This window comes from Pempheris klunzingeri, chromosome 18 (genome assembly GCF_042242105.1).
Source record: "Pempheris klunzingeri isolate RE-2024b chromosome 18, fPemKlu1.hap1, whole genome shotgun sequence".
NCBI lineage: Eukaryota > Metazoa > Chordata > Actinopteri > Acropomatiformes > Pempheridae > Pempheris > Pempheris klunzingeri.
Genome location: NC_092029.1, coordinates 5979373 through 6035714, shown reverse-complemented (window position 1 = coordinate 6035714; position 56342 = coordinate 5979373). Strand labels below are relative to the sequence as shown.

The following is a 56342-nucleotide window of genomic DNA, read 5'->3' as shown; positions in this document are numbered from 1 at the left end:
GTTTTTATATCGCCACTAAAATAATCATGCCAGGGATTTAAGTGAGACGTGCTGTATTAATAGGAAAGTGGTTTCTATACTAATGTGTAAAATGTTTAAAATACCACAATTTTATCCAAAAAATATATTTATCACATTACACATTATGTACAACAATATAGTGCATAGGCATAATTCATTTTTAGATTGCAGCATATAAGCATTTGTACACATGCACAGGGTTTATAGTGAGGTCAAAATACAAACTAGGAGATACATGTGTGACATAACACAATTCAATGTATATATTATCAGTGGATTTAAAAAAAAAAAAAGACACTCTTTGGTTCCTCTACGCTGTGTAAATATCTCACATTGAATTTCACTGGATTACTGTGACAAAACACAACAAAGGCCTTACTTAGGACGTGGTTTGTTTTGCAATGAATTAAGTAATCTTCAAGCAATTTTCACAATAACGTAGACAGGCTGTAGTGGTAATTAATTACTGATGTCTTAGTTTGCACAGAAAGAATGAGTAACAGTTCATAAGGTCAATAAGAGACTGGGAGCTTGTTTTTTGATGGCCAACTGCTGTAAAACACGTGTGTTAAATAAAGATATTAATAATATGAATAATACATTTTTATTATTATAGCATATTATTTCATTATAGGAAATAACTCCTTGGTATTGCAGGTTTTTTCCCACAACTTTGTAGTGACCCATAGAGGAAGTGTGCTGTCGTTTATTTCCTTGATAACCTTCCTTGATGATCTATCCTGCATAAATGCATCCTTGCCATTAATTTCCTGTAACTCACGAGGTTTCATTCATTAAGCTGCATTCCCCTTCTTCCCCAACCCTTCCCCCATTTTACTGCTTGGCAGTATTTGGAAGAGAAATGGACGACTTCCCCACCAAACGGCTCCCAGAGAGAGTGGGTGTGTTAGCCAGACATCTTGTTACACAATAACGGCAGAGTAATAATAAGCCAGGCCACCGAGGACACGCAGACTTAACATTAGCAAACGTTTTATTTAGTGAAACCGAGCTGAGACGGTTACATCGGCTGTAAATCCCTCACTAACACGGGAGCCATATTCTCCGTTACACCCGTAGCTACAAACACGGAAAAATACAACAGGATTTAGGTTGCATGAATCCGCAGCGAACTTTAAACCGTGTAGGTTTGAGCCTGTAGCTATTAGAAGGTGATAAATGGCATTTATCTACGAAGTTAAGGGCCTTTCTGCAGCAAAGTATCCTCTCCTATAGCAGGCTGCCATTTCTTCCTCCCCTCACGGTGGCGTGCGTGAAACACACCACTCGTATTCTTCCGCAAGAGGGCTTGCGCTTTTTTTCTTTTGAGGGGGAGGGGATTCAAACAAACATGGCTCCGCGGAAGAGAAACCGCCGCTAAAAATCACCCCGAGGTGGAGTCGCTTCGAGGGTGTCGTTGCGGGGGATTCTCGGCGGGGTTTTTTGGGGCGAAGTAACCACCACAGCGTGCACTAGCTGCGGCTCCGCGGAGGAATACCCCGACGCAGCCGGGACTCAGTGTGAGCGGAGCTGAATGGAGGCAGCCTCTTCCTGGTGGATAAACAGTGACAGCTACAGGGCAGCCACCTAGACCCACCACACAGGCTCTGGCGCTGCCCTGGCAAACAACACCAAAATGGCTTCAGACAGTACACACATCGCGCAGTTGACTTCTGGTGAGTAAAGGAGATCGGAAAATATGTCATGGTTGTTGTAATATCCCCCCAATTTCCTCGGTGCCCTCTTCTAACGCAGCTCCCGTCCTCTTCTCCCCCTCCAACCATACCAGAACTGTACTTCCTAATAGCCCGATTTCTAGAAGCTGGACCGTGTCAAAAAGCAGCCGAGGTTGGTGTTTTTGCCTTTTAGGATAATTTATAATATGTCCGAAATTGTCACGGGGTGTAATTTTGTATTTTTATGCTATTTTCAGACCCTGATAAGGGAGGTGGAGGAGAAGGAGGTAAGCAGTCAGCAATACGAGAGATGCTTCTCTCTGCACTGTACTTGGTGTTGTTGCTTTTACTCTGATTTATCATTTACTGTTTTAAAACATCACTCGATATCTTTATGAACTGGATGATCACAACCGACACTATTTTTCCATCTCAGCTGCTACCCAAAAGACTGGACTGGACAGGGCAGGAGCACCCCGGGACGTACGAAAATTTGGTAAGGGAGCCCTATAACTGAGGAAAAAGTTTTTAGAGAGCAAAATAAAAATTGAATTTCCCGCAATTTTTAAATCAGGTGGTAAAGAAAAAGCTGTGAAGGACTTTGCAGGGCGAGCTGGCTGGAAGTCGGGGCCGGTCTGGGGCACCGAGGGGTCGGGTCCGGGCGCCCTGTGCGCCGTGGTGTGCGAGTTTGGTGCCATGCATGTCCAAAAGGTTTTAATAGTTGTTGGAAAAATGTGTGTGAAATGTTGATACGTCATGAGTGTTGTGGTGTAGGAGCGCCAGGATCCGGAGGAGGGACTCCCTGCGCCACAAGCCAGAGAGAGATGGAGGCGCTCTTGTCCTGCAAGAACCACAGTGTGTGTGCACGGGTTGAAAACACGCAAGGGGGCAAGAGTTAGAAAACAGGACATTTTTTCGAGGAGAATATAAACAGTATATTCAGTAAAGCTGGAAGTTACAGCCCGAGCGTGAGGGGAGGCTGCAGCCTGCGCGCTTTGGAGTCTGTTTTTTTTTTTATTTTTTTTTTGGAGAGCTGCTCTTCTTGAGGGGGGGTGGTGGGGGGTAGAGACTGTGGTGCAAGCTCGGGTGGAAGAGAAGAGGGAGATGAGTTTGTGTGAAGATGCGAGGTAACGTTGAGCTGATATCTAATAATCGCGCTATTAATTGACGCGCTAATTGTCATGTAAACAAACGGGGGATCGCTCCAAAGCGCCGTTTACGCATGGGGGCGTGGGGAGAATTAATCATCGCTTGCACGTTTATGCCTTTGCCAGTGTGGTGAAAGTGTTCAGCCACACTTTTTTTTGTGCAATTTTATGAGTTATATTTGAAGGCTTATATAAAGATAATGACCTTTGGCCTATTTAATCCGCAAAAACCTACATTTTTGGGGGGATTTCCTCCCTCTCGTGCACACATGCAGACAGATGGACATCCAAGACGAGATCGCAAGAGGTGTAGATTCACCGCGATGTAAATTTATACGTTTAAGAAATTATTGACAGCGACTCCCCCCCCTCCTCCCCCCCACCGCCTGCGAGTGTGTTTTTTTTCTCTCTTCCTGCTTTGCTCATTCTGTCCCTCCTCCACCCGTTGCCTGCCGTTCAGCCTGCCTCCTCTCTATTGTGCATAATTTCCTCTTATTGAAAAAAAAAAAATACTGCAGAGGGTATTTTTATTATTTTTTTTTTAATTATTAGACCCAATGGAGACAGGCTGCTCGGAGGCTGGAGCTCCGGATCGAGGTTGGACATGTTTGTGAGCGGTGTGTGTGCAGGTTGATGTCTGGGGCTGCAACAGAAGGGGGTTGGGCAACAATGAGGAATCAACGCTCACTTCAGTGATATTGTAATAATTAACGATATTAATTGTGGCTAATTAATTAGCGTGGATTAATTAGATGTATAATAATTTCAATTTTGCATGTAAAAATGATCAGAAAAAACAACATGCTCAAAACCATTTAGCTATTTTTGGATGAAAATGGCAGAATATTTTCATTATAACCATATTTACCAATTACTAATTTTAATATCTATCTTTAAATGATGTATGGAATTCAACAATGGCTTTTACAACTACAACTATATATTCTAGAGAATAATATCCTGAATGAGAGAATTTTTGAACAGCATGCTGAAATAGAAGGAGCTAATTGTACAGAGGGTAACTTGCAGTCATGTGTGTACCACCATGTGCTTTCTGGTGGTGCTGCTGTGACTGGGGGAGTGTTGTCTATTAGCCTTCAGATGCAAGTAAAATGGAGCAAATTGTTATTACACATTAATCCGTTGGTGTGTGTGTGTGTGTGGCTGTGTGTGTGTGGCTCTGTGTGTGTGTGTACCTGAGAGCGGCTTGTGCACTGATATGTGCTTAGCAACACTGATCACGTTTCTGAACCAGCAAGGATGTTGAAAGCAATTAAGGGGTCATTAATTGTTGTGTGTGTGTGTGTGTGTGTGTGTGTGTGTGTGTGTGTGTGTGTGTGTGTGTGTGTGCGCCACAGAGACAGAATAAGTGTTACTGTCAGTGCTCAGATAAAGGTATGGACAAAGCGTGCGTGAGTGGATTCATTGTTTAATTTCAGGCTTATTTGACCCCCTTCACATATTTAAATCAGAGGCGTCTGACACAAAGCTGATTACAGCATGTCTGATTTAAATTAATACATTTAAAATGATCCTGCATCCAAAAATAAACTGCATATGTGCTCTTTATTCATCTCTCTCATCCTGTGGCGTGTGGCCGCTATTCCACTCATTCAGGTTTGTGTGTGTGTTTGTGTGTGTGTGTGTATTCAGAGGTAGGACATGTGTCTCCATGTGCCAGTGGAGTCAGAGACACACTGTGTTTATTACACTGTGGCTTTCATTCTGCTTCATGCTTATGTTGCATGCCACACCCCCTTCTCTGCTGTTACTACAGCGCATGTGAACTGTGTCTGTATCCCTTTGGAAGACAAACGTTGTAGCTGAATTTCAGCACTCGTGCTTATTTTGTGAAACATTTAATGATAATTAGCCATCTTGTCTGAGTGCTTGTCTTGTATTTCAAGTGATGATTTTTGCAGTTTGAGAGCTGAATGTCATTCAGTAAAAAGGGAGGTCATCGTTTCGTTTAGTTTTTCCTCATTAGAATTTCTCAGTTTCGTCCTGTTGAAACCTTCATAGAATAGCTATTATGTTTGTAAAAGGGCACCTTTATTTTTTGAAACTCTCAGCAAACCAACGGGCATTTGGGGTAGTGACCTTGTTTTTCAATTCTCCTAGTTCTGCTGAAAATATTTTGTGTGTGTGTGTTTGCTGAAGAGTTTGAAACCAAATAGTCTCGAGCCAAAGAAGGAACACATTTGTCTACAGGCAGTTGCTTGTATATACTTTAATTATTCTCTTTTATTTTGACAGAAAGGGGCAAACTGAAAATGTTTTCTTTATATTGTTAGTGTTTTTTGTTTGATAATGTGGTACCATGTTAATCTTCATAAGGAGATTTTCGTTTCCTGCCACTGTTGTTAGGGTCAATGCAGGCTGAGCAACAAAAAATGTGGAGCTAGAACAAGTCTGATGTCTTGACACATCAGCTTTTGGTGGTAAAGCTGGCTTCCTTTTTTAAAATACCACCCTGCCTCCCTCGCGCCGGTGTTTTGTCATTTACCAGTCTGAGTACAAGCTGAGCTAAGTGTGTGTGTTTGTGTTCAGGTGAAGCTATACCGGCACATCAGTGCAGACCACCTGCTGCAGGTCTGCTCCAGAGTTTGTCCGCTGCTGGAGAGGGAGGTCCCTGCCAGCGTGCCTGGTCTCACCAGCCTGCTGGGGGCCGGGAGGCAGAATCTCCTCCGCACCACCAAGAGTGAGTGGATGTATAGTATAAAGTTTATGTAGTGCATAGGATATGGTTGAGTCCGTGTAATGTACACATATGCAATTCTTTCACGTGCTTCGGAGTCACTATACAGCCTGTACAGTATGCGTGCATGTGTTTGTTTATGCATCTCTGCTGTGTTCATCTTTCTACAGGTTGCAAGCATGTTGTGTGGAAGGGCTCAGCGCTGGCTGCGCTACACTGTGGGCGACCACCAGAGCCGCCTATTATCTACGGGAGCCCACCTAATATTGGTAAAGAGAGGAGACACACTTGAATTTTACAACAAAAAAACAACATTCAACTGTTTGTGCCTTTGATATTCATTAGATGAGTCAGATTTTACATACTATATCATGTCTTTACTTGTCAAGGTCTTTACTGCCAGTGATTGTGGTGTTATTATTGATTTCCATCAGAATTACTGTGTCTTTGCACAGGAGGAACACAGTTGTGGCCTACTTTCATGTTCTTAAAAATCTCTAACTCAGTGAGCAGGTTTTCATTGATTTGCTGTTGGTGTCCAAACACATGATGTCCTCACCGGTGTGTGTATCTTCTCTGGCTACTTAGTCGAGACGAGCTTCGGCCGTCGACTGAACGGCTCCTACCGTCTCCGGCAGCTGGTGCCCACGGCTGTGTACCAGCACATGAAGATGCACAAGAGGATCCTGGGACACCTGTCGTCAGTGTACTGCGTCACCTTCGACAGGACAGGGCGACGCATCTTCACGGTAAGTGTGTGTGTACGTGTTTTCATCGCGTGTGTTGACCTCGGCTGGGTTTCGTGTCATCGCTTGTGATGCCCCTCTGTGCGCTGGTGTTGAAGGAGCCTGTTCAGAGTGATTTCAGTGACACTGTTGTGCATTAGCATTTCTCCTGGATTTGTTTAGAGTCACCTCTTGTATGCTGTGCATGTGTTTGATTGTTACGACCTGTCTTTTGCTTACCAAGATGGCCAAGTGTTTGTATTCCCTGCTGTATCAGTTCTGGTAGGAGGTAATTATTGTTTATCTTACTGTGCTGGGACACTTTTACTGAATGACTCACAGCTATAACTGAATGCAGCCTGCAGTGGAGCAAACTCACACATCTTTAAGATAATAATCATGTTTTAAAGATGGGACACAGGGAATTCTGATGGTATCTTAAAAAAGAGGAAATTAACCTTTGCCTCCTGGATGCCCCTAGAATACACGTGCTGTCTTAGCTTCCTTTTTCTTGTGGTTTGATCGGAGATACAGGAAGCGTAAAGTGTTAAATATTGAGCGAACAATGAGATAATGTTGATTTAATGTCGCTGTCTTTCTGTTTGGATCCTCGAGTCAAACACTGCCTGCTGCCATACACCATTTTCAGCTTTCACTTCTTAAATCTCTAAAAATGGCTGGCTGCTGAGAGGGAGGGGGGCTAGATTGACTCTCTCTGTCTCTCTTTTACTGTTATCTCTCTTTCCACCGTTCCCGCACTCCCTGCCGTTGCTCTCTCTCTCTCTCTCTCTCTTTCTTTCACTCCCCTCCTTCACTCATCCTGCGCTGCCCCTCCTTTGTTCCTCTTCTCTCCCTCCCTCTCTCCTCTTTTCTCCCCCCCTCTTCTTGCTATTTCTCATCATAACTGGAGAAAATGTTTCCTCTGAGGCGCTGGCTAAGTGCCAGAATTAAAATTCGTTCTTGGTCTCCCTCGCTCTCTCCTTCTCTCTTTTTTTCTCTCTGCTCGTTTGTCTCTCTCTCTCTCTCTCTCTTGCTGTCTCCTTTCATCACAAGATCATTTTTATTTATATATTTTCTTATTTTTGGATCTCTTTTTTACTCAGACCTTGCTGCAGTGGAAGGCAGATTGATTGATTGATTATAGATTATTTATTTAGGCTAAACATTCACAGTGATCACTTGTGATCAATGATCACTGCATGTATATTAGTTAAACAATTGATTGGCAAACAGCCATATTGATTTGCGCAATATAGCTTGAGAAATGGTTTCAAGCTCATTATCATGGCCACTGGGAAGGACAAATTAGACCAGCTGGTATGCTTTGTTTGTCCCTGTGATGGTCGCCAACATAACTTCACATCTATGGCAACAAGGAAAGTTTGTGTCAAGTCTCTGGCTTTTCAGAATCCTGCACGTTTCAGGCTTGGCTCTCATTCAGGCGTATCAATTTTTTGTCCACCTTGCAACAGCCGTAATTTGTCCTTGAGCTTGTTCAAAATTGCTATGGGGATGCTTGATGTATTTATCAGTCCACACAAAATAACAGCTCCAGTCAGACTCTGTTCTACTGGTTATGGAGTGAGTGATTATGATTTATTTAAAGGAAGGGGTTGGTGTGTTCATCTCACATTTCTTCTAAAATCTATGCTGATGCAGATAGTGTGGCCTGTATTATAAAATGCTTTGCAGATATAAAAGGATGGATGGTTCCACATGCTCAGTTACTAACTAACCGGAATTAAATCAGCCTGTCTGATATGCAAAATAAATAATCAGGTTAGGACAACTGTGCTTTCACATTTTGAAGATGTGCTTATATTTCTAACGTTGCCTTGTTTCTATCCATTTTCTGATGAGGCTCTGTGTATTTCTGCCTTTCTGCAAGACACTTTATTTCCAGCCTGTAATAAATCACACAAAGATATTCGCTTGTGTCACACTGTTTTTTTGCATCCTGACTCCCGTTACCTGTTGGTTTTAAAATTATGTTGAGATCGTAATCAAGGAGGAGATGGGTCTGGCACCATGTAGAATCACAAACCCTTTAACCCCTTACAAGCTGGATCACAGCCAGGAATTGTCAGTGAAGTCCCTCTTGGCTGTTTCCATGTCTTGATTAAGGGTCTAGATGCATTTTCAATCAAGACTCAAGACTATTTTAGAAGCTGCCTCTGGGTAACCGACTCTATGGATTACAGATTATTTATCATTATGACCATTTTTCAGGCCTTGCTTTTGTGTTCCTGTCTTTGCTGGCATTGCTTTTACTTAATTTAATACTTAATAATAGACATGCTTCTAAGAGGGCTTCCTCTCTGAAATTGCTTTTTTGCTTGAAACCCACAATAGCTTTTGCCAAATAAGACATTTTGTGGAAAATCTTAGTGAAGCCTCAGTTAATGCGCTGTAGTGCTCCTCTACTTTGAGATCACTCTATCTTCTTTGGTGCAGTTGTACTTTATTTCAGCTGGAGTCAGGAGTGCTCACAGAGCAGACCAGTGTGTGTCACAGCGGTATGACAAAAAAATCTCACTTCTGAATGTCAGTGTGAGTGAGTGTAGTGAGTGAGCGTGCTGTTTTGTCCTGTTCTCTATGACATTCAGTATGTTTATCTGCACAGTGTAACCCATACACTGTGAATGATCAAATGAGGGTTATAGTTTGAGGAAACATTTACATGGTTGCAGGAACATGATGTGAACATGATCACCAAAATGTACATAATTTGTTTAATAAGCAGGTTAATGAATAGATACAATGTAGCTTGGCCAATAGGCACAGGCAGTACAACATAACAGAACAAAAATGGTCAGTTATTAGTGTACTATTGTTTTTACATTTAGGAAGTTAAGGCATTTTGTATAATTTTCCACTACTGACAGCAGAGCTGCTCTTTGTGTATTGAAATGCAATGTTGCATCTGAACTTTGGGTCCTTACAGATATATGTACACTGTATACAGTATACACTCATAACACAGTAACAATGTGCCTGTTAATATGGCAATGTTTACTGTAATTTGACTTTAAATCGTTGAGGTCATCTTGTGCAGGTGCTTACATGGCAGCTGCAGTGTTTACGAATTGCCTTTACTAGTTCAGAAACAAATTAATAGTTTGCATGTACATACACTGACAGCACTTGTGCAGATGATGATCTAGTACCCTGAAATGTCACTTTTTGACACACCACAGATTAATCAACTGGTTTTTGCATCTGAAGAACCTCATCCCTCTTCTGTTTATATTCCAAGTTTGCCAGCCTGCTGCCAGGCTGCAGTGTGCCTGGAAACATTTTAAAAGTCTTTTTGAACTTGACATGTTTTATTTGTCTTACTAGAAGTGTGCCTTAGAGGCAAACACACCTCTTCTCAAACTATATAAAATACTAGTCTTCACTCACACCACATTGGGGGTGCTGTCATTCTCTTCCAGGGTTCAGATGACTGCCTTGTGAAGATCTGGGGAACAGATCATGGGCGTCTATTGGCGACGCTGCGTGGCCATGCAGCTGAGATTTCCGACATGGCCGTCAGCTACGAGAACACCATGATCGCTGCTGGGTCCTGTGACAAGACTATCAGAGTGTGGTGCTTACAGACCTGTGCCCCTCTGGCCGTTCTGGAGGGACATGCAGCCTCTATCACCTCACTGCAGGTATGGTGATACGCAAGAAGAGGATTTGAAAGCCACAAACAGTATTTTTAATTCTTGGCGCCTGGCTGCCTGTCTGTATGTAGAGTGTGTATCTCTGTATCTCCACTAGTTCATTGTAAAAACCTCATCCAAACTGGACAGTTTAAGTAGCTCTAGTTAGACAAGAGTTACAGCCAAGCTGAAGTGTTTGTTGGTATTTTGCGTGTTGATTATTTTATACTGCCAAATATGATGTGCTCTGTGTAACTGCATCCTTTGTAGAATGGAAAAGCCCCTAAAACAATATTTAGATCATGACAAACTCTAGAGCCATCCACTGTAGGTTTTACATGTTATGTAGATGACATTCAGAAGAAACCTCAAACAGCTGTGGAACAGACGGCATGGATAGCCAACATCCAATATGTAACAGTGCCAGTAATGGCTCCATGAGAATGCAGTCATTGCTTTTGCCAATATATGTTTTTGTTATCGTCAAAATTCCATAAAAATACCAAAACCATCAGCACGGTGGTTTCCACGTTCCCTGCCCTGTCTGTGGCATTCAGCCTCAAGCTGTTTGTTCCTATTGGAAACATGAATCTCAAGAAGTTATTTCCTGAAACAGTTGGGTATTACAGTTTTTAGCAAAAGTTAGTCAAACATGATTAATAGTGCATTTGTTGGGAACTGATTTCAGCCGCAAATTAATGCGTGCTAATAAGTATTTATGGTGTTGGGGTATTTATGAAGTTGGATTTACTCAAACTAAACTACAGTGTCCATGTTCATTGTAATGAAGATCAAATGTGTGGCTCATTCATGAGTTTTGAGTAGTTTTAGGATGACAGTGGAGGTAGAGGAATAAGCTTTATCAGGGTTTTGCTTCACAGGCAATACTTTTTGGTCAGATCAGATCATTGTTGGTTTTGGCATTTTCATGGCATTTGTTCACAATAAGAAGAATGTGGAACGGTTCCAGCCTTATGCTGTAACGTTTCAGGAATTATATTGAGAAGTTTGTGATACAGAGTGTTTGAGATGTTCTTGATTTTACCTGTTTAAAATGAGAAAAAAATAGCTTTTATTTTGTGGTTTTCTTTACTCATTTATCTGTGTTTGTGTGTATTTTAAGCTTGTATGCTAATCTCTCACCTTCACCTACATTGTTATGGATGCTTTTTAATCTTATGTGGGTTAATTGTCCTGGTAGCAATGTCTCTAGATGGCCCGCTATACCCAGCTGTAACCTCTAATTGGTTGTGTTTGCAGTTTTCTCCTCTCTGTTGTGGCTCCAAGCGCTACCTGTCCTCCACCGGCGCTGACGGCACCATCTGCTTCTGGCAGTGGGATGCACGCACGCTCAAGTTTGGGTGAGGAACATAGATGCAGTACACACAATCTGCACTCATCTGAGCAAGTGCCATTCAGAGCTTTTAACATATAGTTTAGTAAAATCATTGTTTATTGGGATTTTATTGTGCTGTGTCTTATCTCGAATTTCAAATCAGAGCTAAATTCAGTTAACATGCCCTTCTGTGAAAACTGTTATATTAAATTAAACTGGTAGTTCAGTGTGTTTCATTTTAGATTTTTATGTGTGTGTGTGTCCAGTCAGAGACCCAGTAAATTCACAGAGCGATCCAGACCTGGTGTCCAGATGATCTGTTCCTCCTTCAGCGCAGGTGAGCATAGCTCGCTTTTGATTTTCAGGCATGCTTCGAGAGGGGAATCAGCAACAGAGCGAAAAAAATATGTACAATTAGCGCAGATTAACTGAAGAGCTAATTGAGGAGATAGCACAGCAGTCAGCCACACTCAAGTGGGCCTGCAGCTTTTTGTTTTTTTGTTTCTGGAGGGCTTATTTGATGAGAATGGGGGGGATAGGCATCTACAAGCATTGCTCATGCTCTCTGTATGTGTCCAGGTGGTATGTTCCTGGCCACAGGAAGCACGGATCACATCATCAGGGTGTACTACTTTGGGTCAGGCCAACCAGAGAAGATCTCTGAACTTGAGTCCCACACAGTGAGTCAACATAGTTTGCTTTCTTTTTGAAAAAAACAAAAACTGTTCTTTAAAGTATTTGTGAAGTAAGATGTCTAAAATTGTACAAGTACATTGTTTTGACTTCTAAATCAACGAGCTTGATTTTAGACTTTCTTTATCTGTCTTGTCAGCTTGTCTCGTTTTTCTATTTTAAAACATTTGCATAGAAAAATTACAAATACTGCAGCAGGTCATTTCTGAAAACCACAATATACTTAGTGTGAAGGTTCATTCTCGACAGAAACAGAAGTTTGTTGGCAACAACAACAGAAAAACTTAACTGAAGGGTCCACTTACATGTATTTTTGTTACGCTTTCAACTGTCTCTCATGGACGTTTGCTCAGTTGTCTTGGAGTCTGTTGGTGTTGTCGTGAAAGGATTGGTCATCATTGTCCATGACAACTGAGCAATACAGTTGAAAGCTAGTAACCTGACCTAGAGTTAAGAGTTTTTTTTGTGAAAAAAAAAAAAATGGTAACACTCAATAAAATTGTCATGAATTTGAAGTCTAGCAGAGGAAATGCTGTCGCTCACTGTGCTCTCCTGTACTTTTCTCACCCAGGACAAAGTTGACAGCATCCAATTTTCACATTGCAGTGACAGGTAGGTTTGCACAGTTGGTGTGTGCGTGCGTGTGTGAGCTTCATTTTTGTGTGTACGCCGCGATTTGTTTTTATGGAGCCTCTGGGTGTTGTAATGTGACTTGATGGTGTCAGCAGAAACAGCTACTTTACTTGCTATCTGATACATACTCCAAAACACGTCCTCAGACACACACATAGACATACACACACTACTGCACATATCATACACCCTCTTAGTGTTAAATTTTGTGCGCCTGGGTGGAGGTTGCAGAAAAACAAGCTCAGCTGTAATTCCCCTTGGTTGCTGTAGCAGCAGTGAGGGAAGTAGACTGTCTCTGCTAAAAGGAGGGGAAGAAGAGGAGGAGGGGGGTACACACATCAGTGTATCCTGTGTGTAGAGATGAAAGCATTCTTTGTATTGCAGAAATCTGAAATAGAACCAAGTATTATATTTACAGTTTAGCTGCTGTGTGAATCTGTGTTCACAAATCTGTGTGCTGTGCTGTGTGTGTTGCAGGTTTGTAAGTGGCAGCAGGGACGGTACTGCACGGATCTGGCAGCTGCAGCCTCAGGGCTGGAGGAGCATTCTGCTGGACATGCAGACCAAATTACCCGGGTATGTGTGTGTGTACTGCTGTCAGTCTGGCTTTTCCACCAGCGCCGGTATGCTTAGAGCTCAGAGCCGTGGGTTGGGATGATCCTGTGGGTTTTAATGTCAGTCTAAATTTTACAAAAATCAATCATGTTGTGTACAAAAGTCCCAGACCTTTAGCGTGTGAAGATCCCTTGTTGAAATCTATGCACTGATTTGAAGTAAAAACATCCATTAGGGATAGCTAAAGGAGACTAAATGCTGTTTGTACCCGCAGAAAAAACGCTTTTATGACATTATTTACATCTGTATTTATTTATCTAGAATACAGCAACCTACTGCATGATCTACAGCACAGAAATAATTATAAGTAAAATGAAAAAAAAAACATCTTCACACCTGTGGCGTGAAGTGTTTGACTGTGATTGATTATCCGACTGCTTCCAGGCAGAATATAGATTTACTGCAGGCATCACAGACAGCGAGTGAATGGAGATGGCATTGACATACTATTCAAGTCTTTATTACCTGAATGAACACAACAAAAATGCGACAGCAGTGAGAATAAGTAGAATTCTATGGTAGCCTGGTTATCTAAAAGAATATATGTAATTGTAGTAAAAAAAGGAACAAAACACTGGAAATAAGTGAAGTGTTTGTGTTCCTAGGCTGAAAAAAGTGCAAAAGAACATAAAGTCTGAGTCAGAGAATTACAAAAGAAAGTGTTGAAATGTTTTGATGTGCTGTTTCTCACAGTTTACTCATGTAAACAGTAACAGCATATGTTGTGAATAATTATCTTAAACGGTAAAGGCATAAGGTCGAGCTGTCAGACTGGCTAGCTCCTCATTACTAAAAAAAAAAGGCAGAGGATAATAGATTCATTTTATTGCAGGAATGGCCAGGTGATACATTGTTAAATGCTTTGCTCTTTTATGTAATTTGAGTGTAGAAAGTGAACCAAACTGACCGTAATTGATCTAAAAATGACATCTGTGCACATGTAACATCTCTCCCTTCAGGAAGTACAACCCTCCTCCGCTGGAAGACAAGGTGACCAAGCTGAAGGTTACCATGGTTGCGTGGGATCGCCATGACAGCACCGTGATCACAGCGGCCAACAATCTGACGCTGAAGGTGTGGAACTCCATCACCGGCAACCTGGTCCACGTCCTGATGGTACGAACTGATTAAACACACTCACATGCAAACCGTGCTCACAAACACAGATACACAGTGTAAAAAGTGTTAGTGTGTGTTAATGGGCTAAAACCACAAGGTGATTTTTGTCTGTTTTTCTCCAGTTCTTGGAGTGTCCTAATCTAGATGTTCATGTTGTTTAACGACAGGGTCACGAGGATGAGGTCTTTGTTCTGGAGCCGCACCCCTTTGATCCAAGGATCCTTTTCTCAGCGGGGCATGATGGGAATTGCATTGTGTGGGATCTGGACAGAGGCGTCAAGATCCGCTCCTATTTCAACATGGTGAGAGTCTTTACCACCCTGCGTCTCTTTGTCTGTGTGCCTCTCACTCACTGTCCTCTCTTGGGCTGTGATTCTCGCTGAAGCTGAAGCTGAAGCTGAAGCTGACCAGATCCTCTCATGTGACACAGATGTTAAGTTTTCTTATGTGGGGAATCAGCAAAATGATACACAGATTAGCATTTTAAATTTGTTTCTTATTCCTTTAGTCTTTCTTGAACTTCTCTTCTGCTGCACATGCTTTCCATTTCCTTTCTCAGTGTCTCGCATTCTTTCTCTCTCTCTCACCCCCTCACCCTTCTCCCCCTCCCTCATTGCTTTCACTTTCCCTCTTTGCTTTGTTGCTTTTCTCACTTCCGTCCCGTCATTTAATGCACTATGTGTGCCTGCAGGCACGAGTCGACAGTAGAGACAAGTCAAGACAGCATGTGCATATGCCACTGTGCATATTCACCTAGTGTTTTCATCATTGTAGCCAGTGTTGTATTTCCTGCTTGTGTCTCTATGGTAACCAAGGACAGCATTAATCACAGTCTCAGAACAAGTGAGTCACTCAGTGAGCTGGTCAGTCGGCCAAATCTTGGTGTGGATCATAGACAGTGAATAGTGTTGTTAGATAACACAAACTGCGAGGCTGTGAAATAGCCAAAATTTCAGTTTGAAACTTGAAGTAAGGCTATTTTTGCTAAAAAGCGTCTCCTGTGGCCACCAGGTCAAGTGGAAAGGACTTAGTCAGTGAGTTACACAGCAGTATCCTCCTAAAGGTTGCTAACATTAGCACAGAAGAATTGCACTCTGTGCTTCAGATTTCTGTGGGTTAAGAGCTCTCCACACAAAGAAAGATAACTATAGCAATAACTATTGTTTTCAAATCGTTTTAATTCAAGAGGATGAGAGTTCACACTGCAACTTTCATAGCAACGACATTGCTGGGTTCACTTTCGCTTTCAGAGAGATTTGATGAACGATAGAAACGCTGACAATCCATCACATTCAGCATGCCAGGTGACATCGCAGAGAGACTCATCATCATCAAAAACCCACCAGTGTTTGATAAAATAAGCCTGTGTATATGCACATGAATGTGCCACGGCCAGGCGTCATGGAAACAGATGCTCCAGCCACGGTCCACAGTGTGACAGACCTGGAGATGGACCACAGACCACACTCATACACAATGAAAACACACACTCACACGTTTATTACATGATGTGGCTAAAAATATGTGAACAGCTGGACCTGGCAGCCACCTGCCATCCTTCCTTCTGTCTGTCCATCTGTCTGTCTTTGTCTCACTGTCTTCAACTTCCTGAGATTTTATTATTACTGACATGACTCATTTTTTATGTCAAAAGTTATTGTTACTTGCAGCTCTTTGTTTAGTTAAAGTACGTTTCTTTAGTTGAATAATCTTTATTGACGCTCTCATACTGCTGACATAGCTGGAGTGTGCAGCACATGCTTGGCGCCACTGTTTGCAGAGCGTTATCGTTCATCAGTGTGGATGCTCACATCGTTATACTCATCGTCATAGTTTTCTTTCTTGGTGTGGACGGCCTTTTAGGCTATGCGCTGTGTGACTTAAATGCGTTAGCAGTTGCAGCCTTTTTGACTGAATAAGGAACAAAGAGTCAAAAACAAAAAAGAAATCTGATTGATCTTGTGATTGAATGGAGTTATTGTGAGAGTAAAGGAATATCCACAGAAAGAACTAAAGGCAACAGTCAGATGATAGTCAGAACAGACAGGGTGTTGTCTCTTCAGTTTACTGTTGATCAGGTTTCAGCTTCTGCATGTGGTGCTGTGTTTATTTCACTGTTCTCGCTGTCTGTCACACTCGATATTTATTTCACCATTGCTGCTGGAGATGGAAATGTTGCTGGTCTCTGGTTTACCTGAAAAAATACAAGACAGTTTTCATAACATGGCTATTTGCTGAATTATAAAAGTGTTATTTTGATTTATTATTGAAGTAAAATCTCTGTTATATTAAGTACCAATCATGTGACTGTAGTGCATTTGATCTTACGTACCAGATATTTTGAGAGTCTATGCCATACAAGTGCTACAGCTGCCTGAAATTCCCCCTGGTAGTGTATTACTATGATTTACAGTGTACACCTACAGTATTTCTGTCTCTCTCTCCCTCTCTCTGTGCGTAGATCGAGGGCCAAGGACACGGGGCGTTGTTTGACTGTAAATGTAGCCCCGACGGGCAGCATTTTGCAGCCACTGACTCCCATGGACACCTGCTCATCTTTGGCTTTGGCTCCAGCAGCAAGTATGACAAGGTAAAGCAACAGGCCCACCTTTAATACCTACACACATACCTTTATGTGTTCATGCGAGTAAATGTACCTTGTTGTTTTTTAGATAGCGGACCAGATGTTCTTCCATACAGACTACCGGCCACTGATCCGGGACGCCAACAATTACGTGCTGGACGAGCAAACCCAGCAGGCGCCACACCTAATGCCCCCGCCCTTCCTGGTGGATGTGGACGGGAACCCCCACCACCCCAGATACCAGCGGCTGGTGCCCGGCAGAGAGGGCTGCAGGGATGAGCAGCTGATCCCACAGATGGGGGTCACTTCCTCAGGTACAGAGGCTGAAATCAAACCCCGCAGGAGTATCTCTTCTCTTTATAGTCTGAGGATATCAACTCAGCTGTAGTTCTACGCTGGTCGTTTGCTCGGTCACTTCAGGTCAAGATCTTTTCCAGGGGGTGATACTCTTCTGTCAGCTGATCAAAGACCCTTTTGTCAAGCTGATCACACTGTTCTCATTGCCTGACAAGAATGTCGTCTGACCTCAAATGTGCTTAATGGGAGGCTTCCTACGGAATCTGCACCCACATTGGCAATTAAGAGCAGAATTAATAAGGCAGTTTAAAATCTTGGCAGGGAGAGAAACAATGAGTAGTTAATGATATGCATCAGTAGTGCACAGTGCAGATAGGTGAAGGATGCATGAATAATTTCTTGATACAATATGACTCTACATGCTCTATGAGGTAAGTGTTAATCTCACCTGAAAGGCTTTAAAAAGCATGCTGAGGTGACTGTGTAGGGTTTGGGGAGAAACCCATCGCTGGTTGACGTTGAGGTGCAGAGTATAGGAACTCTTAGCTGACAGCCACTAAAAAAAAATTAGAAATTAATGTAATAAAGCACATCCATTTATTATAAGACTTTTTGTTTGCTTTTTTTCCTGCTTCACCATCGTTTTACCCTCTCTTTCTATTTCTCCTTCACTTTTTAATCTTTCTCTCTCACTCCTGTCCATGTCAGGCCTGAACCAAGTGGTGAGTGAGCAGGCGGTGGACGGTCCCAGTCCTCTGGATACTATGATTCAGAGGCTGCAGCAGGAACAGGACCAAAGACTGGGAACAAATGACGTCTTTGCAGCAAACACCAGGGCCACCAGAGGTAAGACTGCGTCCTGACAGGAAGGTCATACGATTGTAGTGTGGGCAGCTTTTCAATGTGGTTCACATGCTATGCCAGCTAGATTTTTGTTTTTGTTTGTACCTGCACAGGAGTAGGACATCAGGCCACTATTGATTCAAATGTTAATTAGGTGTTTTACTCAGTGGTGGAATGTAACTAAGTATAATTGCTTAAATACTGTACTGTAGATAAAAGAGGCCCTTTATACTTCTACTACACTGCATTCATTTGACACCTGATATTTGTGACATGATTTGTATATGATATGACGCAATGCTATACTATGAATATACCCAGTAGTACACAAAGTGTGTAAAATTGGCTCGACATTGACAAACTACAACATTAAAATGCTCTTTGTTTGTACATTTATTTGTTAGTGATTCTGCACAATGAGTTCTTGTATTTCTGTTAGTTTAAGTACATTTTGCTGATAATACCTTAGACTGTAGTATAGACTGTAGAGTTCTCCTTCTGCCACTGGTCTTTATTGAGCGAAAATACTTGACATTGTGGTTGTTGTATTTTGCAAGCTCCTCCGATCTTTGAAGCAGGTTAAAACGAGCTGAGAATTACAGACACAGTGGAACCTGCTTATAGTGATCAACTGCTTATATCGATCAAATAGCCTGGGGCAGAATCATACTCATACAAATCCTGCTTAAATGATTTTCTTATCGTAATCAAGTAGTCTGCTTACAGTATTAATCTTGGACCATTTTCATACTTGACAACATGGTATGAAAAACAAAAAAATCAAAACTAAAGAAAGGGGGGCAGCTCTGGGTAAATTCTCTCAATGCTACTTGGATCAGCCTGTAAACACACTCTGTGCTGTGGGCATGCCCAAAAAGTCTGCCACAGGAGCGCACAGCTGGCCCAATTAACCCTGCGCATGGGAAAGGCACCTATGGCTGAAACTGCCCTCCTCAAGTGGATTGTTAATGTCCAGTCATGTAACGAGTTATATAATAGAGAGGCTGTCTTTTTCATTACAGCACAATCATGCAATAAATATAAATAAGCCAATTACATGGTGATCTGCATGAGAAGACAAAGAAAAATAGTTTCAGTTTTACTGTTTTAATCCTGATGTGATGCATTTGTAGAAGTAGATGTGTGAAAAGTATACAACATTATACATTTGTAATGTTTTATCAGACACCCCGTACCTCAAAGAGTTGGGGAATACAAAGAAGTGATCCTCACATAACACATGAGTGTATCATCAGTGGGAGATTTGATTTTTGGTCATATTAAATGTTAAGTAATGAAAACATACAATAGATCAAAATCGACACTCGGATTTACAAATGAAGTATCATTAACCCAGTAATGGACTCTCTGCCCGTTCAACTCTAGTCTCTAGTCTTTCTCTGTTTCTCTTACATTTTTAGAGTTGAAACAAGTCAATCAGTGCAAAAATAATCAGACTATTTTGTTAAATGATCAATGTTTTAAGCCCTTCAGAATTACCAAATATCCACTGGTTTCAGCGTCTCTAATGTGAGGACATCTCTTTCCCTCAGGGTCGGTGGGTTCGCCCACAGAGGTGCACTCTCCGCCCAATGTGGGTCTGCGCCGCAGCGGGCAGATCGAGGGTGTTCGTCAGATGCACAGCAACGCCCCGCGCAGCCAGATGGCCACTGAGGGAGACCTGGTGGCCTGGAGCCGCAGGGTGCTGGTGCCTGAGCTGGAGGACGCCTCTGTCAGGTAAAACACACACACACACACACACACACACACACACACACACACACACACACACACACATACAACTGATTTTCCTTTGAGAAGCCCGATTTTGGAAGTGATGATGTTGAAGTATATCATGACTATATGTGTTTATTGTGTAGGAGACAGGTAAACTGGCGTGAGGCTAAAGGGGAGGAGGAGATCAATATTTATCAGTCAGAAAGGAGAAGACGTACTATTCACTCTCTCCCCAAGGAGAGCAGGGTAAGGGAATCAACACACACACACGCACACTATATATATATATACATACCTAATATATAAATATATATATATGTAAAATATGATTATTTTTCTCCCATAACCCTTTTATTCATGACTTAATGTCTCTTATACTCACTTTTCTTCTTCTTATTAGTAGTATAATTATTATTATTGCTGTTGTGCCATCAGTACTCATATGATCTGACATTTATTGTCCTTCATCGATGCTGTTGCAGGTTCACCCGACATCTGAGGGCGTAGTTGATGAGGCGAGGAGGAGCCAGGGTAACCACGGCTATCACACTCGTGCTGCGATGGAGGAGACGAGCCGCCAGAGTGCTGAGGCTGCAGATGAGGACGAGAGCACCTCAGAGGTGGACACAGTACTATTACTGCCTAGTTTTGAATTAAGGTTTATACGTAATGTGGGAGCTGCATAGTAACCCCTTCTTTAAACTCATCTAAAACACAGATGAGACTGTTTATGTTGTTTATGTATGTACGATTATGGACTACTAGAACTGTGCAATGTACATATAGAATATGATATAAATATAAAAATGCAATGTAAGTTTTGATAGTTGCTGCCTTTTCACTCTTTCTGTTGTGTCCATTAATGCTAACATAAAACGATGTATGTGTCCAGGCAGAGGTGGAGGTGCGCCAAATCAATGGACATTCCTCAGATGAGGAAAAGGAGGAGGAGGAAAAGGAGCCCTGGCCAGATGACCACAGCAGTTCAAGGTAAGATGCATCCCGTATGTGACGCACATTTATCATGGCAGCTATCTTGTACAGATACAAGCACACCCTGTATGCAAATCACAGCCAAAACACAAGCAGAAGCAGCTGTATAGTTAATGTAAACCTCTCTGTATTTGCAGCGACTACTCCAGCGATTATTCTGACTGGACAGCGGATGCAGGGATCAACCTTGAACCGCCAAAGAAGAGCGTGAAAGTGAAAAAGAAAAGCAGCGGCTCTGAGGAAGATGGAGAGAAGAAGAGGGATGGGAAGAAGGAAAGAAAGAAAGAGAAAGCAGACAAAGACGGCACATTACCAAAGAAGACGAAGCCAAAGGAGAAGAGGAAGGTTTGTCACTAGTAACAGCTTTTGACAAAATTGTGTTTTCCTACTTGTGGGCTCTGAAGGGACATTAGTTATTACCCATCAGACATTCAGATTAAACAGTAAATTTAAAAGGCAGTAAATTTAAAAGACACAAACATATTGTTCTCGCACTCAAGAAATGTCACTTTAAGTTTTTCATTCAACTGTTGCTTTTCCATAAATTCGAAACGATTTAAAGGTTCTTTTGCAATAATTTCTGCACATTTGATGTTAAAGTGGCAGTTTTTAGAAAACAGTAGGTGGGGATTATTAGAACTAACTACTATGTGCTTCATTGTGTGTCATTCAGAGAACAGAGTTTCAGGAACAAGGGCTAACTCTGGAGGAGTGGCTGCCCTCTGCCTGGATCACAGACACGGTGCCCCGGAGGTGTCCTTACATACCCCAAATGGGAGACGAGGTACATGCCTCCCGTTTCTGTTACAGTGTCCTCACCACATGTGCACCACATGTCTGCTCATACCAAAATACTGGCTCATGTTTTGCATAGCAGCAAGAGTCTGCACTAATAACTCAGCGGCCCCATGAGGCTGTAACGCCCTTACACACAAGAAAATAAGGGGCAAAGTTTTAGATTTTTAAGTAGAGTTACTTTCCAGATGAATGTACATAATATACCAGAAAACTACAAGATCCTAATGTTACTTTTTGAAATGATGTCTGTGTGTGCAGGTATACTACTTCAGACAGGGACATGAAGCCTATGTGGAAATGGCCAAACAAAAGAAGATTTACAGCATCAATCCTAAGAAGCAGCCGTGGCACAAGATGGAGCTGCGGGTAAGGAACAGTATGAGAAAGATGGATTTAAGAGTCTCTGAAGAGAGACAGTAATGCTCCTCAGATCCCAGGTATTTAGAGATTTATATTGTCTCTTCATTTGTTTGCACAAAACCACTGAGGAGAAGCCCCTGATAAAAATCACACAGAGGAGCTACATTCTTACAACTGAATTAATGAAAATTCGATCAGAACATAAAAAGTGAAGGTGAAAAGTTTCCTTAACTTCTCTGACAACATCCGATGCCACACTTTGTTTTGCAGTGTAACATCTTGACTAACATTTTGGCAGTGTAATATTTTCAGTGACATTTCTCTTTTAAGGATGCTGAGATTCCAGAGTAATGGCTAAAAGGCCAAATAGTAGAAGTAGAAAAATGACACTCAGTCGTCCTCTGAATACACAGCGATTCTGTGGAGTCACTACATAGTTACAAGCCACAATGATATAATCGTCGAGTTGTTTCATTGTTATCAACAATTCAGTACACAAACACACACACACACACACAGTATTAACTTGCAAAACCTATTGCCTGCATTTCTTCTTTATCACAGACATTTGTCTGGTTTCACTTTCAAGTTTACTTTAATTCCCTCTCTGTCCTAAAAATGCACCTCCACAAAAAGAAATGTGTCTTCAAAACCAAAGTGTGATCCCTGTGTACGAAACTGTCTCTGAAAGAATGACACAAAGACTCAAACACTTAAAAGTAACAGCTTGTGGGATTGCGCTTTTACTCCATATATTTCATTTCTTTTCCACGGATGGAGGCAGAAATTGCATTTTTTGTTCAGCTGGAGGTTCTTAATGTATTGCAGGCACAGTGTGCATCTCTCTGAACGTATTGCCCGTAGTGTGTGAAATGTAGGATTCTCTACTATATCTTTTTTTGTAATTTGAAAAACAGGCATGGCAATGCTGAAGCATTAATCTCTCCAGTTCCACTTTTTTCTCAGCTGTAAAATATTACACTGTAGCTTTGTTAGCAATCTCATAGCATGCATAACATGCTATAACAGCGTGCTATAACAATAAGAAATGAAGAGCAGTGCATTGAACTGTGTTTAACCTAAGAGCGCTCCAGGATGTCTGAATAACCTTTCCAGTGAAGAAATTAGTCGTATTAATTTTATTTGTTCTTTCGTTTGTGGTGTTCAGGAGCAGGAATTGATGAAGATAGTTGGCATCAAGTACGAGGTCGGCCTGCCCACACTGTGCTGTCTGAAGCTTGCCTTCCTGGACCCTGACACCGGCAAACTCACCGGAGGATCCTTCTCCATGAAGTAAGCATCCCACTCCATCTCCTGTTGTCTCATACTCAGTTATAATGCATTGCAGCACTCTGTATGTAGTACATCTGCTGCTTTATAATGTGCCACATCCTGTATTTAGTTGAAATTAAAATTTTTCACCCTCGTTTTCACTTTTTTTACCCCCAAGAATATGCAGATTTTCAGTGCCCACAGAGTGTGAAACTGTTCTCCAAAGTAATCGATGTGCCCATCTCTTTTGCTAAGTTTAAATGTGGCATTTATTCATTGTCATCTTGATACAAGACTAGACAGCACAAACATTTAATCCAGTAATCTTCACTGACATTATAAAGTAAAGGCTGATGTGGGAATTGTAAACTGCTAATAGGAGTTTTAAGTGTTTGATCTATTGTTGTAAATAAGGCTGTTTAAATCCTTTTTTGTTGCCGTCTTTGACCTCAAGTGTACATTTATGTCTTGTTGCAGATACCACGACATGCCTGATGTCATTGATTTCCTGGTTCTACGGCAGCAGTTTGACAATGCTAGAAAGAGGCAGTGGAGTATAGGTCAGCCAATATGGCCTTTTTATTGTCTGACTTGGCGAGAAACACACAGAACATCAAATATATGTCACATATATTCAAACTCAGTTGTTTTCTTGTAAAGATCTAAACTAACTGTGATGTGTGTGTAGGTGATAGGTTTCGGTCAGTGATTGACGACGCCTGGTGGTTTGGGACCATTGAGAGCCAGGAGCCCTACCAGACTCAATATCCTGACAGCCTGTTTCAGTGCTACAATGTCTGGTAAGATCACAGCTTGGATTCACTTTATTTACAACTGCACAGTCGAAATTACACTTTTGACCAAAGCTCTACAAAGTCTCTTTTTCACGTGACTGACTGCTGTATTTGCATTAGTAAGGAGATCTTTTGCATCAGACCAAGAGTTCCTAATTTCCCCCATTTGATGCAGAGGGGGCAGAAACGAAAACAGATGTGTCTATGAACCGGAAATGTCACTTAGACAGTTTTCAGATTTCAAGTTGATGATGACAAAGTGACACCTTACTTATTATTATTTTGCCATAAGTGCAGCACTGCAGGTTGATGCCAGAATTGTATTTCATCCCTTGAAACGGCACAACAGAATGTAACATGACAAAACTTTAAATATCATAACTACCAGACAGCCAGTAGAATATCATGGACAGTATATATGGAGCATTGTTGACAAGCACTTGTAATCTCATGGGCTGAAAAAGTTTTATGAACAATCTTGCAACACTCCTCCACGGAACTACCTTTGATTTAAGAGTTTTCACTTCCACTTGAGTTTAGTGATTTCCAAAATCAAAGTTGGCTACTGCAAAAGTGCAAATATGTTCGGTTTTCACTTTGTCTGCTGTGTAGTTGGCCTCTTGGTATTTTAGTGAGTCCTGGACTGAAAGAGTTTGAGATCTGACTTTCCACAGTGACATAATAAGAAAGAAAACAGTTTCATTAGAACGGTTTGCATGTAACAGGGATTTGTCTGCTTAGACAAATTCCAGACTAGCGCAGACAAATAGCTCCTTGTGATTATCCGGCACCTCCTCTCACAACACTCATTAACTGCACAAGCACCTCGTGGTTTGAATCACTCAGGAAAGTTGATGAAACAGTCCTTGATGACAGTTTGGATTCAATAATGACACTAACTATCACTGGCCCTTGTTTTGTGCTGCTGGACTTTCATCGTCAGTGACATTCCAATTTGAAACATTAATAAGCATATTGTCTGTCTGAATTATTTCTTTCTTGTCAGCACTGAGTGCTCGTGGTCATCTGTTATTTAAATAACCTTGTAAGAGAATGACACCCATTTTCGGCTGTGGGAGAGGAACGTCAGTGTTTGCTGTCTTGTGCAAAATGTAAAAGAAATCACAAACACAAAGACCACAATGTAATGATGTTAACGATTCATGTCAACTCTGTTTCTCATCCAGCTGGGATAATGGAGACACGGAAAAGATGAGTCCTTGGGATATGGAGCCCATTCCTGATGATGGTAAGTCTCTAATACACCCACACACAACAGTGCACACACACATTTAAACTCATTCTGTCTTTGCAAATTCAAGTGTAATTTCATAACAATTTCAGCATTTAACAATTTTTACAGTTTTTTCTGTGTCACCGTCCGTGTCTGGCTTTCTGCCCCGTGCAGCCACGTTCCCTGAAGAGTTGGGCATGAGCGTCCCGCTGTTAGAAGAAGAGCAGAAGGAGCTGCTGTACGTCCCACTGGACGGGGAATGGGGCTGCCGCACACGCGCCGAGGAGTGCGAACGCATCATCAAAGCCATCGACCAGCTCTGCACGCTCGGTATGACATCATCAAGCTTATTGTATCATGTAAGCGGGGCTGGGAAGTTTAGCCACGAGGGCACATTTCTCGTAAAGCATCAGCAGCATGACTCTACGCAACGTGAGTCAGAGCTCTGAGCTCATCAGCATGAGCCCAGCAGAGCCAACCATCATAAGTTTAAAGGAATAATCTGCTAACACTTTGAGCCACATATTGAGGCGCTTGCATGAATTCATGTTAAGTGATGTAATGTCATATTCGGCACAGACTTTTGTAGAGTATTGCTGCAATCCTCCCTGTTAAAGGCCGGCATGAGAGCTCCCTCTAGTGACAGTTTGGGGATTGAACACACATGAGCACCAACAGCCTGCACACTTAATCCTTCCAGATCTCTCCCTGTTACTCCTACGCTTCACACTGAAGTTAGCTTACAGGACAGGATTTATATTGACTCTTTTAGGTGGGTCTAAATTTAGTGAGAATGGTCAGAATAAGTTTGAAAAACTTAAATAATCTCAAATACTCTCACCTTCCTTCCCTTACCTGCAACTGACGGCACTTGATTATGTAAATGCTTTTGTCGATTAAACATACACCGTCACATGATCCTGCCATTTTGTTGTTGGGCTATTTAATAAATGACAGCTTCCCTTCTCGTCTCTTTTTATAGTATTACTAAAGGATTGTCTGTTAAAGTGGATATGTTCCAATAATAATTCTCTCTTATATGTTTTTCATCCACCGACCAAACTTGCCACCCTCAGATGTGGCAGCGCCGTTTGCCTTTCCTGTGGACCTTCAAGCTTACCCCACGTACTGCACGGTGGTGGCCTACGTCACCGACCTGAGCACCATACGTGAAAGGCTGGTGAACCGCTTCTACAGGTACATCACGTCAGGTTGTGTTTGAGTAAAAGAAATGGGTGAAGACGCAGAGTGTGTGTGTTTATACGTGAGAGTTAGAGAATGAAATACACACTTGACAATTTTGTATTTCCTCTTCAGACGACTGTCCTCCCTGATGTGGGAGGCTCGTTACATTGAACACAACGCCCAAACGTTCAACGAGCCGGGATCCTTCATCGTCACCACTGCCAAGTTTGTCTCTGACCTCATGCTGCAGTTCATCAAGTGAGTGTGTTGTCATTCATTTAAAAGCCTGTATGTTGTAAATGTTGTCACCTGCTCAGCGTCAAACAGTTCAGTTTTTGTCTGAACACGCTTCAGTAACAAAATCGAACACTTCTGGTCAAGAATTACGATTATTTTCCACTTTTCCTCCTTAAATGTCTCACACCATTTGCATTGACTCATTTCTGCTTTCTTCTTTTCTTATTTCTTATTTTTTCTTCTGCAGGGACCAAAGTCTGACAGATCTGATGCCCCTCTACAGAACTATGAAGAAGAGTACCTTCTCTGACTCTGAAGATGAGGTGTGTTTGCAGTTCTACATGTTTACACTGCAGTTTGTCTAAAATGTCACTTTTTACTCCGATTAATGGCTGATATTGATTACATGATATCACCTCGCCAAAATATTTGTCTTGTAATAGGCATCAAAACAGCTTTCGCTTACTATTTCACACAACTTTTCTTCTTAATTTTTTAATTGGACATTGTATTGAATAAATTGCAGCAAAAGCTGATAACAAGTAGTAATAGCATTTGTAAAATTCAGTGAAAGTGCAGTGAAAAGATTCTTACACATTAAACAAGACAAGCAGTCCAGAGTTAAAGTAATAGAAGCAGGAACTCCTGCACACTGTTCTCTACACTTCACATTCACAGGACATTTAGTGCGGCCCTCATCTGGTTATTTTACAAAACAATAGCAGAGATAATCTTAAATACGCTGGATAACCCACATGGACCAGTCAGGTCACACTACAGACTGACAGCAAGCAAATCAGGCATTATACATAATCTTTGGAATACAATTATACAGAATGTACATTAAACGTAGTTTAAAAAGAACACAGTCTTAATAAAGAAACGCTGCCATAAAATCTGGTTGGAGCTCAAATAGTGAATATAATGAAATAATCTATTGCAGAGCAACCCATAATACAGTATATACATTATTACTTTATTTGATTTCCCTTTTCTTATCTGTTTAGGATGAAGAGGAGGAGGATGAAGATACTAATACTCCTGGAACATCCACACGAAATCATAAGGTAACATATGTGACAGCAGCAGTGTGTTCCCATACATCCAAGGCTGAAAACAAACCACACTAATCTCTATAATCCAGCATCTAAAGAATAAGATGCTACGTCAGTTACCTCTATTTACCCAGTCTTGACAATTTCTTATATTTTTTTTTGTGAAGGGCCGTCGACCCAGCCAGCGCCAACTGCGAACCCGACCTCCTTCGTACGACCCTCATGCATGGAGGGGACGCTGTAAGGAGCTGCTGGATCTCATCTTCCAGTGTGAAGACTCAGAGCCCTTCAGAGAACCTGTGGACCTACAGGAGTACCCGGTACCTATGCAGCAGCTCTGTCTTTATTCAGCATCGTGTGCATGTGCCAACTCTACCTCCTCAGAAACAAACTGAACTCATCTGGATGTGATCTGAGTTTAGCTCGTTGTGAATGTCCATTAGTGTCAAGTTAATTAGCATTCTCTTGAATCTTGCTGTACAGTCTTTTGAACAAGTGGCTACAATTCAATTACACAAGTAGCGGTATCTGAAGCGAAGGGATTGTTTGGTGTGAAGAACTGGCCTCTCCATTCAGTATCTGAAAAAGAAAACCCTAAATCTAATGGTTAAGTTGTGAAGGAGAGAGAATGTGAACAGACTCACAGTTTCATTGGGCTGCTGTTCTCTTGTTAACAGAGGAGGAGTGGAATTCTTTTGCTGCTGGTTCAGTTTTTGTCCAGTCCACTCAAAGTGAAATCTGAAATCCCCCAAATCTCTTATGTCTTTACCTTCTCTTACTCTCTCTTCTACTCCCTATTGTGTTCTCATCTTCTGAAGCTCGTAATTGAAATATCCCGACTTCCCTCTGCTTCTCCCAGGACTACCTACAAATAGTCGAATCACCAATGGACTTTGGCACAGTCCTCAACACGCTAACAGAAGGAAAGTACCAGTCTCCCATTGAGCTCTGCAAAGATGTCCGGCTCATTTTCAGCAATTCCAAAGCTTACACGCCCAGTAAGAAGTCTCGGGTGAGACACACAGTCACACACACACGCACGGTCCATAAAACCAGGGTGCGTTAAGTTTAATATATAGGGCTGTCATATTTTAATGCTTTGATTAGTGCATAAAATGAAATTCTCATTCCTTCTTGTCGTAGTGTGACAGTTGAATCAGCGTATCCATTATTGTGTCTCCAGATCTACAGTATGAGTCTGAGGCTCTCTGCCCTGTTTGAGGAGCATATCAGCTCCATCCTGGCTGACTACAAGGCCATCCACGGCCTGACTGATAAACTGACCCGACAGGGCACAGACAGACAGACGCGACACACTACAGACAGACAGACAAGGCACGCCATGAAGAGGAGAAGGAGGAGGAGCGAATCTCCCACAAGCAGCACTGCGTCCAGGTATGAGAGGAGATTTTTTGTGGGGTTTTGTCTCTTACTGTGCGTTAGGTGTAATCTGTTCTCTTCTTTCCTCCCATCCTGCCTCTAGCCCAGAGAGGAAGAGACGTGTGTCATCAAGGGTGACCGGAAAAAGGGAGCCATCACCAGCTCCTTCGCGGCCCTCCTCTCTGAGGCAGAGCGCCCCCCTCAAACAGCCCCCTCAGCTGGTCAACGGGAAGGCAGACCCACCGGCTGCAGGCCGCACACGAAGTGCAGCACGGCATTCTACACACACTCCAACCTCCTCATCCTCCTCGCATACTGCCGCAAGCAACACACAGGGCACAACAGGTGGGATGCAAATTCACACTCAGAGTAATAATTAAACAAATTAAACATAACAATTAGTAGTTTTAAAGGAAAAGTTTGACATTTTGGGAAATATGCTTACTGTATTTGTCTTAATTACTGAGAGGTGAATTAGATAATTCAGGCCTCTCTTATGTGTGAAGGTCAAACATGAAGCTTCCTCTAGCAGCTGGTAAACTTATTCTCTTGGTAGCGTCACAGTGACAACAAGACTATGAGTCACATCTGATAAGTTAATTAGTAAATAGTTTACAGGTGTTGGTTGGCAGGTTTTGTAACCTTTAGACAGAGCCAGACTAGCTGTTTCCTCTTGTTTCCAGTCTAACCAGCTGTTGGCTGTCAAAAAGCAAAGTTTAGCATCCGGAATTGATTACATGTTTTATTTACCTTCATTATTTTATGTGTCTTTGCCCTCAACAGAATCTACTCGCTCACTGAGGGCTCATAACTCTGCGTCAGCTTCAACGCCGCCAGCTTCTGAAAAGGTGACCCCTTCTCCAGCCGCAGAAAGTAGCGGTGGAGGAAGCACCCGAAGGAAACTCAGGACTCCTGTACGACACACACCTGGTAAGAAAAACCGTCACAAGGAAGTGACCATGTGATGCTCAGGTTTTTTTTAATAAATTCATAAAATACATACTTATATCATTAAGTCACCTGCCTGCTGTTGATGCATATTTTCTTCCTTTGTCTTGTCAATCAATGTGCTTCCCTCTCAGGCTCACCTGCCAGCCCTTCATCTCAGAGCACAGTCCACCTGAACGGCCATAGTAGTCATGTGACCCTGGGTGTTGGAAGGAGGGGGCGGAAATCCAAAGTGGACCAGCCAGTGAGTCCTCCAGAAGCCACGACCCCAGGGAGCCCCTCCAGACCTCGGGGCCGCCCTCCTGGCAAGAAGAGAGGAAGGAAGAGCAAGCAGGAGCTGGAGGAGATGAAGAAGAGCGTCAACCGCAGGAGCTCCACCCCTGACGATGAGCTCGACCAGTCGACGGGGGACGAAGGCGGGACGTCTTCCGCTCCGGAAACATCCGTGCTGTCGGACTCTGGCGTGGCGTCGACTCCCAGACGGCGCGGCCGGCCCAAAGTGGTAAGAACTGATGAAGCCACTCCTCCCACTGAGTCACCTGAGCCCTCGCCGCTGAGGAGGAGCAGCAGGAGAGCCAACGAAGAGGTCACGCCTCCCCCCCAACCTGCTCCTCACCGATCTAATCGGAAGGAATCTCCAAAGGAGGAGGCGGGGGAGGAGGCAGGGGGGTCAATGCGCACACGTAACCAGGGGCGACGGTCCGCCTGGTACATGGAGGAGGACTCTGAGGAGGAGCAGAGGCAGCTGCTGTTTGAGGACTCATCAATCACCTTTGGCACCTCCTCAAAGGGACGCGTCCGAAAGCTGACAGAAAAGGCCAAAGCCAACCTCATAGGCTGGTAACACAGACAACAGAGCAGACGCACAGGATGCGAGGAGGAGGCTGGCTGCCCTGAGACAAGAAATCTGGCTGAGATGTCTTTGGTTTCGTGTTGGAGGCATAGGGGGCTGAGAGGAGGAAGTCACGCTTGGTGTTGAACGCATTTGTGTGAGCGTGTTCATCTGGGGAGCAGCTAGTCCAGCTGCTGCTATTCCAAGCTGTGGCTACGGAGAGACACACCAGTGCTGTTTTCTGCCCACTCCTCCTTCCTCTTGGCCCAGCAAGCACATCGCCATGCCAACCGATGGCTTTCTGACACCGCATGTTCATTTGTTCCAAATCCTCCTACATTATTGGTCCATGTTGGATCCCACAGGAGCTCACTGACTCCCATTGCTGGTGGTCTTGTGGCTCGCTCCTGTCCAGTGAACCACTCCTCACCTCCGTCTGACCTTAAACACTGTTGGTGTCAGACTGGGCGAAACAGTAGTTGAACAGAGTTTTAGTACTTGAAAAAAATCGTGAGGAGAGCTGGATGTACCTTATCTCACTCGTACTATTTTTGAGGACTTCTGGGTAGTTCAAAGACGCCCACTGAGCTGAAATTGTTAGGTCTGTGATGGGTTACAGACCGCGGGCCTGACAACGTCTTTCGCCCCCTGTCTTCATTGTTCCTGCTCTTTTTTTATACAAACCCGCCCCCCTCTGCTTTTTCTAAAATTTGTACGTGATGATCGGCTCTCTGTTTTGGAAGTCTTACACATTGGCTGACCTGAGCGTGTCTGTCTGCGCTAAAATACCAAATGGCGTACCTTTGTTGGTACTGTAGATCTGTAGGTTTTGTTTACCGTTTATGTGCGTGGGTGTGTGTGGGTGTTTTTTTTTTTTGTTGTTGTTTTTTTTGCATGTTTATTAGACAGAAAAGCATCTCTTTTTTTTTTCTAGAAGCTGTTTTTACTGTGAGGAGCAGAAAAAGGATGCCTGGGTGAAAGGGGTCATTTACATGTTTAGATAGATCATGTTTCAATGCGTCCTCAACATTAGCAATACCTTGTGCCTTTATGTCTTTGGTGTGTGTGTATGTGTGCGTGCGTGCATGTGTGTATAAGTGTGCTTGGCCTCTGCCCTGCAAAGTACATGTGCCTGTATGTGTACGAACTAAGTTGTAACTATGGGAGTGTGTATATTGAAGGAGTATGTCTGTTTTTATAACACAATTGAGTGTGTCATTCACTTTCAGCGTACAAACAGTGGCATACAGTTTGATCGTTGTGAAACCTCTCAAAGAAATGTATTTATAGCAGTTGAAAAAAAAGACTTTACTGTTGTTGTAAAACCATTATTCATGTCAATATATTATCCTATAACCAACCTATCGTCAGTTTATACCTAAGGTACAGCCAGCGGAGCTTTGGGTGACTAGCTTTGAGATGCACTTACCACAGACCGGTTATCAATGCAGTCGTAGGGAGTTACCCTGTGTATTTTAAAATCATTAACATAAAAAAAAAAAACTTTTTAAATGTTTATGTTTATATGGTGACCACACACACATACACCCACAATTCTGTCTCGCATGTTCTAGCACTTTGTCATGCCTGGAGCAAACAGGATCGAGCCAGATCAAGGGAGAGAGAGAGAGCGAGAGAGAGAGAGAGAGAGAGAGAGAGAGAGAGAGAGAGAGAGAGAGAGAGAGAGAGAGAGACTAGTCTTACATTCATCCTTCTGATTGTGTGCCTTCGCTACTCTGGCATATTGAATCCTCGTTTTTTTGGTTCTGGGGCCTTTTTTTTTGTTTCTTTTTTCGGACTTCCTGGTTCTGCTCGTCGGACTTCGGGGACTGGACCTGACGGGCTTTGTGCGGAGCGCTTATGAAAGAGAGAAAAGTCTGACCGGAGACAAACATATAACGTCCCACTTTCTCTGTACACACAACTAGTGGACTGACTTTACTAAGATGAAGGCCTCCTCTTGTCACATATTTCTGTTTTCACCCCAACACGGAGCAACTGAATCGGCAGAGATCAGCCACCTGTGTCGTGGGCTTGAGGGAGAACTGGACAGTAGCCTCTATTTACACCTGGTTCATTACATAGGTATTTGTTGTCACATATTATTGAACATATATCTCATCTGTTTATCATTGTTTTGTTTTTTTGTCATGGATTTGTCAATGCCAAATTCTGTCTTTGGGCACTGAAGTTTTAGAACATGGCTTTTGAATGTGTTTCTTTTCTGACGCAGTTTTACTGTCTCCACAGTGAGTGTGTTGAGCTCGCTTACATATAAATGTGTCGACTGTTTTCTGTCTGTGTCTCTGCCATACAGGACAGTATGTCAGTGGCTAGATCTGTGGAGTTAGAATGGTGTTTTCATACTCCTCACACTTATTTGAGGATACAATTAGCAACTTTTTTTTTTTTTTTTTTGCAGTTTGTCTGGCTTATATTTACATCACGAAAGATTTGTTTATGTTGCGTAAATGAAGAGTGAGATGAAGAACACTGACACCTTCCTCCACAAATGGCTGTTGACATGAAAATATATCTTACTGTTGGAGGTTTCTATGAAAGATACGGAAGCTAAAGATCTTTCCCACAAAACTATGTGTTTTGTGGGCAAAGAAACTCTTCATAGGGCACGTATAGGCTTTGAATTAATTTCTATCTCAATCATAAATAACCATATTTACATATATGCACAGATTATCTTGAGTAGAGTGTGGGAACAAAAACAATGTAGACCCAGGCTTCTCAAATGGAAGGTATGAGCTCACTTTTAAACAAGATGTTTACATGAGCAAAGTGAAAAAACACAGTACTTGAGTTTGGTGTGCACCCATTTGGAATTTGGCACGTTAATGTGCATTATTTCCCCTCTGATATGCCATTGAAATGCAGTCATAGACGTCATATCAAAGCAGACATGAACCTTGTTTATTCTGCCATTGCCCCTTCTTCATCAGATCACCCACACTTCCTGTATTTATCAAGTCTGTCCAAGTAAAAGAGCTGATTTAGCGTTGCTGGTCAGGTTACTGTAAGCGTGTTAGTAATAAAACCTCTAATCATTTCAAAGGGGCCTTAAAAGCAAGTCGCTGGTTTATAAGCAAGAACTGGTATATTCATTCGTCTGCCCCCAGTGCCTCACAGGGTGGACCTCATCAGCTTTTTGGATTTAAGTCGATTTTTATTGAGAAGTTTTAAATCACTGACTCAGCAGCTCAAGATCAGCCCTCTTACTGCACGAGACCTGTACTGCGTTCTGGAGCTCACATACATTTACCGCGGGCCTGTGCTAACGTGTGGCAGAGTTGTGCTGTTTGTGGCCTCTGACCGGGCATCACAGTGTTTGGTTGGAGGTTAAAGGTCACAGTGTGTGTGTGTGTGTGTGTGTGTGTGTGTGCATGTATGTGCGTGTGTGTGTGCGTGCACGTGTGTGTGTGTGTGTGAAGTGGCTGCATGTGAGCCACCAGGAAGCGTTTTGGGACGTTTTAAGTTTTAAAGAGGTGTGTGACGGGGAGGGGAAAGGCGTTGACTGAAGAGGATGTCTTTGTTAGTTTGGATACTTTTTATATATAAAGGAATTAATGCAAAAAAGAAGCGTAAGGCTAGAATGTATGTGTAGGGGAGTACTGCTGTCCTGTTAGTTCATACCAATATTTTAAGTAAATAAACAGTTGTGTTTCCATATCCACCTTTCCCTCCTGTTGTTGACTGCGTCATTTTAAAAAAGTCCCACTTCTTCTTTTACTGAAACTCATATTATTCATCACATTAAAGGTTCAAGTTGCAGAATGTGTTGTCTCTTTCAAAATAAAAGCATCTCTGGCTCATTATCTATTAAGCAAAATACTACAATGCAGTATGTAAAAGGTGCACACAGTCCTGACAGTCTGTGGCACACATTACAGTGATGTAGGCTGAATGAATTGTGCCACCCTGCGTCTCTACAGCGTAACTGCATGACAGACCACCTCCCTCAGGAGCAGACGGGCTCGGCTCTCCCTGACGTGGCGAGGCGCTAAAGGTCCGCCGCTTCCTCCGTGGGCTGCGGTGATTGGGCGGACTACCTGTTTGGCAGTTTTTGCGAAAAATGTAAATACACAGGTGGTGTTGGTGGCATGGGCGAGAGTGTGGTTTATGTAAATAAAACAGAAGTGAAACTGTGTCACTCTGCTCTGGTGTCCAGGAGCAGGCAGAGTCTCTCGGGCGATGTTTGGCAGATAGTTGGAGGAGAGGATTTGGATTTTAATACGAGGTAAGAGCCATCATTATTAAGAGCAACAATAATTAAAATCAACATCGTTTTCAGTGCACTTCCTCAAAGTTTCTGCAGCGCCACGCGCTGTTTCAGGGTTTTACTTCCCATAACTTGAGGCTGAACCGTATTAACACTAAACCCTCCAATAAAACAACTAATACAGAAAAAACGTCTGGTCCAGAAGTGTCAGTTCAGGGAGGAAAGTACTCTGATTTATTTTCCAAACATGTCTAACACATGGGCTCTTATTTGGGACTGGTCTAGATCTGGGTCGCACACCTGCCACATCCACCTGACGCGCGCTTCCGGCCGCAGGTGACGCCTGCGCAGTCATGCCTCAGCTGTCGGCCACCGCGATGCTGCAGCTCGCGCTTCTGCTGTCCGCTGTTCCCGCGCAGTACTTCATCTCCAGGTGGAGCGGCTCCACGGTGGCGCAGCGCTACCACGCCACCACACGGTAGGATCCGTGTGGAGAGGGCCTTTGCTTTTTCTATGAGGAAGTTGGTGACATGTTTGAAACTGACTCATTCATGTGCATCCTGATAGGAATGTAGTGATTTAGTCTGTAAGTAATCAATAAATATGGTGTTTCAGGTTGCTTAGAATCTGGAAAGAGTGGACATCTTACTTTAACTGCAGTGCGTGGATGGACTGGACCAGCCTGCAGATGTCCAAAGTCCAGTGAGTATAAGATGTTTGGATCCATGTGTTCATTTGCATGATCCTTTCCAAGCATGACTTCCTGCTGCCTTAAAAGTGATTTCAGCAGGAGGGAGACACACTCATGCTGCTAACTTGTATGTCTGGACTGACCATATTTTTGCTTTCCGAAGGTCTTTGGTCGGCTTGGGGCAGGAAGAGCAAATGGCACAAGAGTCGCTTGCCGTCGAGGCCATGCTTTATGACAACGACCAGGGCTTCTTCGGAGGTTTATGTCTGAGAATTTTTTGCAGAATGATGAAAATGTTTTATTTGCATGTCTTTGTGCCCTCATATCTCCTGCTACGCTCAGTCAGTGTCACATACATGAACTGGAACCCTTCAGCAAGAACTAAATCCTGTATTAATCATATGAACTGTGCACAAACTACGTCACTGACTACTCTACTACAGTTACTACTCTAATGTGGTGCAGCGATACTCTGGCTGTTTTCCTGTCTTCAGTGTGATTAGATGCTTATTTAGATGAAGCAGTCAAAGAGAACACCTGTAAACAGTGGATAACCTCGAAGATGAATTTGGTTGCAGTAAATGTGGCGCACGTAAAACTTGCCTCACAGGATTCTCTTCTTTTTTTGTTTTCTGTCCCTGCAGCCTCCAAGACGGTCCGCAGCCCCCGGCCTCCGTATGTGTTTCTGCGGGTTGGGGAGGTGGTGATGGAGAGGAAGGGCCATATGGTCGGGGTGGTGGTGAGCTGGGACCCCGAGCTGCGAGCCCCTCCACAGTGGGTCGACAGAATGTATTCCGACTTTGAGGTTAGCATCCACAAATCAACACACCCCTATCAGCCTTTTAAAAAAAACCCAAACTCAATATGGTTTGTCCCCTCTTCATTAACTTTCTCTTTAACAAACTCAGTCTAGGCATTTTCTAATTTAAATAAGTGTTGGAGAGCTAAACATTAGCCAGTTTGGGGAGTTTGGTGTGACTGTGTGTGTGTACGCAGGGCACCAAAGCAGAGATGACCCCTCATTATAAAGTACTGTTCAGCGGGCCTGGACCCACCTCTGTGATGGTTGCATACTTGCCTCAGACACAACTGGAGCGCATCACTGGCATGAGGGTACGCACTGACAATCACAGCACACAAACACACACACTCGCACACGTTCAGTGCAACTCGGACTCACTGTTGGATGTTTCTAGCCGGATATTCCCACCTTGGAGACTTACTTCACACACTTTGATGGGGAGCGCTTCGTCATGCAGCCCTGGCTCAGAGAGATCTACCCCGAGGATGCGATTGAGGACGCCTGACTGCTCAGCTGTGGCGTGTTTCTCTGTAGAAACATCGACCTGATAGTGATAAAGGTCGAGATTTTAGCAGATCGGAGATGATTTGCAAATCCCTCCTTGCTGGATCACGATGTGAGGGTGTCTTTGCCGATCTGGAGTAACTCTGGGAATCACTTGTGAAATGTTGTAATTCAGCTCTCAGTTGTTAAACTCAGAGATGGACAAATATACAGTATTGTAATCTGATGTGCCAAAAATGGAGTAAAAAGTAATTTAATGTTTGCCAGATTTTTTAAAGACAGATTTGAATGGCTTAAGTTAAGTAAAATGATAACAGTCAATGCTTGAAATGACAAAATTGCTTTCAAAATCTATGTAGCTTTTTTCTATTTACAAGTCTGTTGGCAGAGGTAGAAAAAAAAAAAAAGCCCTTAAAAATGCACTTTTATTCAGCCATAACAACTAAGCAATAAAATACCTTAAACTGAGACAGTCGGCGCTTTGTTTTCATGAGTCAATGGCAAATATCTTCAGAGTCTTTTCCTGCTTTTGTCTCTGAGGCTGAACGACACAGACACGCGTGAGGAGGCAGTGATTGTGGGTATGCAGGGAAGGCGAGGAAGTGGTGCAGCATCCTGGCCTCTTCCTCCATCCTCCTCTTCCTCGTTCCTCCTCTCCCTTGTCTCCTCCTCTCTGACCACCAAAGGGGCACCCAGGGTTTGCCCCAGGAGCTGGCTGACTTCGAAGGCCTTCTGCAGAGCATTTTCAACCGCTGCCACACATGCACGCCGCCTAGATTTAAACAGACACACACACACACACACTGGTTACAACGGCAGCACATCATCAACGTAAGGAGACGTCTGTCCAGATGTTACAGAGCTGTTCAGATTTGTTCTTTTATACCTCATTTGACTCAGGCTTTCAGCACTGTGGGAGAACTGCGGTGTTCCCAAACAAACACTCCTGTCCAGCTTCTCCAGCAGGACGCTACACGCTTGCTCCATCTTCTCAAAATCAGAGAAAGTCACCACGACCTGTGGGCACATTTAGTTACACTGTCAGATAAAACTCACCACATCATCAGCATCACCAGTGTTTGTCCTAATACTCCACCTCTGCACCCATGTGATACTGGTCGGCCTCTCGGCGGAGAAAACTCCTCACTGAGGCGTCTTTGTCACTGACGCCATGTTGTCTAAGCAGAATGAATGAAAAAATATTAGTCATTGCAATCAAGGTGTACATCAACACCAAGAGTACAAAGTAAAATGAGCTAATGTACCTTTAAAATCCAACAAGATAAGCTGTGAGCACATAGAATTAGAAACACTAACTAGACTGCGGCTCACAACTGCTTTACTATTGATGCATCACTTACCGCTATTACTTCTACCACAAGTGATGAATCAGAAGCACTTGAATGCATCAGTGGAAACCAAAGACTGTGTAAAGTCCTACCAGTGCTGGAAAGGAACTAGGTACATTCAGTATTTCTATTTAATGCTACTTTATATTTATATTCCCCCACACTTTGGAGGAAAGTGTTGCACCTTTGACTCCACTGTATTGTATTGGAATAGTCTTTTTTAAAAAGTTGGATAGTTTTTTTTAAGTAGGTAACTGAAAAGTCCTCATTACTTCCTCCACCCCTGGCTACACACACTACCCCACATCTTGTTCAATGGATATAGCTTTTTTTAAAACCACACCTTAAGCAATGTTTACAGTGGCTATTAGTCCTACTTGTTATTCTGTGATACCGCCGCACTTTTATGCCCCAGTTTTATGCCCCAGTTAATACTATCAATGTTATCTGCACTGCGGTCAGGCCATGCTATCTGCATGGTCTGCTATCAGTCTGGAGTGAAATTAACCTGTGGAAACAAGAAACTTCCTGTTACTATCAATCTGAAATTGAGAGCGAAGACAGCTTATATGTAAGAATTTAGAGGGCTTTAATTTTGTGTGTTTTGATATTTGTCTGTGGAGACAAGTGTCCTTTTATTTTATATTGATAAATAACTACATAAATACTCCTTCATTCGTTAATTCATTCCTTATTGACATATTAGACGCCGGGTTCATCAAATTCACTGTAATGTTGCTTTTATTTTGAAATCAGTTCTCTGTTTTACCGTAATGTGTTGTTTATACGCCCATCTTAAAAAAACAAACCCCACAGCAACGTTAGCGAAGCAAAGTTAGCTTAGCTTAGCTTAAAGTTAGCTGCTTCGCTAAAATCTACCGGCCCCCTCGTATTAAATTACACTGTTGAACTTTTTCGGATGTTTTCACCTGACAGCTTGTAAGATGTACTCAAGTCGCCGTGAAACGCTGGCGGTCACCTCGCTGACCGACTCTTTGCTGCTGCCCACACTGACCCGCACCGATGCCCGGTCCGCCGGGCAGCAGACCTCCGCTGTCCCGGTGACCTGGACCTCCCTGACCCGGTTACCGGGACTCAGTCGGTTCACCGTCCGCACTTCGAGGCCCTCCTCTTCTTCATTACCGGCGGATTCCCGACCAGCTGCGAAGACCCGACACTGTCTGTCCATGGTGGGACACACAAACTAACTTCCCGCTGCTATGGCAATAGGCGAAGTGCTCGCTGGGATTTGTAGGCTATTTTTTTCAGCCAAAGAACTACAAAACAGGGATGCGGCCCGATCCTGCCTTTCTAAACGACAGGAAGAGTTATTACTAGTGAACGATCCGGTTCTTAGAGCTGTCTCTGTGAAGTGAACGACAGACAGACAGACAGACACAGACACAGAAAAACAAACAGACAGACACAGACAAACAGACACAGACAAACAGACAGACAGACACAGACACAGAAAAACAAACAGACAGACACAGACAAACAGACACAGACAGACAAACAAACAGACAGACACAGACAAACAGACAGACAGACAGACAGACAGACACAGACAAATAGACACAGACAAACAAACAGACAGAGACAGACAAACAGACAGACACAGACAGACAGACAGACAGACAGACAGACACAGACAAACAGACAGACAGACAGACACAGACAAACAAACAGACAGACACAGACAAACAGACAGACAGACGCAGACAAACAAACAGACAGACACAGACAAACAGACACAGACAGACAGACAGACACAGACAAACAGACAGACACAGACAGACAAACAGACACAGACAGACAGACAAACAGACAGACAGACACAGACAAACAAACAGACAGACACAGACAAACCGACATGAGCGACAGAAAATGTAGTAAAATTTGGACACATTTTAATATAATTGATAGTTGGAGGGCAGAGTTCAGACTTTGCAAAATTAAAATGTCACATCAGGCTCCACAAACAAGCTCTATGACCCCAGTAAAACTAAGTAATTTAAAATTAATGAAGCAATATATACAATAAATATTCTATATAATGTGTTTTTTACATTAGTAATTCATTTTGCACATACTTTGGTAATACATTTATTGAAGTAACAAAAAATCTGAGGAGCCACTTGGGAGCCGAAAGAGCCGGCTCTTTTTAGGGAGCCGAACCAAAAGAACCGGCTCTCTAAAAAGATCCAAAATTCCCATCACTAGACGCTACAGGGGGGCGCCACCTCGTGGTGCTCTTTGGTATTGCAGTACCACCACAGTTACTATACTGTGTTACGTCAGATGGAACTCGGATGTGATGTCATGCATGATGTCACAATCAGACGGAACTCGTACTAGGATGTGATGTCATGCATGATGTCGTTGTGACAGCACATGTGAGTTTGTATATAGGACCCTGGTAGATCTGCAGGGTTACTGCACTGCCGGAGCTGGGGGGCACCGTCGGGCTTCGCTTCACCCGGTGGGTTACCACGTCACCCATGTGTAATCACACACGTCGGCTCCCAATGCACAGAGTTGCTTGTGTGGGCGGCAAATAACCCGTTTATAGGGGTTTGCCATATAAGGCAGTTGTGACTAACACTTTTTTTTTTACAGCTGACCACCTCTGCTGACCTCGGGGGCTTTAAGACGTGGTGCCTCTGGTCAGCAGACTGACACAGACACAGACTGACAGACACAGACTGACAGACACAGACAGACCAACACAGACTGACAGACACAGACAGACAGACACAGACTGACCGACACAGACACAGACACAGACACAGACACAGAAAAACAAACAGACAGACAAACAGACACAGACAGACAGACAGACACAGAAAAAACAAACAGACAGACAGACGCAGACACAGAAAAACAAACAGACAGACACAGACAAACAGACACAGACAGACAGACAGACGCAGACAAACAGACACAGACAGACAGACAGACAGACAGACACAGACAAACAGACAGACAGACAGACAGACACAGACAAACGGACAGACAAACAAACAGACAGACACAGACAGACACATACAGACAGACACAGGCAAACAGACAGACAGACGCAGACAAACAGACACAGACAGACAAACTGACAGACAGACAAACAGACAGACAAACAAACAGACAGACACAGACAGACAGACAGACGCAGACAAACAGACAGACAGACAAACTGACAGACAGACAAACAGACAGACACAGACAGACAGACACAGGCAAACAGACATGAGCGACAGAAAATGTAGTAAAATTTGGACACATTTTAATATAATTGATAGTTGGAGGGCAGAGTTCAGACTTTGCAAAATTAAAATGTCACATCAGGCTCCACAAACAACCTGCACAGACATGTGTGTACTGTTCACCATCAGTTCAGTTAGAGGAGGAAAGACAAGCAAGGGAAGCTGCTGTTAATGAAGGTGCCAGTGTGTCTACTGCTCCTACAATGTCTACAGCATCATCCAGGACAACACCACAGACACCAAGACCTACAGCCCAGAGCTCCATGACCCCAGTAAAACTAAGTAATTTAAAATTAATAAAGCAATATAAACAATAAATATTCTATATAATGTGTTTTTTACATTAGTAATTCATTTTACACATACTTTGGTAATAAATGTATTGAAGCAATCAAAATATCTCCACTTGGGAGCCAAAAGAGCCGGCTCTCTAAAAAGAGCCGAAATTCCCATCACTAGTTATTACAGTCATTAGTGAACACAATTAAAGTTAATAGTATATATAAGTATATGTATGTGTATATATATATATATATATATATATATATATAAAAAAGCTGAGACTTGAGGTCCTGCGCTCCACTGCAGTTGTGGCTGCACGGCTGTGTTGTATCTAGTACGTTATGGTCACGGACATTATTGATAATTACACTAGAGACCATGAAAATTAAAAATGCATTTTATTTTTTAATTTGATTTTGAGTTCTATTTAAAAAAATTTAAAAATGTATCATTGTATAAAGAAAAAACGTACGTAAGTTATATATTTCAGTTTTGTTTTATCTATATTACATGTGTATATATTTTTTGGACGTGTATTTATTGTTAACTTCTTTGTATTATATAAATGGTAGCCTCACCATTTGGCCTCTGAATGATAATATGTTTGATCTTTCTGGATATAACTGCATGTTTATTGCAGTTTATAATGGTCAGACTGTGTTGTGTGACTATGATTAACTTATTTCTTTCTCCACATGATAAAAATGTGTGGAGCCCATGGTCACGTGGTTTGGGTCGCCATCGTATCACCTGTGATCTGTTCCGTTCACCTGATGAAGCCTCAGGGCGCATGCGTGAAACAGTCGCGCAAAAGGCGGTAAACGTCGTAGTTACGTGGCAAACGCATTAACGCACTGAATCATTAAGTAAAGTCAACGCAAATGTTTCACAAAGACACAAAGAAAAAAGTTAGTTTGACTTTTATGAATTTGAATTAACAAAGTCCCGCTTTTGCTGAAAAATCTGCTCTCCGGCCCTCGACATGAAATATCAGGCACAATTCCACCTCGACCTATGAATCATTCTCTGACTTACCTGGTTGAGTTAATTCATTCAGGCCTCAGAACCCAGTTTAACAGCTTTTAACCACTTTTCTCAGCTGCTTGCTAAAAACAAAGGCTCAGGAGAAAGGACCGACAAGCACCTGCAGCAGGTAGGTAACCAGAAGTAATGTTTCTACACCCTATGTTCTGGATATGTTCTAAACTAGCTGTGCATATTCACTCAGTGCTATTACACTTAAGTTGGTTAACTGGTTAAAGCCCCGGTGGTTCATCCAGTTTTGTGTGTTTATTTCAAGCTTCATTTGAAGTATTTACTGTCTGAATGCCTTGTGTGTTTATATGCAGGCACAGTGAGCAAAGTTTATGTGAAATTTGAGCTGCCTACTGAGCTGAAAGTCATATTCCATGTTTGGATATAAGAGCTGTGTGTTGTTTGTGGCCATAGTATTATGTTAGATGGTGCAGTGGCGTCACACTCTGTTGGTTGATTAGACTCCGCTTCAAAGACAGAAATCCATGCAATAGTTTGATTTACAGTATGTGTGATGGTTTAATTGTGTTCAAACACTTTTAGTGAGTATTTGGGTGGAAATGGTCTCTCTTTGTTGAATGGGCCGTCTCTGCACAAGGTTTTTAATTTGTGCAAAAGACAAACATACACATGGAGACAACAAGTCCTGAAAGAAGCTAGCAGCATCCCTTAATGCACCATACAGGCTAATTTCTATGAAATTCATGTGTCTATCTGTGCTTTGGGTCCCCAAGAGATATTAGACATTAAAGATATTACTTCCTTGATTCAAATATTAACCAAAGTTTATAAAGGCGAAGTATCACATTTGATGTTTATAATATTGTTTCTTATGTAGCAGCAAAAAGTATTGCAAGTATTTCTGGGGTTAGTCAGTGTCTCAGTTTGGGCAGCAGATGGCAATAAAGTATAAGACGATAGCACAGTACAAACTATGGCAGCATGTATGAAGTGGTAGAATAAGTAGAGGCCTGTACATACAGTAAAGAGTCTTCAGCCAAAAGTGTGTTTTTTTTTACCTTTTTAAGATTTAAGCTTTCTATCATTGTTGAGAAAACGACTAACTCTCAAATGTTTAATACTTGAGGTAGTTGGAAGGAGGAGGAGGCTGATAGTAATAAGAATAGTAGGAATAACTGTGTTTTTCTCACATTGTGGTCTTTAATAGTGTCATCATCAATCATTTACAAATACATCGAAAGGTAAATTTTATATTTCATTAATATAATTTAATCTTATTGGTTTAAATGTTTTAAAGCAGTGCTTAATAATTGGTGACCAGACTTTTAAGGGCCTAAGCAATGAGTTAATGATGATAATGATAGGATATAATACAAAAAAAAGTTATATATAATCATATATATAAAAGAAACCTACTGTATCAATATACTGAAATATGAAAGCAACATACTGTATCAAAATAATCTAGATTTAGAGTTTATCTGAAATTGGTGAAGAAACTATTAGTTTGCGTGCAGAGAGGGCTCTGTGTCTAGTGTATGTCATTTATCCGTTAGTCCCCTCATGTATTGTGGATCTATTATGTGCCCTCTTCTTTCATTTGTCGAGGACATTTGGGAGAAGCAGAGATTTGATCCAATTCTGGACGCTGGTTTCTTTAAACAACAAAGTTTGTTTGGTTTCCCTGGAGTATTAAACTGTGAAACGGGCTTTATAATCACAACCTAAAAATACAAGGCCATATTTGTTGTTATTGTCTCTGGTTTCGCCGGTCCCCCGGTATGCTCTGTGAAACTTTAGATCTGATGCGGGGCTCCAGCCAAGCGAGATACAGCACCCTACAATAGGCTGTTTTCATATGAGGGAGAAAGAGGAAGAGAGGACACCCTTTACTGTTAAACCTCCATGGACGTCCAGAGCGTTTTCCTGGAGCGGCCTGCAGACTGTTTTTTCGCTCATCTCTCGGCTATCTGTTGCTGTGATCACTTAAAAAATGTATTTGTTCTCGCTCTGCTGGCTCCCCTTCTCCCCTCCTCTGAATCGAATGATTTGAAATGCTTAGGGCAGCATAGTTGGGCGCTGTGAAGTCGTGGTAAATGAAAATGCCGGTAAATTATTTGTTCAGTTGGCGATCATCATAAGGTTACCAACCACTTACATAAACAAGAATCCATTTTACTCTTTTAAAGCATTAATTCTTCTTTCCCCCCATTGTTTATATAACTACCATCCGTTTAATAGTACTTACAGTGATGCCTGCCATGAACTTATGTTGTAAAGATTTATGTAAACCAAAAAAAAAGGTTGGTTGCATAAATAAAAAGCTGGATAAACTGAATTAGGGAGGTTTTGCCCTCCTCTCTGTCCCTGGGTATTGGGTGAAAAGGGCCTGGGGGTCCTCACATGGAGACTGTGGCCACTTAGGGAAAAAGATTCGACTGTAATGGTCTCTGAATCTGTCGATGTCTCTCTCGCTCTCTCAGATGAAGTAATAAAGTTAGCCGTGTTGGAGGCCCTCCATGTCTCTCCATAGACCACAATCAAGGCCCGTGCAGTTTTATTGCCGTTTTATTTTCATATTGTCCAAGAAATCTCCAGGCTCCCTCCTGTGCCCGCTGCCATAAATCGTATATTTTGACTGTATTTCTTCCACTCTGCGTTTTTTATTTATGGGTGAAGGCGATAAAACATGCAGCGTGCACTCTGTGTGTCCACAGCTGTCATCTGTCTAGGACTTTATTGTGAAAGGGAAAAAAAAAAAAAAAATCAAGTTTCATTTTTTTTTTGTTTTTTATTTCCCTGCACAAATCTCCCTCCCTGTTAAAAACAGATGCTGATAGAATGAGAAAACACAATAAATGGAGATTTCCATTGTTTATATGTCTTCAGATTCTTCAGATGAACAGTTTTATTGGTTATAAAACCAACAGTGTTCAGCTCTGTTCAGCGATAGGTTCAGGTGGTGATCACTGTTTCAGCAGCAGGAGGTGCTCTGAACTCATCGGGTCAAACTCGTAACTAGAGCTGCAAATTCTTGGTCATCAGACAAATAAGATGATCAATTTCTATGGTTCACCCTCTCATTATGATGTCTTACATACTTGGCTTTCATCGCTTTAAGATAAGTTAAAGGTTTTAGCGGCTTTGTAATGATAGCATGAGTGTAATCGGGGTCATAACATTTCTTCACTATGACCTGCACTGAGATGGGTTATGCATGACTTTGTTGCACAAAAGATGATGTTTGTCCTCGTACATGCAGGAGAGGATTGGGAATGAGATGACCTTTCCAAGTGCTGAGGCGCACGGCTCTTAACTCCTGTTCAAGTAGTCATAGCCACACTGTCAGACAATAACGACCAGAAACCAAAGAGAAGTTCTTGGATTTTTATGTTTTGTGTTAAGCGGTCAAACTCAAACAGTCATTCTCTTAACAATACTGGCATGTTTCTGGAGCTTGGAGGATATAAACCATATAAGTGTTTTTAATCGCACAACGTTAATTCAGGGACAAATTAAATACTGAGGACACGACCTCAGTGGTAGCGATGGTCCTCACTGCTGCTGTGGAGCCTCTTCCATTAGAAGGCAGCAGCTGTACGGGGCAGTTTGCATGTGTGAACACACTGGACCGCTTCTTTATCAAGTTGTTTGTTGCTGGAAAAATGTCCACAGGGTCACTGCTCAGTCACAATTTTGAAAATTGAAAAATTAAGTACACTGGAATTTTGCATCCTCTACATTACTCAGACAGATTATCTTAATTTCGTACTCAGGCCTGAGAAAATGTTTGTGTTGTAAAGAGAATTGGATCATATCACAGGAGGAGGTTGTAATTTTCAAGAAATTACTAGAAAGGAGTAATTACCTAAACTCACTTTATTACATGACCGAATGAGCAGAATAACTGCAAATACTAGATATTGTTGCACAGAATATCATAAAATAGTTAAGATTTTGCAATAGGAGATGGTGACACTGGAAACATAATTATTATTGTCTTTGTCATCAGCCATGGACCGATGCCTGTAGGTCCTGAGAGACGAGCGAGGAGGCGAGTTCACTACTGAGTTCTCAACATGTTGGCATGTTATCAGAGGTATTTTCTCATGCTGTCGCTCAGCTCCACAGCGTCCATCTTTGTAAACAGCTCGTAGTCAAATAAACAGTCCAGTCCGCAGCCCCGCTCCGCTCCCATCGCTGAATAGACCTTTGTGTCGACAGATATTTTGACATGTCACAGTAGGGAAAGCACAGGTGTAATTAATTATATTAATAGCGATAATGGATTCTTTTTTTTTTTCTAGTCTCATGATTGTGCTGCAGAGTCCCTCCTCTTTCAGTGGGCCTGTTTCAGATAAAATATGAAATAAATGTAAATAATGTGAAACAATATTTGGTAGCGATGGACTAATAATTTTTTGATCCTGTTCAGTGTGATCCATGAATTATTTATATGATATCTATCGACTTTAAGGATAATTTGGCAAGTCAAGAAAGTTGCAGTTGTAAATGCTGTAAATATAGTAAAGTACCATTTAGTTTTCAGCTCAGCAATCTCCATCCCCTCATCCCCACGAGACCAGAGCAACGCTGCCTCACCTGATGTGTTTTATCCAAAGACTCCTCGTCCTTTTATCAGCCAGGAAGCCAAAGAACGAGCAGACCCCTCTAGCTGCCCGTGGGACTGCATCAGGATACGAAACACACAGACATCGTTGCTTTAGTGGCTCTTGGTAGCCTGATATCACTTACACGACTTGTGAGTGTGCAGTCTTTCTAAATACGTATTTACAAATTCTTATACTTAAGTAGTTTTATGACAAACTTGACAAGCATCATATGTGAAATTCACGGAACAGTTCAAATAGAATTAGAAAATTATTTGTCTCTCTTATTATTGTCCAGCATACATTTTCTGAGATAAGGTCCACTGGAAGGGGCAGGACGTCACCTCTGACCAAGTAGCACAGTTAAATGAAACGTTGAGACGTTATTAATGACACGTGTGCTTTTCATGCTCTGACAAGTCAGCATGTTGGCTGTGATAAAGGATTTGAGGACAGGCTTTGATGCGTGGTTTTGTAAGATGTAACTCTTAACATGGCTGCCAGCGATTTCCCCATGACTCATTTAAACATTCGTTCCTGTCCAGCAGTTTAAAATAGTTGGTTTGTAGCTACGGCACCTCGCAACATTACTGTATGACCACATTATTGAAATAATTAAAATTTTTAGGAGGAATGCCGCACCTTTCCTGTTCATTTCCATTTGTGGTCTCTTTTATGCTTCACTGATGAGAGGTTTCCATGGCAAGCCTACGTATGCTCAGCCACACACACACACACACACACACACACACACACACACACACACACACACACACACAAACCTTTGGGGCACCCCTGAACCTGTTGTAAAGACCTCATAAAGTCTCAACATCTGTTTATTGCAATGCATGCCACAAGATACTGCAACACAGACACCACCCAGATAAATGCCCAACCACTTAAACAAACACACACACACACACACACACACACACACACACACACACACACACACACACACACACACACACACACACACACACACACATAAAGGTCTGCATGTTTTAATTACTCTGTCCAGGCTCTCACACACACAGGTGCCTGGGCTAAGTGTTGTCCCTAATGACGATAATGATGTGTATGTGTGTAAGAAAAAGAGAGCATTTTGAGATACTTGATAGGCCAATAATGCTGTGGCATGTTTCTGCCCACTTCAGAGAGCTACAGTATGCGTCTGTCAGCCGGGTCAACAGGTGTGTGTTTATATATGTTGTGCTTCATTAGTCTTAATGGCCTCTTTGTTGACTCGGGTCAGTCCATACATTTTGCGACTGCAGAGTAGCCGTGCTGTGGCTGATTATTAAATCACCTAAATTAGCTAGCTTTGAATGTAACTCGTCATCTCACCTTTCTCCGCTCATGTATTTCCATACATTCTTTTGTGTGGATAATTCTTGACCAATTCCACCTTTTTCTCTCACTTTTTCTCTTTTCTTGCAATCTGTGTTTTTTAAGGCCTGGTTGAGTTTCAGGGCTCTATTAAAAGTTCAAAGGCAGCGTTTACTACTGTAACTGGAGCTAGTCTGCACTGAGGCTTTTCACTAATGAGTGCACAACACACACACAGAATAGCACATATATTACACATAACACACACGCATACACACACACAGCAACACATGTTCCCCTCATGGGGGCTGCAGCGATATATACATCGTTACTACACCAATCGTGTCTTTTTGAGAATCAGAGATCTATCACAGATTTAACAACCCTTTCAGCACCCTGTTTGTTCTCCTCTGTTCTCCTCTCCTCCTCTTCTCGTCCAAACAATAGATCAGACTGCTTTTCTCACACATGAGCTGGAAAGTGTGATTTTATAAGATCTATATCATGAGAGCCTGTTTTTTTTTGTGTGTGTTTGTTTGTAGAGACGCAGGGCTTGACAAATACATTTTAACTGAAAATAAGACATCATACAGATAAAATATGATTAATCTCCATAAAGTCATCTGTTGTTTTAACAATTCTATCATCAAATGTGTTCAAAGGAAAATGTCGTTTTTCTTTTGAAGGCTCCAGTGGCACTTTGTCCCCCATCGCTGTCTTAAACTCTCATCATATATACCTTTTAAGCCTCCACTTCCTCAGTTACTTCTTCAGTTTCATGTTCTATGCTTCTGTAGCACTGTATCACTTCCTGCAACTGTAATCAAATTTCTCTGCAGGATATAGTCTGTGCTTGAAATCCAACATGATATGCAGACCTTGTGTTTTTGTATGTGTAGTAGTTGTCAAGTGTACTTTACATTTAAAGTGCATAAAGACCTTTAAGGATACGAAAATAACCAGGGAACTCGTTAATGGTTTCACTACACTACTTTCCACAAACCTTTTACAACAAATTAGAATTTAATAATGTTTGTTGAGTCTTTGGAGCTCTGCGGTTTTGACCTTCCTCTCCGCTGCGTCCTCGGATGTCTGACATTCCAGAGTAAACACAAAAACAAACAACCCAGACAGCGAGGCCTGGGATTAGACGGGTGGTATAGACATATTTCCACTATGCCAAACCATCTGTGTGTGTGTGTGCAGAGACGTATGTGTGTGTGTGTGTGTGTGTGTGTATGTTTCAAGGTTATTTGATTTCTTCATTTAAAAAAAAAAAAAAAAAAAGATCTAAAGTTGGGGTTTAAAGTTGGGATGTTTTAATCCAAATGTATATTTTATACTAGACTTTTAATTACATTTTTATTCCAAGTGTTTTCTGAAAGTATGATATGAAAATATTCTGTTGAAGTAGATGTTGGATTCTGCACATTGCTTCTCAAAATTGTTATTGTAAATTTGCAATTGCTCCAATTAAAAGTGCTCAATTAAAGTAGATGCCACAGAATTTCTTCATTTAAATTCAAATGATCCCAAATAGACATTATCTCATAAGTTTTTCTTGAGTTGAGTTTTGCAAACAGTGATACCAATAGCAATACAGGCTCCTCCTACGAGAGCTACTCTACAACACTGAGCCCAGTCGGTTAACCCAAAAATCCCTATTAATTCTTAGTTTGTACCGCACCACTAAACAAAAAGATAAATACCACAAAAACCGTTCATGAATATTTTTATTGTCTTAAATTAAAATGTAGACGAGACTCCTTTGGTTAAGTGTTTTCATTCTTTAAGTATGAGCTCACAGCAATGTGAAGGTTTTTCTTTGTACTAACTTTGATGGGTGTTAGTGTGTGTCTGCTGCAGGAGCTGTAGTCGGTGGACTCAGGACAGACAGGCAGGGTGGTGGGGTTCAGAAACTCTAAACGCCAAACGTTTATTATTACCCCGTTTGCAGCGGACTTGCCTTCAGGGGAGAATCTCCAACAGTGACCCTTGGCCCCGCCGCTCAACTCCTTCCCCACTGCACCCCCTCTTTCCTCCTCCCGCCTCACATTTGCGGCCCGAAATGTTGAAAGGAGAATAAAAGAATACAATGGAACAATATCTGAGGTCATCTGAGCTGAGGCTGCCATTCCGGGAACAGCAGAGGTTTCTTAGGCAATATTCTTTTATTCTCTTATTATGGCAGAGAATGAGAGACGAGTGAAAAACATACTTCACAGCTTTTTTCATCCAAGAACAGATCCAGGGTGATAAAAGTGGACGCTCCTCCAAAGTTTTACAGCTTACCACTCTCTCTCCTTCCCTTTCTCCAGTCATCCTACCTCCTACCTCATTTCCCCCCTCTTTTCCTTCTCCTCCGTCATTCCTCTTACCTCTTGGGAGCGGCAGCGCTCTGCTGCCCGTTGGCATTGTGGATAATAAACACCCCCACCCAACCACCCCGGTGCACCTTAGGGCAGGAAACCCCACACATACGCACCTGCATCGGCTGTCATGACAACGAGGACCATCTGTCCATCAAATCAATGTCTGAAAGAACCTGTTCTAAGGCCTATGCAAGAGGATAAACACACATACGCACTCACAGCCGCATAGTGGACTTGGGTCAAAGGTTAAAGAACCCCATTTCCTGTCCAGACATACGAGGGCTAGATACCCCTCCTCTTACCCCCCTTTCTCTCTCCCTGTCTGTGCTTGATATTCACTGGACTTTTTTTTTTGCTCTTTGAATGTGATTGATGCCGTGTTTGTGATGGCAGCCTCGGCTTAGTTGCCTTAGCTCATCCTAGTGATTATTAAACATTCAGCCTTTTTCTCACAGGAGCTCTTAACTGCAGACCAAAGGCTGATTTCATAATAAGCGATGGAGTAAGCTAATCTCTTAAAGCTACCATGTTTTTTTTTTTCTTCTTTTCAGACTACTCTCAAGAGCTTCATTAAAAGGGCATGATCTTATGTTACACAGATTTGAAAAGTTTTTGGCGAAGGATTCTCGTTAGTCACTATTGAAACCAGCTCCTCAAAAATAATTCTGGGCTCTGTATTAAATCAGCAGTCTACATAGAAAAAATGCTCCTAAAGAAGTCTTTTTGAGGGCGTCTCAGAGCACATGTGGCCAAATATATCTAGATATGGTTTCATGTATTTGAACTACTTGAGGCATACGTAATTTATCCTCCGCCATTCAACCAGCCTCAAAACTGGTCACATCCCTCGCAAAATGAGACAAACCGAGCACGCCTTGTGTGTTTATCAAGTACCCAGAATATATTTGACTACTATTTTGCCCGTGTCTGCTTCGGAGTGCGCCTCTGTGGTGCACGGCTGGTCTGGTAATAGCCTGTGTGCTCTGCTGTGCTGAGATTAATGTGAAGACTTATTGATGTAATGATGGAGCCATGAAAGAGCACTCTGGGCAGTGGTTTGGGCCCAACACATGAGCCTAATGGACTCGGTGTGTATGTTTGTGTGCATGCGTTGTGTCTGCATGTGTTACATCTGTGTGTGTGTGTGTGTGAGTGAGAATGTGGCTTGGACAGAAACAGATGAAATTAATTGAGAGGTTTTGCGCTCATAAGAAGGGACCTCAAGAAATGAGTCTGCATTTGTCTGTAAGATTCCCTCACTCAGAGAAAATACCTGACTTTAGGTGTGTGTTGATATGTTAGTGTGTGTGTGTGTATGACCTCAGACTTCCCTTGACTTGTCGTACATGCACGGTCCTGTGTGCGTCTCTCTAAATTCTATGTTTTGCATCGTGGTTCTCAGCTGCCCAGCGCTTTGCTCGGTTAAAGGGCAGAGTAGCTCATACTGACGCTGTGGGGCAGCGTGGTTGGAGTCGACCTGGAGGGAGGCTGAGTAAATACGACCAAAATTAAAGTGGTACCTTTACAACCAGTGCCCTGCGGTGTGTATGAGTGTGTGGGTGTATCTGTGTCTCCGCAGATTCTCCAGTGAGGCCCAGCAGGTGCTGACAGGACCCCCTTCATCTCTCCACTCCCCCTACAAAACCCCATTTTGTGTGTGTGTATGCCAGCAAGCTTGATCCGCTCAGTGTGGGTCTGATGTTAAAGTGATTGACAGCCGAACAGTCACAGGGGCGATTGAGAGCAGTTGTGGGAAGAGAGGGACCTTACAGCCTCACAGCTTTCAGCCCTGAGGGGGAGAGAGAGGCGAATACAGAGTGAGACGGAAGAGAGAATCTAAACAGATTAATATGCTACACAGAGATGAGGATTGAATGAATAAATGAGCATGAAACGGTTAGAAAGTGAATGACGTCCTGTGTGTTTTGCTCTCACAGAGACCTGGTGGTTGGTTAAACAAAAACGAGCAAAATGAAATTGACTTACTCCTGCTAAAAAGAGAACTTGCATCTTCATAATCACACTGCCTATTTCCTGATCTCATATGTTGGAAACCCTTGGGACTATGGAGGTTTATGGGAAATGGTTCATACTCGGAGAATGATGTCATACGTAGGAGACGGACCAAGCTCTCCCTGGCTGATACGGCGCAGGGAGGACAAATATGAGCTGCAGGATCTGAAACACTGAAGACTCCTTAATTAAGATGAGCTGTGACGTCTTTTCGTATTCCCCTCACTTCTCACTGTCTGTTCACGCTTAAAGAGCTCAGACAAGACACATGGCATATTTCAAAAACATGTCATCGAAGAACAAAATCATTTAGTGTCATTCTCGTGGTCCAGTGAGTGAGGTTGCACATAATTAATTTTGCATTTAAGGGCTAAAATTTGGCCTGTGGAGTTTCTCCACCTGTGTTCCAGCCAATAAATAGTGTCTAGTAAAACAGAAAAACCCCTTAAATAATCATTTAAAAAGTGAATCATTTATTTATCTCAATTTGTTCTGTCTGACTTCCACACAACCTTTTTATGTGCTACAGACAGCCAGAGTTGAGTTAAAGCTCCAAGGAGGCTGAAGCACACCAGGCATGAATGAACAGGCTGTTACGCATCACTACAGTCCTTGGAGGAGAGGGGTGTATTCATGCAGGTAAGTGAATAAAATATGCTTTTCTGAGGCATTTTTGCCATCTTCATGTGAATATGCGTGCAGGATCGACAACCACAGTGTCTCTGCCGGGGCAGCACAGGGGGGAGCGGGCCAGTGGCCATCTGGGTTTAGAGGTGTCTTTTAAATGCCGGAGGTGTAAATCTACTGCCCATGTGCCGGAGGGGATGTCAGATTCTCTCTGGCCTGCAGACCAGCTCACAGATCAATAAAGTTAACTCAAAACATTCACACTCTGCCATCTGAAATCAACCATTTAATGAGTTGCTGTTCCTGTAAAAGTGGAAAAGGCCCCCTCAGATTTATTAGAATAGAGAGAGAGTAGAATTCCAGAGAGGAGGAGGAGGAAGAAGAAGGAGGCAGACCTATATATTTTCTGTTTGGATTCATTTCAGGGCAAACATTTAAGAGTCACAGAGATGCAGTCATCTCTACAGAAAACACAAACAATGAAAACGGCTTCTTGATCCTCTTTTTTATGAGTGCGGGTACTGAAATAGAGGTGATTGGATGCTTTTTACAGTGGTGCGCATGGAAAGTCTCCAGACTGTGGAAGCAATGTTAAGTAGTGTAATTTCACTTAGAACACTGAATGATATCCAAAAGAGCGGGTCTGCTTTCAGAAATCATTTCGCCAGCAGCAAAATGGCTCTTCAGCATGTTTCACCAAACGACTATAACGTTTTTTTTTTTACAAACAAGACCAAATACTGAGTAAAAGAGTGAAGCAGCTGCATGACTTACCTCTGTTTCTACAGGCCTCCAAAATAATTCATACTCCTGATGATGTGTGAAAGAAGTTCTGGCAAGCTGTTAATGCATTTACAAAGACTTTGAGACATGGCCCTCCTTGTGTGTGTCAGTTTAATAAGAGGGAAGTGTGGAAAACAGATATTCCTGCTGTTCTTTCTATTGTGTTTGAGTGAATCATTTCATATCAGTGTGTTTGAGCTAAACGCATGCAGGCTGTGTGAAAAAGCATCAGCCTCTTGTTTAATGATGCATAGATCGTCTTTACTGGAACCGACACTGGATTGTTTTTGCCCCTTCCTCTTTTACGTGTAATGTGTCCTGACTTCAGGTCCTGGCCTTTTACCACTTACTTGCTTACTCTTGGGTTTTCCCAAGCTCCTTCTTTATCCTTTCCTGGGACACGGCCCATAAACGCACCTCGTCATGTTCATCCAAACACCACAGTCTACCTGAAAATCATCAGATGATTGGTTTACGCTGATGGAGTGCATATTAAGCGTTCCATTTACTCTCTGCTTCCCCCAATCTCTCACCCTCCACTACCGGCCAGGCGTCCCCCGAGGGCCACACAGGAAGAGGAAGGAAGACGGATGAAATTGTCCTTTTTACGGCAATGTCTCACTTTTGGGGTTTACATTACTACATTATGAGGTAAATCCCTCTAGCAGCTGCAAGACAGAGCGAAGTTTCATGAGATTGTGTTACCTGCACACTCTGCTTTATGGCGGCTGCAAAGAAAATCCTACATGTTAACAAGCGCGCATGGAAAGAATTAGACTGTGGACTTCATGCAGGGTGCCTTGTCTCATCAGGTGCGACCTTATGGGGCTAAATCTGCCCGTGCTTCCGGACACACAGGGTGACAGGTGCTGACAGTTGACGGCACAGGTCAGGAGCACTTGCTGTATGGGGCAGTTTGTGACATACAGACCAGTCTACCTGGGTGTGGAGACTGCAGGATCACAAGCCCGTGATGCACTCTGAACAGGAAAGGCGGCTGAACATGTGTGAGGCGCTAGCATGTTTGTGCTGCTAATGGGTTGTTTGTGCGAGTGTGTGAGCCTGTGTGTTTATGCTGCTAATGGGGGTTTAATTTGATAAGCGGCTGGCGGATTTGTCAGCGCTCAGCCGGGATGGAGGGAACTGGGCTCTGTATATTTTGGATAAACATGAAAAAATTCACTCCAGGTTTCTGCCTGTGTGTACGTCCTATTAGTCTGACATGATCATGTAAGACAAAGATCTTATTGTTCATTCTTTTTTTTTTTTGGAAGAAAATGGTGCCAATGTTTTGGGAAGTGACTTTGTTTCTAATAGTTAGATGAAAGGATTGATGTCACTCATGTCTTTGAGTGAAGTATGGAGCTAGTAAAGTCAGCTAGTATGACTGGAAGCTGCAGCACGTCTGGCTCAACATGCACCTATGAGCATTTCTAAACTTTACCACTTACCTTGTTTCATCTTATTTTTAAATTCTATTAATTTTCCCTAACACCACTGTAAACATTTGCACCTGATGTGTCTAACTGATGAAATTATGAAGTAACGCAACATTTCTCATGTGTTTTCCAAAGCTTTGAGACTTTAAAAGCTACAGTGGTGACTGTCGAAAGCCTGGGGTTTGACCCGT

The 56342-nt window shown here is 42.5% G+C and overlaps 3 protein-coding genes across 5 annotated transcripts; 2 read left to right on the top strand and 1 right to left on the bottom strand.

The window, feature by feature from the left end:
* The first annotated feature begins 1596 nt into the window (after positions 1–1596).
* Positions 1597–34554, top strand: phip (pleckstrin homology domain interacting protein). 2 transcript variants are annotated; one of them, XM_070848852.1, is made up of 40 exons: positions 1597–1697; positions 1811–1869; positions 1955–1984; positions 2134–2193; positions 5396–5546; positions 5714–5812; positions 6132–6292; positions 9706–9927; positions 11179–11279; positions 11521–11591; positions 11834–11934; positions 12519–12559; positions 13058–13156; positions 14155–14311; positions 14482–14616; positions 16776–16904; positions 16987–17212; positions 17904–18041; positions 19592–19775; positions 19919–20021; positions 20258–20395; positions 20668–20765; positions 20906–21113; positions 21442–21552; positions 21825–21932; positions 23095–23219; positions 23676–23758; positions 23887–23998; positions 25180–25241; positions 25401–25556; positions 26303–26423; positions 26544–26669; positions 26896–26971; positions 27656–27715; positions 27871–28023; positions 28563–28715; positions 28887–29098; positions 29187–29428; positions 29867–30013; positions 30166–34554. In XM_070848852.1, exons 1-40 carry the CDS (start codon positions 1658–1660, stop codon positions 30873–30875), a joined length of 5508 nt encoding a protein of 1835 aa, XP_070704953.1. In that variant the 5' UTR covers positions 1597–1657; the 3' UTR covers positions 30876–34554. The 2 variants fall into 2 exon arrangements, with proteins under 2 accessions (XP_070704953.1, XP_070704952.1); XM_070848851.1 differs by having other exon boundaries at positions 25356–25556.
* Positions 34555–34915: 361 nt separating this feature from the next.
* LOC139217872 (uncharacterized) lies at positions 34916–37555 on the top strand. Of its 2 annotated transcripts, XM_070849358.1 has the most exons (8): positions 34916–34949; positions 35044–35112; positions 35380–35572; positions 35710–35796; positions 35949–36043; positions 36430–36590; positions 36782–36898; positions 36982–37555. In XM_070849358.1, the coding sequence occupies exons 3-8, from the start codon at positions 35448–35450 to the stop codon at positions 37090–37092; spliced, it is 696 nt and encodes a 231-aa protein (XP_070705459.1). In that variant the 5' UTR covers positions 34916–34949; positions 35044–35112; positions 35380–35447; the 3' UTR covers positions 37093–37555. The 2 variants fall into 2 exon arrangements, with proteins under 2 accessions (XP_070705459.1, XP_070705458.1); XM_070849357.1 differs by having other exon boundaries at positions 34939–35112.
* On the bottom strand, positions 37508–39650 carry irak1bp1 (interleukin-1 receptor-associated kinase 1 binding protein 1). Its single transcript, XM_070849356.1, has 4 exons — positions 39370–39650; positions 38188–38269; positions 37978–38108; positions 37508–37863 (listed from the first exon to the last, which is right to left on the bottom strand). Exons 1-4 carry the CDS (start codon positions 39627–39629, stop codon positions 37602–37604), a joined length of 735 nt encoding a protein of 244 aa, XP_070705457.1. The 5' UTR covers positions 39630–39650; the 3' UTR covers positions 37508–37601.
* Positions 39651–56342: the final 16692 nt, after the last annotated feature.

Excerpts from the sequence above, each read along its gene's own strand:
- irak1bp1 (XM_070849356.1), bottom strand. The coding sequence starts at position 39,629 with ATGGACAGACAGTGTCGGGTCTTCGCAGCTGGTCGGGAATCCGCCGGT. Across the intron at positions 38,270-39,369 it reads TACATCTTACAAGCTGTCAG|ACAACATGGCGTCAGTGACA; the intron begins GTGAAAACATCC and ends CATTCTGCTTAG. Across the intron at positions 38,109-38,187 it reads AGTATCACATGGGTGCAGAG|GTCGTGGTGACTTTCTCTGA; the intron begins GTGGAGTATTAG and ends ATGTGCCCACAG.
- phip (XM_070848851.1), top strand. The coding sequence starts at position 1,658 with ATGGCTTCAGACAGTACACACATCGCGCAGTTGACTTCTG. Across the intron at positions 21,553-21,824 it reads TACCCCAAATGGGAGACGAG|GTATACTACTTCAGACAGGG; the intron begins GTACATGCCTCC and ends CTGTGTGTGCAG. Across the intron at positions 23,220-23,675 it reads GGAGGATCCTTCTCCATGAA|ATACCACGACATGCCTGATG; the intron begins GTAAGCATCCCA and ends GTCTTGTTGCAG.
- LOC139217872 (XM_070849358.1), top strand. The coding sequence starts at position 35,448 with ATGCCTCAGCTGTCGGCCACCGCGATGCTGCAGCTCGCGCTTCTGCTG. Across the intron at positions 35,573-35,709 it reads CGCTACCACGCCACCACACG|GTTGCTTAGAATCTGGAAAG; the intron begins GTAGGATCCGTG and ends ATGGTGTTTCAG. Across the intron at positions 35,797-35,948 it reads CTGCAGATGTCCAAAGTCCA|GTCTTTGGTCGGCTTGGGGC; the intron begins GTGAGTATAAGA and ends TGCTTTCCGAAG.